The sequence below is a fragment of the Cannabis sativa genome, chromosome 6, assembly GCF_029168945.1.
Source record: "Cannabis sativa cultivar Pink pepper isolate KNU-18-1 chromosome 6, ASM2916894v1, whole genome shotgun sequence".
Taxonomy (NCBI): Eukaryota; Viridiplantae; Streptophyta; class Magnoliopsida; order Rosales; family Cannabaceae; genus Cannabis; species Cannabis sativa.
In genome coordinates, this window is record NC_083606.1 from 65,175,208 (window position 1) to 65,247,296 (window position 72,089).

The following is a 72,089-nucleotide window of genomic DNA, read 5'->3' on the forward strand; positions in this document are numbered from 1 at the left end:
AAAAAATTAATTGAAGAGTCTCATTTACATTCATTAATTCACATAACCTTATAAGAATTCGATATAATTGCAAAATATTATAATTTTCAAATAATTAAGAGTATGTTCGGAAGTAACAGTGTAATTATTAAGATTGATATGTACAATTTAATAATTACACTATATTTTAAAATAAATATGTGTTTGGATATGAGATATTAATTATATATGAATTCTTAATATTTGATTTAGCAAAATAGTTAGTATAATTATACAGAAAAATACTATTTAAATTAGTAATTATACAGTATAATTATACTCAATTCTCATGAGAGCCATGAGAATTAGAACTCCTCAATTACCTATAAACAAACATGCTAAATTATGTTATTATCTCCAATTACATACGAATTAAATTACAGAGTAACTTTCCAAACACAATTCTAATAATTACACCATAACTTTCACACACCAAAGACTAGATATTATTCCTTCTACTTTTTATATGTCATTACTTTTCATTTCATATATAACCAACCAAACAAAAACCTAATAATATTTCTTTAGTTGCCACTAATTATATAAAATTCCAATTAAAAATGTCTAGATCACTAGTACAATATAGTTCAATTAAGATCGTTGGTTGTTACAATTATAATTATTATAATATAAATGTATATCTCCTAGTCCTACCATGGCCAATTCTCACTTGATCATTGTCTTGATTATATTCATACATAGTAATAGTAATAGTAATAGTTATAATTATAGGTTGGGTGGAATTTCTTTTGGAGAGAATCTACTAAAATAATGCTGGTTTTTCTAAAGTAATGTCAAAATTTCAAAAAGAGGCAACAATAATTCACCCTATCATATATAATAATATATATATATATATATAATTATATATAGTTAGGTACCAAATTCAATATATATTGAAAGATTAATAATCATTCATATAAAAATAATTCATATGATAGTTTATAGTTTGGGTAGGGAAGGTTACAAGTGAATGGTCCTCCAAAAGTTAGACTTGCCAATCTTTACTCCTTTCAAGTGTGAGTTTTAACATTAAATATTATAATAATTTTATTATTATGGTCAACTAAAAAACAAAAATAAAAAAACAGGGAACTGGTTTTCTTTTTAGACTAATTAAAGTCTCAATTTTCATCTTTATATGTAAATGTATAGATGGTTTATGTTGTGAAAAATTCGTATACATAATTGAAATTGAAACAAGTAATATAGTGAAAAATAAAGTATTACGAAAATTAATTATCAATTATTAATAATTAATTAATATATCTATTTTGGCTAATAATAATTTAATGTAATTTTTACATAAAAAAAAACACAAAATAATATTTATTTTTTTGAATGGAAATAATAACTTTATTAAATCACCATTTCTGTTACTAAACTAAGTAAAAAATCAGTTGGGACAAACTCTAAACTGGAACTGCAATCAGGATATAATATAGATGCTCTAACAAAGTTATGAGCCACTATATTAGCTGATCGTCTAACAAAATAAATAACAACATTTTTTAGATCTTTAAACATCTCCTTACAAGCTTTAACAATTTTGACCAAACATGGAAACCATGTTAATTGGGCTTCGTAAGGCTTGAATTACTGTGAGGCAATTGGTTTCAAGTATTACATTCATCCATTGTCTCGCCTTGACCCAACTTAGAGCCTCACGAATTCCCATTGCTTCGGCTGTTACAGGAGGAAAATGGCCTTGGAAAATAATATTTATTTTAAACATACCTTTACATGGTATTTTAAACATTTTTATTTTCAAAAAAATAATTACTAAATTATTTCTTGTTCATACCTCATACATACATGATGATGTCACTATGTAATCATCACACCCAAACCTTTTTCTCCCATTTCCTTTTTCTTTTTTTTTTTTTCCTTTCAATTTCAGTCTTCATTTTGAAACCACAATCAAAACTCTGTTTCTCGCCAAGAAATTTCCCTCACGATTCTCAGCTTCAATCCTTGCTTCATTTCTTCATCATCCAACAATTTCTTTTAGTTTTTTTTTCCTTCTATAAATTTCTATATAAATGGCTATCACGCATTCATCGTCTTCTCCATCTCCTCCTGTGAAAAAACCCTTTTTGAAGAAACCCATTTGTTATCCCAAAGTTTTCACATCTGACGTGGCACTTGCATGTGGCATAGTCATGCTGGCCTTTAACATGACAAGGGATTTTTGGGAAGAAGTGTGCCTGGAAGATCCCATGTGATGTTGATATTCGTGGGGTGTAGAAGGTCTTCTAGGAAGAATCTGGCCAGACCATCAACATGTCAGTCAGAGAAGGGAAGATTGACTTACCTTGCAAGAATTTTTCACAAGTAATCCCACAGAGAGACAAGTCTCAAAAAAAGTATGGTCGGGTAGTCAATGTGTCAGCCAGAGAAACAATGCCAGGAATGTCAGGCAGAGCTACTCGAGCCTCAATTTCTTCCTCAAACAAATTCCACAAATATCTCTAACTGAATCTTACAAATGCAAATCTGATTGATCTACTCGAGATTGTAGGAGCTACAACAGATCGTAACTACACCTAAGAATGTAGGAATATTTACTCTTTGATCACTCCTTTTAAGGAGCTAATTGTAACAACCTTCCTTCTATAAATAGTGAATGAATTCACAAGGGGAAGGAACCTTAAATCATAACCTCGAACTTAAGGGAACTTTGCTGAGTATTCTATGTAAACATCTTGAGAGTTGTAGCTAGAATGCACTTTATCTTCCTTAGTAATTTGCACGACATTATCTCATAATCAATACAACTAAAAGGAGAATAGGTCATTATCCATCTATAAGGGAGTCGAACCTCTATAAATCCTGGTGTTTTGTCTATTTATTTATTATTCTTAACTCTTTATTGGTGATTAATCAATATTTATTAGTTGAGTCAGTTGGCAATTTTCTTAGTCAATATTTTTGGTGTTTTCATTGAGAGCTTCAACATTCTTACAAAGACCTCATCTCTTTTCACATAGTAATCACCATGGTCCTGACAAGGAGAAGCATTTCCACTAAACCCTAGGATCCGATGGCTGTGGATCCCAATATCCATTTTCCACCAACTGGTGACAATCCAGCTAACCCTATCTGGCCACCTCAGGCAAATCCATCTGCAGGGTCCCACCAAAAGGCCCAGTTGATATCGAGCAAGATCTGACAAATATCGGGCAAGGCCCGGTCAATGTTGGACAACCTACCCAAAGTACCACGGGGGTTCCTTTAACAAGGACTATCCCTTGGTATACGCTAAAGAAACTGGACCTGGGGTTGGCCAACCTAGTGTCAACGAACCCCATGTTGACTTGGGGGATGATTCTAAGCTAGCCATGCTAAGAGAGGTCGTAGGGCAAGTCTAGGATCATATAAACATCCTCCATCATGAACAAGAAGAAACACGCACTACTGTAAGCGATGCTTTCACCCAGTAGAGACGTGAATTCTAGGAATTGATGGATTGACAAGTCGTAATCCTATAAGCCCAATAGACAAAGCTAAACCACCAGAAAGCGATGCGAATGAACTGATTAGACGGTTCAATGAAAGGGCCGGATCTCGGGTTGAATACCACCTCTAATAAGGGACCCCCTTCAGGGAAGTCTCCTTATATGCCAAGGGAAACTTAACGTCCTAGGGATCGTGGGCAAACCTCACACCCAAAGGGCCTCACTGCTTCCCAAACAAGATCGCCTCCCATTCGACCAAATGATAAACAAATCTTGCTCGAAAGGGTATACGATCGGACTAACCAGTTCCAAGACTTGCCTAAAGATGAAAGGAGGGAGGATATCCCACCCATGTAGGGCCAAAGTAGGCCCCAGAATGGGGAATCTTACCCCAACCTTAATGAAGATGGTGCTTGTAATACCCTAAGATTAAGAGAGTGGATTAGCAAACCCTAACTAGTTAATTGTGTATTATTATGGAATTATATTATTATATAATTTATTATATGTGAATTAATATGAGATATGACCTGTTAAGACCCTGTTGGTGAGCTAGGGACATTTTAGTAATTTTGACCCGAGAAGGGTAAAACAATGAATTTAATTTAAATACGTGCTTATGGACTATATTATTATATGGTATGCATATTTTGTCCTTTTTCAGGTGTGTTCTGACAAGTCGGCACGGTATAGTCAAAACTAGGTATTTTGGGTCGAACCGGGTTCGGGGCCGAAATACAATTCTGGGATAAATTATTGGCATTTTATTTAAGTGTTAATAATCTGAAATTTATTTGAGTATATTTATGATGAGAATGACCATTTTGTCCTCGAATGCTTTTAGGTGTGTTATATGGCCCTAGGGGCATTATAGTAATTTGGCATATTTGTAATATTTGTAGTAAATGGGATTATTTGCAAAATAAGGGATGAATTTTCTAGTTTTCTTGCACCTCAAACCCGACCCCTCTCTCTCTCTCTCTCTCTCTCTCTCTCTCTCTCTCTCTCTCTCTCTCTCTCTCTCTCTCTCTCTCTCTCTCTCTCAAAACCTATCTCTAAGTTTGTGATTTTACTTGAGAAATTCTTGGAATTCAAGATTGGATTTTGGTGGTGCTTAGGTGTAATCTTTGCTTGAAGCTTGAGGTAGCTCTTACAACTTTGATTCTTGATTTTAAGTGCTCAAATTGAAGTTGAATGTTGTGATTTTGAGCTTTAGATGTTCTTGATATGCATGTATGATGATATTGGATTAATCTTGGTACCTCATGTGTGATTGTGTTAGAAAATCAATGTTGGATGCTTGGGTAATGTTTTGAGATGATTTTAGGGACTTTATTGTGTTTGTATTTGATTATGCAGCTGGGAATTTTGATGAAGTATTTAAGTTCTTGAAGTTGGGTTCTTGGTGAATCATGCTTTAGTTGAAGCTTATGTTTTATGTTGTTAATCTGAATTTTGAGGGTTTATATTGTTGGGTTTTAATGCATGAATTTGTGTTTTAACTCTCTGATTAATTAGTGAAAAACCTATTTGATAGTTTGAGAGTTTGGTTAGGTTTTTAGGCTTGAATTGGTGTGATTTTGCATATGAATTCGAAGCTGAAATTGAGATTTTCTGGGTTCAGTTTGGAACCCAAGGGCCGCGGCCCGCCTCTGTTGTGTGGCTTGGGAATTGAACCCAGGTGTCGCAGCCCCATGTGGGAGTGTTGTGGCCCGCCCTCTTGTTTATGGGCAGAGTCAAATGCAATCTTTGAATATTCATAACTTTGTGATACGGACTCCGTTTCGGGAGTTCTATATATCGTTGGAAAGCTCGTTTCGAGCCCTATTTGATTATTTGTATTTTGAATGCCAAGTTTATATTTTTTGAAAGTGGATTTAGGGATTAAACCTATATTTGTGAATCTTGGAATTGTGACTAGGATTACCGGCACTTGGTCAGGAACACCCGGGGATTTGGAATCTCCACACTTGCGGGACATCAGGTAAGACAGTAGTTAGCACGTAGAGTTATTCACGGTGGTGCTTATATTAGAAATGATATATATGAGTAATTAGAAACCGGGATTAGGGTTATTACCCTAATATAAGCGGTTTAATGGCCTAGGGTTATTACCGTAATGATTGATAATGTGTAGATGCCATGCCATGTTAATTATATGTGTATATTGAAATTTAGGGTTATGCATTCAAGGCATAATCAGGTTGGACTCGGTGACTAGAACCGATATGAACCATTCTAAGGCCTTATTGTATATAGACGTGTGAGCGCAACACGTAAGTCTATGCCACATAGACATAAATAAGCATGTGAGCGTAACATGCATGTCTGTGTCATACAGGCAAATGTGAATGGCATTAATATTTATATAATGTGATAATTATGATTAGCGATATTTTATATTGTCTTGTTGGGCTTGGCTCACGGGTGCTTTACTGTGAAGGAAAGGGTAAATCTGTCTCTGATCAGCCATGAGTACAAGAGCTGGATGATGTATGTACATGTTCGGGCCACACTAGAACAAGCGGGTTGGGGTCTACCAGTGATGAATTTTTGTAACTCTGTTTTACCGCTTAGGTCGGGTATTGGGAAAAAGACTTGTAATATTTTGTAAAATATTTTTGGGATCCCGAAACATGTAATTTTAGTTGTAAAGTTAAAGTTATTACAAGTGTTTATTTTTTTTCTTTCTATTATCGTTTAAAGTTTAAAATTCCCATGCTTTTCTGTATAGTAATCCGTTTAAGGGATTAGGGTTCTTAATCATCTTGGATAGCGTGCCTAATATTTAGGGCGTTACAGTGCTACTACCCACCCCATTGATGGGCACACTAACTAGAGAACTCATAATAACACCATGCACAATAACGACGTTCCTCCCCAAAATGATCCACTAAGGGTGCATGATAGGTCAATTCTAATCGGCCCATACAACCAACCTCTTATCAACCCAAGAGAGAAGTTGGCCGGACACAGGACGACCAGAGTTGATCCTGTAGTACAAGCACAGTTGGATCAACTCAAGAGCCTTGTACAAGTCTTGTCCGACCTGGAACTTGACATGGCTAAAGGATCACCTTTCTCTACACGCATTAACACGTTGCCCCTATCAACAAAGTTCAAGATGCCAACTTAGAAAATGTACACTAGGAAGAAGATCCTTTGGCCCATATCAAATACTTTGAGTTCCAGATGAATCTGCAAGGGGTTATAAATGATGTTCGTTGCAGGATTTTTCCTATAACCTTGTCTTACACCGCATAGCAGTGGTATTTTAAGCTGTCCCCAGGGAGATTTAATTCTTGGGACGCTTTCATCGCTAAGTTTTACACACAGTTTTTGTCCTCTTGATAGATACCTTCCCAATTGGAAGACTTAGTTGAAATAAGATAAAGGTCAGGAGAACCTTTGAAAGATTATATCCAAAGGTTCATGAACGAGGCCACAAAGGTCAAAGGCTTGACGAAAGAATCTACTACGAGGCTTCAAACTAGCTTATAAATCTTGAGAAGTCGATGTGAGCTTTGGTAAATTGATCTATATTGATGAGTATACTAAAAATGGAGAATACATGTGAGAAGCAGTTACAAGTTGCCATGAATTTAATAAAAAAAGCTGAGACTTCGGATACTAAGAAAGCCAATGAGAGTAGTTCTCAAAATCAAATATTTTTTTAGAATTTGGTCACTCGTGGCTTCCCACTAATCGTGTTCTATTTTGCAAGAAAGTTACACATGATCACAACCGTTTTATGGCATGTTTACTAATAAGCAATGAGAATTAATGGTAAGAGAGTCATTCCCTTACATTTGTTTATTTAATTTATTAAATTTAGAAAATGGAGAACTTGATTAAATAAGGAAGAAAAAAAAAAAGAGAACTTCTCCCATCAATTTTCTAAGAAATGCCATTAATGGCGTGTTTACTAAACTGTAACTCGAATTCAGAATAATCAATAAGAGAAATGAATCAGTTTAAAATAGAAAATAATCAGAAACAATATTTTATTATGCTGTTTTGCTAAACTATCTGAAAAGAAAATCAGAATCATATTATTTTGTTTACATAGCTAGGAAAGGTAATCAAAATGCTTTAATTTGATAAAATTGCTATTATTTAAACATGTAATTATTGTTTGTTTATAAATTTAAAGGGCACATTTGTCTTTTTTTTAATTTTTAATTAATAAAATAAAAATAAGTTAGGAAAGAGAAATGTATTCCCTATAAAAATGGGGGAGAACCTTTTCCTTTATTTTCTCATGGACCCCACTACTTTCTCCCTTTCCAAAATTTAGTAAACAATTGTATGAGAATCAATACCATACCATCAATTCCCATTCTCTTTAAGTAAACATACCCTAAGGGTAATGGATTATATTTTTTAAGAATATTGGCGGCTAAACCACCTAAACTTTACGGTTTGTAACACTTAACCACAAAAACTGAAATTTTGGCGGCATAACTACCTAAACCCTGGTTCCATTTTGCTCTGCACACCTCCGTCCAAAAATCATAGTTAAGTGCCATGGTGGACTGTCCACATGTACACACTTGTACACGTGACAAGTTTTTAGTGGTCCACATATTATTAATTTTAAAAAATAATTATAAATATTACAAAAAATTAAAAAATCAAAAAAAAAATTAAAATATTTTTTATTACTTTTTTTTAAATAATTAAAAAATTATAAAAAATAAATTAAAAAATTATAAAAATAAATAAATTATAAAAAAAAATATTTTTTTATTTTCTTTTTTTTTTTCTCTTTCCTTTTTCTTTTCTTCTTCTTCTTCTTCACTAAAAAACCTACCAAACCCGACCCCCTTGTGCCCCTTGTGTGACGTCGACCAACCCCGGTGACCACCCCCGGCCCCCTTGTGTGACGTCGACCAACTCCGGCGACCACCACGGAGAGAGAGAGAGAGAGAGAGAGAGAGAGAGAAAGAGAAGAGACGAGAGAGAGAGAGAGAAAGAAAGCTATGGCTTCCTTTGACGCCTACGGTCTCGACGACGACGATCTCAACTCCTCCGACCGCCATTTTGACGACAACGACGTAGTCGTAGTCGACAATTTCTCAGCCTACGATTCATTCTCTTCCTCAACTTTTCCCGTCGATCAACACCAATCCAACGATTATGTTGCTGTAGATCACTCCACCGCCGCTACTTCTCCCTTCGGATTCAAAGATCCAAACCCTAATTGGTGAGACAAGAGAGAGAAAGAGAGGGTTGGGAGGGGTTCTGTTGAAAAATAAGAAGAAAGAAGAAGAAAAAAAGAAAAGAAAAAGAAAAGGAAAAACAAAAAAAAATTAAAAAAATATTTTTAATTTTTTTAATATTTATAATTATTTTTTAAAATTAATATTACGTGGACCACTAAAAACTTGCCACGTGTATAAGTGTGTACACGTGGACAGTCCATCGTGGCACTTAACTGTGATTTTTAGACGGAGGTGTGCAGAGCAAAACGGAACCAGGGTTTAGGTAGTTATGCCGCCAAAATTTTGATTTTTGTGATTAAGTGTTACAAACCGTAAAATTCAGGTGGTTTAGCCGCCAATATCCCTATTTTTTAATATTAAATTTATAATGACAATTTTATCCTTTGAAATATGTCTTACAAAATAATTATCATATACAATAGTTTAACTCAAAAGGGTAATTTAGTTAATTTAAGCATTCCGATTACTTTTCCTGATAAAGTAAACAAGATAAATCACTATAATTCTATTTCCAAACAGTTTTAGTAAACACCATATTACAAATATTTATTCCGTTGCATTTCTCTATTACTTTATACTGATTCTGAATATTGTGTAGTAAACGTGCCATCAAATGTTCGAATGGAGATCCTACAGATATTTGTTATGCATTATGGAGATATTCTGCCAGCTCAATCTTCTGGAAAAAGGCAGGTTTTTCGTCGATTATAAAAGGCTGCAAGGAGATTGATCCACTCATTTTTATTTCTAAGATTCAAGAAGGGCTTGAAGATGAAGATTTTAGTTTATTTCTTGGCAGCTTTGACACATACGAAATAAAATGAAGTTTGGGAAAAAAGTCATCCTGCTAGGGACATGGTTGACTGGTGCAAAAACTACTGGTTTGGCTTTGCTGGTGATCAAACAAGCTCTCCAAAGCAAGATAGAAAGGCTATTCATTGGTCCCAATTGAAATCTGGATTGATAAAAATAAATATTGATGCAAGAAGAAAAGCTAGTGGCAATTTGTGTAACGCCGCTGCCAAAGATGATAGGTGACATTGCATTGGTTTGAGGCTCATTTTTAGTCCTTCAACAACCTCATGACACAAATGATGGCTATAAGGAGGGGCTTCAACTCGAAGTGATCTGAAGTTAAGTAACTTAACTTCAACATTTATACTATGTTTGATAAAGAGGAGAGAAGGAGGGAGAGAAAGGGTGGAGAGAGAGATAGAGGGTTTGGAGAATCTTTTTGTTTGGCAAGAGGGAGAGAAGAATGGAGAGGAGAGATGGAAGGAGAGAGTCTCCTTCCAAACACATTATTTTTAATTCCTCCTAACATGTGGGAATTCTAGAAAAAGACAAAAAAAAATTATATAAATCTACCCTTAAAAAATAATAAATAATTGTATTATAAAATTTAAAATAAAATTTTTAATATTTATTTCACTTTCCATCTCTATGTTCCACATATACTTCTAATACCTAACAACATAAAGAAAAACAAATATTATCTCCATCCCTCCTACTCCCCATTTTTTCTACACTCTCCATCCATCCTACTCTCTTTCCTTCTTACCAAACATTGTAAGAACAGAGAGAATCGAAAGAGAGAATCAACAGAGAAAGAGATTGAATGCAATGATTTCTGTACATTGATCTGAGCCAAAGCTCTTAGTATAAATACAATGTTCATAACAGAAAATAACAGAAACATAAACTATACAGCTGTACAAACTAACTCTCTAACTGTATAACTAACAGTATAACAACCATCCTAACTGTCACTGATTTCAGTGCTAACACCCCCCCTCAAACTTAGCCTAGATAGAAAATCTAAGCTAAGTTTGTCACGAAGATACAAAAATCTGGTGCTAGACAATGCTTTTGTTAGGATGTCAGCAATTTGGTCACAAGCTGGAGTGTGTTTGACAATCAATTGCTTGTTGATCACACGTTCTCGAACAAAATAGAGGTCCAATTCAATGTGCTTGGTGCGAGAATGCATGATCGGATTAGCAGCCATTAAGACAGCACTTTGATTGTCACACCAAATCACAGGAAGCTGTTTGAGATGAACACCAATCTCAGTGAGTAAGGCTTGAATCCAAAGCAAGTCTGTTGTAGCATGAGCAAGGCTTCTATACTCTGTTTCAGAACTAGACCGAGAGACTGTTTTCTGCTTCTTAGAGGACCAGGAGACAATGTTGGGATCCAAAAACATACAAAAACCAGATGTGGATCTTCGATCATCGGGATCCGAAGCCCAATCAGCATCACAAAACCCTGTCAAGGTAAGAGTAGAAGCAGATTTGAGGTGCAAACCAAGGTCAATTGAGCCAGAGAGATATCGGAGAATCTTCTTTACACTCTTCCAATGTGTCTCGAGTGGTGTCTGCATGAACTGAGAGACTTTGTTCACAGCATAAGATATCTCTGGTCTTGTAATGGTAGCATATTGGAGGGCACCTACAATGCTGCGGTAAAAATGGGGGTCTAGATAAGGGTCTCCATAGTGAGCAGATAGCTTTTCTCCTCCTGGCATTGGAGTAGGTAAAGAGTTTGCATTGTCCATCTTAGCCTTAACCAAAAGATCAAGGATATATTTTTTCTGACATAAGTGAAATCCCTCTGTAGTGTGAGCAACCTCGATACCAAGAAAATAATGCAACAGACCAAGATCTTTGAAGGCAAAGGTCTGATGCAGCTGTTGAATTAAAGAGGAAACAGCAGTAGAAGAGCTACCCGTGACCACAATGTCATCCACATACACCAATAGAAATGTGGAATGAGCATTAGTGTGCCTAAAGAAGATAGATGGATCAGATTTGGCACAAGTGAACCCAAAAGAGAGCAGAACAGTCTTCAATTTATCAAACCAAGCACGAGGAGCCTGCCTTAACCCATAAATTGCCTTGTGTAACTTGCAAACTAAATGAGGATTCTTGCTGTCAATAAAGCCAGGAGGTTGGACCATATAAACCTCTTCTTGAAGTTCCCCATTCAAGAAAGCATTATTCACATCAAGTTGTCTTATGATCCACTTGTAAGATAAGGCAATGGTTAAGACAATCTTGATGGTGGTTGGCTTAACCACAGGGCTAAAAGTCTCAGTGAAGTCAAAGCCATATTGTTGCAAGAAGCCTTTTGCAACAAGCCTAGCTTTGTATTTTTCAATGCTGCCTTCAGGGTTAAGTTTCTCTTTAAAAACCCATTTACAAGTGATAGCTCTCTTACCAAGTGGAAGAGGAACAAGAGTCCAAGTTCCATTTTTCTTTAGAGCAAACATTTCACAATTCATGGCCTTGTTCCATTAAGGATGCAAGAGAGCTAACTTGTAGCTTTTTGGTTCAGAAGTAGTGAGTAACACCTTGGGTTTAGAGATGCTAGCCTTGGCCCTAGTAACCATGGGGTGGTTATTGACTGGTGGAATGGTAGTAGGGGTTGGAGGTGTGGGAATAGGAGGAGCTGCATCAATTGAAGCAACAGGTTGTGGCAGAGGACTCGGGTTGATGGTGGCGAGAGGTGGATTAAGGATAGAAGTCTCTGTGGCAGGAGGTGAAGATGTAGTGGATTCATCTGAAATAAACACACCAGATGAAGAAACAGTAGTAGAATGAGGGATAGAAGCTGACACTCCACTGGAACAAGTACCAGTGAGAATTGAGGGAGGAGAATTACTGGTAGACTGCACACTGAAGGGAAAGAAATGTTCATTAAAAAGAACATCTCTTGATATACAAATTCTACCAGTTGGAGACATGCATTTATATCCCTTATGCTTGTTGCTATACCCCAGAAAAGTACACATGACAGACCTATATTCAAGTTTATTTTTGTTGTGAGGTCTAATATTGGGGTAACAAGCACATCCAAACACTCTCAATTGAGTATAGTCGGGTTGTTTGTTATATAGAAGAGTGAGAGGAGTTTTATGTTGTAAAATTGGTGTAGGAAGTCGGTTTATAGTAAAGGCAGAGGCTCTCACTGCCTCATCCCAAAAAGATAGAGGCATAGAGGAATGAGCAAGAAGAGTGAGGGCAGATTCTATAAGGTGTCGATACTTTCTCTCAGCAACACCGTTTTGCTCATGGGTAGTAGGACACGACAGCCTATGTGAGATGCCATTGTTAAGAAGATAAGATTGAAATGCTTGATAATCAACTCCCCAATCAGATTGGAGAGCTTTAATAGAGCATTCAAACTCCTTCTCAACTTGAGTTCTGAAATTAACAAAGGTCTGAATAGCTTCAGACTTTGTTTTTAAAAGAAAAACCCATGTATACCGACTATAGGCATCAATAAAATGTATGTAATACCTATATCCACTAGAGGAGGGAATAGGAGATGGTCCCCATAAATCACTATGAATGAGTTGAAGTGGTTGAGTGTACTCACTGTGTGAAATAGGAAAAGGGAACTTGTGTATTTTGCCTTTGCAACAAGCATCACAGAAATCAGCAAAAGTTTTATTACTTCCAGAAATGTTACATAGAGACATAATCTGCTTAACAATTCTAGCAGAAGGGTGAGCTAATCGATTATGCCACAGACTAAAAGTGGACATAGACTTATTACAATTGCTCATTTGAGCATTATTGACAGAAAAAGAGACAATTGGTGGAACAAGTGTAGAACTGGCTGACTGAAGTTGAGTGGGAGGAATGACATACAGTCCATGACTAAAATGCCCTTCCATGAGTGGCTGCTTGGACTCCAGATCCTTGACAACACAGTGATCAGGATAGAATTCAAACAAGGCATTATTATCATTAGTAAACTGAGCTACACTGATAAGATTTTTGGTGATTTTGGGAACATGAAGCATATTATTGAGGGTAAGAGTTTTAGATGAGTAAGGAGTGTGAAAAAGCTTCTTACCAACATGATGAATGTCAAGACCAGCCCCATCTCCCATATGAATCTGTTCAGGACCAAAGTAGGGTTCTTTTTGGGTGAAATTGGTTTCATTCGCAGTACAATGACTGGTTGCACCAGAATCAGGATACCATGCCGGATCTGCAACAGTTTCTGATGTAGCAATGTGAGCAGCATATTGTTCAACATTAGCAGCACCAACCCCAGGGAAAATCAAAGTTGAATCTTTGATAGCAGCGAGCTGCTATATGACCTGGTTTAGAACACAACTGACAAACAGGTCTTGAACCTGGAGTATTTGATGCTGAAGGAGGTACAAAAGTTTGCAACGATGGTGGAGGACCACAAAAACCAGGTGTTGACGAACTAGTACCTCTCGGACTCACGGCATAAGGATTCCACATTGTACGGCCACCACGAGACGGAGATGAACTATTATTAGTTTTGAAATCAAATCCAGATTGAGGAAAGAAAGCATTACCAGATCCAGATCCATTACTACGTCCCCTGGAATGACGATTCGTAGCAAGATTAGCAGAATCAAGATCGCGATGATGAGTCTCCATTCTGTGTTCTTGAGAGAGTAACATCAATTCAATCTCAGCAACGCTGTAAGGTTGTGTGCGAGAATTCACAGAGATGACAAATGTATCATATTCAGCTGGAAGACCTTTGAAAATGGCTGCTATATGTTCTTTTACAGTAACAAGATGTCCAACGGATCCAAGACGATCCACAACAGTTTTGATCCGAAGAAGATACTCATTGATTGATAAGGAACCTTTCTTCATTGTCTGCAATTGATTAGTGAATTGATCAATTTTAGCTGAAGTTTAAGTGGAGAAATATACCTCAAGAGTTTGCCAAACTTGAGCAGAGGTTTCACTGCCAGCAACACGAGTCAAAACTCCCTCAGTCATAGACGAAAGAAGCCAGGAATAGAGGAGTTGATCCTGCTGTTCCCATTGAGCATAGTGAGGATTGACAGCGTGAGTGAGTCGATCATGATCAGAAAGAAACTTCTGAGGTGGTTGAAAAGAGGATGATATGTAATCTGAAAGTTGATGGCCTCTAATGGCAGAGAGCACTTGAGGATGCCATAGAAGAAAGTTGTTATCCAATTTGACAGAAATCTTGTGAGAAAAAACCACTGGGTGGAACGTTGTTGCTAGAGTCGAACCAGTTGATGCAGACAAATTTGACATGATGAAGAAGAAAGAGCAGAATTACTGCCAAGAACAGATGATGCGGAAGCAAAAAATTTTGAGTATGAACAACTCTGATACCATGTAAGAACAGAGAGAATCGAAAGAGAGAATCAACAGAGAAAGAGATTGAATGCAATGATTTCTGTACATTGATCTGAGCCAAAGCTCTTAGTATAAATACAATATTCATAACAGAAAATAACAGAAACAAAAACTATACAGCTGTACAAACTAACTCTCTAACTGTATAACTAACAGTATAACAACCATCCTAACTGTCACTGATTTCAGTGCTAACAAACATAACCTTAATGCTAGAGCAATTTCTTTATCAAATGACAAGGTAACTTACTAATCTATTTCTTTACCTTGCTCATAACTAGTCAAAAACACACTTGATAATATAGTGAGTGTTATTTGGAATATGGATTTTCTCTCTGTTACTTCTTTGGCTATTAGTGCCGATAAGCATCATTAATGTTGATAAGCCAATTAGTGTTGTTAAGTACACACTTAATTATAGTGTTAGTGCTATTTGGAATAGAGATTTTCTCTCTCTTGCTTGTTAGGCTATTAATGCCAAGAAGCATTAATATCCATAAGCCAATTCTGTTGTAGTTTTGTTTGGTGTTTAAAGAATTTCTCTCTCTTTTTTCTTCTAAACTATTTAGTGGGCTCCAAACCCACACCACAAACTTTCCATCACTCCAAAATTGACTTTTCACTCATGTCAAAATTAAAAAATTATACAAATATAATTAAAATACATCAACCTACTTACCTAAACATTAATAAATTATTTTGATTAAAAAAAAAAAAAGCTAAAAATGAAAAATAAAACAATAACACTCATTTTCAACAATAAATTTTTCATTAATATCCAAAGATAAACGTTAAAAACAACTTTTTTTTTTTTTCTCAAAAAAATTAAAATAAATATAAATGAAAGAAAAAGACATATAGGAACGAATGATTTCAGGTCAAACCTGTAATTCTTCGTCTGACGTCATTACATCTAGTGGCGACGAAGTCTCTGCGAAAGCTCTCTCTTTCTCTTTCACACTCTCTCTCCTCTTTTACAGTTCATCCGCGTCAAGCTTTTCTTTCCTTCCATCTTTTTAATTTTTTTTTTCTCTGATTCACTTTGTTGTGATTTCTCTCTCTTCTCTTCGCATGGCGGAGCGCGGATCGTACGGTATCAGCCCTCGATTAGGTCAGATTTCTTAATAATTTGTTCGCTTCTAATGTTTTAACTTATTAATTTATTAAAAGATTTATTGCGATTTTAGGATTTGTGGAATTTTGTGGGGCTGTGAGGTTGGAAATTGTGGAAATGGTTTTGTGGAGCTGAGGTTGAGACTTGGATTTAGTGTTTTTTTTTAGCTGATTTTAGCAGAAAGGTTTTTAGTTCAGCTTATAATTGAATGGTGGATTTTGGAGTAGGGTTTTACTAGTTCTTGGTAGGCTTTTGTGAGTTTTTTTTTGGTCATAAATGGTAGGTAAGAGGAAGTTCTCCAAGTAGGGGGAAGAGAGAGAAAACAAAAAGGGTGAGGCTATGATTGAGTATTGGAGAACAATGGCTATTGGTCAAGGAAAAATAAGTGCGCTGTATTGAACTCTGTTTTGCTGGTCACTGGACTACTATGATTGAAATCTATTACTATATCAACATTTACACATAATGACCATCCTGAAAATAGAGTGTGTGTTAATCTTTTTAGATCATATTAACTAACATTAATGTGAATTGAGGTTTTTGGAAAGGGGAAAGCTAAGTTCTTTCTCGTTGTTGATGAAATGAAAAAGCTAAGAGTAGTTTGAGTACAATCAAGTATTTGTGAAATTTGTTTCTAATAGAATTGAGAACTATCATATTTTATAAGGATATGTAACATTTTGTTGCTCAATGCTAATTAATAAGAATGAACTACCACGGTTGTAAGAAAAGACAAACGTTTAGTGGTGGTTCCTTCTTGGCGGCTTTCCTGATACTGATGCCTCTTTTGTCATCGTTCTCTCTATTAATGAGATTTCTTGATTCTTTATATGCAGACATTCAACAATTATTATCTGAGGCACAACATCGTTGGTTGCGACCAGCTGAAATTTGTGAAATTCTTCGTAACCATCAAACTTTTCGTATTTCACCAGAGCCCCCAAGCAGGCCACCAAGTATGAATTTATTTTCTTTCCCCAACATTCACGAAAGTTATTTTCATTTATCAGTTCGTCATAGGGATTGGTGTTATAAGTGTTTTTTTAACATTGAAAACCATTATGTTGGCTGATATTTATTATATGAATAATAGATGAGCATGATTCGTTATCTTCTTAGCAGTCCCACAAGAGGCTTTATAATTCTAAACATCTTATAGAGTATATAAGTAGCTGTCACAAAATTTATGATCTATCATAATATAGCCACCAGTCACACAAAAGCATTGAGAAAGAGTATGCTTTAATTTCATTTTTCTACTCCAAACACACTGCCCATAGAATAGCAAGGACCATGACCTCCATATGTTGTTTTGATGATAGCTCTTCCTGAATTTTGATTTCATATTGCTGTAATACTGTATATATTTAGAAATTAAGTTCATACATCAATAGTTTCGTAGGCGATAATTTGATAGCAGGTTATTTACTTGCTCTAATTCAATATAATTTCCTCAATTAAACTTCTGTTAGCTTGAATTGCTCTATTATTTGTTTTCAAGACCTTCAAATCCATGTGCCCTCAAAATATATTATTTTATTAAACCCAAGAGTGGTAACTCAAGTAGCTAGGCATGTGGTTTGTTCTCACATAGAGGTCTTGTTTGAGACCCTCTAGATACCTACATAGCTGTTGTTATAGCAGAGAAATTGCTGTAATTATTATAGCAGATTATTTAGCAATTTCTGTAATATATATTTAGAAATTAAGTTCATACATTAATAGTTTCGTAGTATAATTTGATAGCAGATTCTTTATTTCCTCTAGTTATATATCATTTCCTCAATCGAACTTCTTCTAGATTGAAGTGCTCTATTATTTGTTTTCAAAACCTTTTAAATCCATCTGTTCACAAGACATTTTATTGTATTAAACCCAAGAGTGGTAGCTCAAATAGTTAGGCATGTGGTTTGCTCATACATGGAGGTCTTGTTTGAGACCCCCTAGATACCTACATAGCAATTGTTATAGTTTTGTAGTCCCCAAATATTGTAGGGTTAGGTGGGGACCCTAGATAGAAACAATAAAATTGTATTTTAGTAGAAAATGCTTTTCCTATTTAAAATAAGAATTTAAAATTTTTGGATATTTACCTTCAATGCATGTGTTAGGTAGTTACACTATAAATTCAAGACAATTGTATTGTTTTAAGCTTCTATATTTTTTATCTTCAAGACAATTTTGAGATACATATGCTCTGAAATTGTATTTTATCATCAAAATGCTTATTTTCCCGTAGAAAATAAACATTTTTATATCTACCTTCAGGGGTCATGTGTTAGGTGCCAAAGCAAGTTGTACTGAGTTTAAAATCCTTGTAGCGGGACAGCGTGAACTTGTTATTCCCTCTTTAATTTCATAGGCTTGTTCTTCGTAAAAAAAAATAAATATATTTCATGCTTGGCTTTATGTATTGGGCTTGTCCAATCCAATTGTCTTATCCTGTGCGTACCTATGAAAGGGAGTCTTAGAATATCATATTACATATGTTAAAACTTATCCTTTTTAGAATTAATGACATAGTATGTTCACTTTCAAGATTATCAAACATTCATGTATGCTTCTTTTGAAGTATTTCCACTTAAAAGGATATCATATTGACATATATTCCACCTCACTAGGTGGTTCACTATTTCTGTTTGATCGGAATGTTTTAAGATACTTTAGAAAGGATGGACATAACTGGAGGAAGAAAAAAGATGGAAAGACCGTGAAAGAGGCTCATGAAAAATTAAAGGTAAGATTTCTTTAAATTGTATTGTTGATTATTTTAATTGCTTTACTAAGGGTTTATTTTTTTTGAAAAGAAACTTACCAGCATAGGATCTTTATTAGCTATTTGGGCCTAGTTAGTTTAGTCCTGTGAGTACCATTTCCAAAGAAAGTCAAAACAATTTTTAACTGAATTTTTTTTCTTATTTTTTCAAGTTATATAGCCAATCTAGATACAATTCCGAGATTAAGCTGGATTACTCAACTAAAAGAAAACTGAAATTCATTTTGTAATCTTAATATGGTATTTTGGGTTGTTAGTTGTACTTGGAAGGTCTATCTCTTTTTTGTTTCTCCTCTTTTTTATTTTGGTTTCTTACATAGATGGATATATATATATATATATCTGAGAGGTGACATCCTTTAAGCAATTTTAGGTTGGAAGCGTTGATGTGCTCCATTGCTACTATGCTCATGGAGAAGATAACGAATATTTTCAGAGGCGGAGCTATTGGATGCTTGAAGAGTGAGAATAACTATCCACGATACTGATTTATATTTTGGAACACGTTTATATGTTTTAACTTTTATTTATGCACTAACATGCACACATATATTTATATTGTTGAGCATTTTGTAAATCAATAGGCTCTGCTTCTATGCCTCTTGTCACTGTATAGCATTATGATCAATGCTGTAAATAGAAGTGAAACACTTCTTGATTAATATTGCCAGTGTATGGGACACTAAATTTTGCACCAAAGTTATATCAATAAATATGAAACTGAGGTGACGTAAAATCATGTAGCATATTTTACTTTTAACAGCACTGTCTCACTATCATTGCTAGAATTATGATTGGCCCCTTATCTGGTTTACTTCCAGGTGAAGAAATGACATGCCGGGCAATTAAAATAGTTTTAATTGGCTTTTTTTTTTTTTTTTTTTGTAGTTTGGGTAGCTCTAGTTAGTTGGAGTCTCTTTAGTGCTAATTCTATATGTTTGCTAGGCTGGGCTAAAGGTTATATAAGGGAGCCTTAGTCTATGCTGAGGGACATCAGATTGTTAATGATTGCAACACTTACTTGGTATCAGTAAGATTGCTCTACAGACCCAAGAGTGGTAGCTCAAATTTAGAATTATGATTGGCCCCTTATCTGGTTTACTTCCAGGTGCAGAAATGACATGCCGGGCAATTAAAATAATTTTAATTGGCTTTTTTTTTTTTGTAGTTTGGGTAGCTCTAGTTAATTGGGGTCTCTTAAGTGCTAATTCTATATGTTTGCTAGGCTGGGCCAAAGGGTATATAAGGGAGCCTTAGTCTATGCTGAGGGACATCAGATTGTTAATCACTGCAATGCCTACTTGGTATCAGTAAGATTGTTCTACAGACCCAAGAGTGGTAGCTCAAATGGTCAGACATGTGGTTGGTCTCACAAGGTCCAAGGTTCGAGTCCCTCTTGGGTACCTATAATGCAATTATAGTTTCTTGGTCCCTAACTTTAGGGTTAGGGAGGGAGCCTAGTTTTAAAAGAAAAATAAGATTACAAAATTATTTCAATTGTTAGATTTCTGTGTAGAGCTTATCAAATTAGTGCATGTATCTTTTCTCTTTTCATGATATTTTCATCAACTTCTTAGACGATGTCTGATAGGCTTGAGAATTATCAAATGTATTTGATTCTCTAATATGCAGTATTTTGGAAGAAAGCCTTCATTTACAGTAAAAGGGAAAAAGAAGTCTTCTTTTACAGCCTCTTGTATGATAAGGATAAATTTATGGTTTTTTAAATCTAAGAAATGATTCAATAGTAGACAAATATAGACTGATCATGAGTTAATTTCACTTCTCATGGCTATTATTCGCTGGTTTCCTTGACCTCCTGTAAATGTTACAGCAATAAGAATTGGGAGGGTCTTCTAGCATTGTGCAGTACTGCACAGTACATGCGTTTTGGCTTTATGTCAGGGGAAAAATGGGAGGATATATTAATGAGGTCTCAAGACTCTCAACCTTTTGGACAGTAGAATATTTGTTTCTTGTAACTAGCTTGAGCTGGTCAGGTGTTGTTTAAAAGAGTTTGCTTGTGGGGATTTAATGTTTGTTATGTCTTAAGGCATTTTATATATTTTTCTTTCTTTTTAAATGGTCAATGTCTTCTCCTATGTATTTTATTCCCCTCGCAATATATCTCTACTTTGTTTAAGATCTGGTAGTCTATGGGTACACCTGCATTTTTAAAGGGATTTGGTCGTAGTGTCCAAGCTAGACATTTTTCAGATGAAATAATAGTCATTGTAAACTTTTTCATGATTGTTTTCCTTGAGGTTTTTTGTGTTTTCTTTTTGTTGCAGGGATAAGAATATCGTCTTTGTTCACTATTTGGAAGTGAAGGTAACTGTTCTTCTTTTCATTTTCTTGTTGCGTTCAATGTTATTCGGGTATTGATGGTTTTGCTTTAGCCTTCACATTTTCTGTTCGTGGTGGAGCTTCACAGAATTTATATTACTAGGTTAAATATTTATCTCGTTAATATAAATAAAGCATATACTTTATAGCTTGCCTTCTGGGTGCTATGCTATTTGAACCAGTATTGCACTTATCATCCTCAAGATTTTCGTCTGTAGTTTTTTAGCCTTTTAATAAGTTTAAAATTTATTAAGTAAATTTGAGTGCTAACCAGTCACACCAGTAGGAATAGTGATGAGTGGTTTGAGATGAAAACTATTGTCTAATTAGTATTAGTCTACACCATTTTCAAGTTTCAATCCTTTGTTTTACACTATTGCAGATTTTACTTTAATTGTCGACTGTTGTACTTTAATTATCCTTATAGCATGGTAGTTAAATAGATTCTCTTGTAAAAAAAAGGTATTTACAGTACATTTTTTTTCTTCAGGGAAATAGAACAAATGTTGGAGGCATTAGAGAGACTGATGACAGTTCATCAAGTCTCCGAGAGGGCAGCCCTCAGACTTCTAGTTCTTCTACAAGTCAATACAAAGCTCCTTCAGGAAGCACAGATTATACAAGTCCAAGTCCAAACAGCTGTTTGACATCGTTGTGTGAAGATGCTGATTCAGGTACATTTTACTCCTAAAATTTATTATTAGAAATCATATTTTAAAAATAATTATGATAATAATCCTGAGTGATCCTAATAATACAGCAGTAGCAGTCGTACTAATAATGACAATAATAGTAATAACAACTATATTGTCATCTTCACTTGGGCGGCCATAACATCTATTTTGAGTCTTATAAAATTGATGATGAATGACATTTTTTATCATTGATTAGTCTAAAGTACGAACTGGATTTTCTGTACAACTTGAAATTAATTGCAGGGGATATTCACCAAGCAAATTCCAGATTGCCCCCATTTGCTGAGTCACGACAACTACAATTTGGGGATAAACCACTAATGAATAATCTGGACTCTGGTTTCTCTCTGCATCACAGTTCAAGTAATTGTTTATTGTGGTTTTAATTTACCTCAAGAGTGTTCGGATTTTTCTTTTTCTTTTTCTGTGTTATGTCTTCTGCTAACAACGTTATATGTTCTTACTAGATCATCGTAAAGAGCAGTCATCAATTCATGTAGAAGATTACATTCCCCAATTTAAGGAAGAAACACCTAATTTTACTAATCCTGTGGCTGGCTCTCAAAACTCACTTGGTTTGGGAACCTGGGAAGAGATTTTGGAACAATGCAGTACAGGTTATAATACTGTACCTTCTCATGTATCAGTATCACCCAGCCAACATGCTTTTGTGGGAGTTGCACATGAACGAGAAAATGTGATACAAGGCAAGTTCTTGGCTCGAGAAATTGTCAAAGAAGAGCTTGAGAATTCTCTGCCGAGCGACTCAACTTGGCAGGTATTTTACAATTCAGTATTCTGTCTTCTAATTCTCCTAAGAATCCTGGGGTGCTAGCTGAGTTATTAGGCAGGCCTGTGGTTCTCCTACAATGTTTTGTATTTGAGTTTTTCAGGAACACATACTTGCTGAATAACCAGTAAGTAACCACATCTTTCATGCTAGCCAAAGCTTGTAAGGTTCAGCTTGAATCCAATTTCAAATTCAAGCAAGATTGGGTTTGGGGAATATTTGTAATTTACTATCAAAAGACTCAAAACAAAATAACCTTTATCATAACTCGTTTTGTATAGTTTGATACCAGAATATGAAACTATAGCAAATTAGCAATAGCTATCTCTGTAGATGCCCAAGAGGGTTTGAACCTTAGATCTTGTGGGAGCAAATCACAGGCCTGACTATACCTTGATTTCTTGCCCCCCCCCCCCCCCCTTCTCTCCCAAAACCCTAGTAATTAATGATGAAATATAATTTTCATTGATCTCTTATCTTACTTAAACTGGATTATTTTCCTTCTGAATCACTCATCTTCCATTTTCAAATTTCTTTTGAGAGAATCAATTTCCTAAACCATATGGAAGGCTGATTCCTGTTTATGTACATTTGTATTATTTGATTTGGTTTAACCAATCTATAAATTGTACTTTGTGGATCTGATTAAATTTCTGATGTGCTAGATAAGAATTTTGATTGGATGTTTATTTTCCAATGGTGAAAATCTTGTTCTCCTTGATAAAGTAAGGATATATGCTCAATCTTATTCTTCTTTTTATCTTTTTGCCTAGTTTTCTTCTGGAGACAACGTGCCATCTCACCTTAAAGGGTTGGTGGAACAGTCATCAAATTTGGACTTGTCCTTTGACATTGGACACATATTGTTTGAGAAAAATACTCTTGATTCTAACTTGAGTACTCCTGATCAGTTTAGTACTCATCATGGTCAGCAAAATGAGAGGCGTGTGCAGAACGACCTACAAGTACAGTTTACAAATATGGAGTCTCAATCTTCAATGCCATATAAGTTCGATAACAATATAAATACGGATGGAAATGTAAATTATAATTTCACTTTAAGACAACAACTACTGGATGGTGAAGAAGGTCTGAAGAAAGTCGACAGCTTTTCTCGGTGGATCAGCAAGGCACTTGGGGATGTAGATCTGCAAATGCAGTCCTCTTCTGGCATCCCCTGGAGCACTGTTGAATGTGGGAGTGCGGATGATGATTCATCATTGAGCCCTTCTATTTCCCAGGACCAGCTCTTCACCATTATCGATTTTTCTCCAAAATGGGCCTTCACAGACTCACAGCCAGAGGTATTTTGCATGTTATTTACCTAATGGGGAATAATATTAGAAGCACAATGTTATGAAATCTCTCATATGTCCTGAAGTTTTCTGCATGAGTACTAACAAATCAGCTTTCACTGCATATTTTCTAAGTTGCACCTAACACCTTTTTGCTTTCTTGTGCCTTGTTATATTCCTGCTTTTGTAAATAGAATATGATTTTTGAAGAATTTTATCATTTGATAATCTTTGCTAAAATTTCGGGTTGCAACTTGGGTCTACAAGACCAAAGGTTTTGAGGGACTTTCTTTCCAAGGCCTCAGTAGAGAGTGTGAATGCTTTCTGCAATAAGCTACTATTTTGGGTCTTTATCTAGGCTTATTTTTCTTTTTCTTCTGCTGAGGAAAATAGGTTTTGTGTAGAAAGCTGTATCTATCCTTATGTTTTTACTTGTTTGGTCAACACGGTTGTCCTCTGCCATAAGTGAGGCTCCTAATAAATTTGGGAGGAGGTCAGTCTTAGACATATGATCACTGTAAAGAAATATGATCTTTGTTAAAATTAAGAAAATGTGTTAGAAGCTGAATATATTATATTTTTGATATTATTTCATAATATAATTTGTTAATTTGCTTTAAAAAGCATGTTATTGACACTTTGCCATCTGTTGAATTTCACTGCGCTACATACAATATCTGTGGATGAGATTGATGATGCTTTTATTCTTATTGTGGAATCTTAATTATTATTATTATTATTATTATTATTATTATTATTATTATTATTATTATTATTATTTACTTTATTTATTTTTAAACAGGTTCTGGTATTTGGAAATTTTTTAAAGAGTCAACAAGAGGTGGCAAAATACAGGTGGTCCTGTATGTTTGGAGAGGTGGAGGTTGCTGCAGAGGTTTTAGCATATGGGATTCTTTGTTGCCAAGCTCCACCACACAGGGATGGTTTGGTTCCGTTCTATGTTACCTGTTCCAACAGGTTAGCTTGTAGTGAGTTGAGGGAGTTTAATTATAAGTTTGGCTCTACTAAAGATATAGAAATCACAGATATCTATGATGGCAATACAATTGAGCTTTCTCTTCACCTTAGACTTGAGAAATTACTGTCACTTGCTGTAAACCCTTCAAGCTTCTCCTTTAAAATTGTCACGGAGAAACGAAACTTGATTAATAAGATTATTTCACTGAAGGAGGAAGATGAAGGTTACCAGCAGGTAGACCAAACAAACGATACTGGTTTCTCCCAATATGAGGTGAGAGATCATCTACTTACTAAGCTGATGAAAGAGAAACTGTACTCGTGGCTTCTTCACAAAACAATCGAAGATGGTAAAGGGCCAAATATATTAGATGATGACGGGCAAGGTGTGTTACATCTAGCAGCTGCTCTCGGTTATGACTGGGCAATTAAGCCAATTGTCACGGCAGGAGTTAGCATTAATTTCCGTGATATTAACGGTTGGACTGCGCTTCATTGGGCAGCATTCTATGGCAGGTAAGGGCTCCTAACTTTGTGCTGTTTCAATGTATGTTTATATTGTGATTATTTCCGTCTATAAATGTATTTATGTGTCTACCTTAAGTTTGTAGATAGACTAATTTGACTGCCTTAAGTTTTTTTTGTTTTGAACAAACTGCCTTATGTTTTATATATAGACTAATCTGACAAACCGAAGTTCTCTTTTGTATCCTAGATATTTCAAGTACCATGTAAGCATCTAGCTGCATATTTATTTTTTTGAAAAAAGAGAAAGGTCACTTGTCGTCTAACCCCTCCCCCGTTAAGTTATTGAAACCCTCACTTGTAGCGGAGGAATACCGTGGATACAATAGCTTTAGCACAAAACGAACTAAAAACATACGGTACCAAAACAGTTGAGGCACATTTTCAGCAATCATCTAAATATGTAGCATCTAGATACATATGTAGATGATTGCTGAAAATGTGTCTCAACTGTTTCTAAGTTACTGATTGCTTTCATGTATTTATTATTTGTATATGAACTACCATTGATGTCAATCTTGTTTGGAAAGCTAATTTCTTTTCTTGCTTTTTACTCTTAAAATATAGGGAGCAGACAGTTGCATATCTTGTCTCTCTTGGGGCAGCTCCTGGATTTGTGACTGATCCATCTCCAGAATTCCTGTCTGGTAGAACACCGGCAGACCTAGCATCTGTTAATGGACACAAAGGTATCTCTGGTTTCCTTGCAGAGTCTTCCTTAACAAGTCACCTTTCTTCCCTGGAACTTGTTGATTCAAAGGAAGATGGTGTTGTCGAAAGTTCTGCTACGAAAGCTATCCAAACCGTTTCAGAAAGAACAACAACTCCTAGGACTTACGGTGAAATGCCAGATGCACTTTCACTGAAGGATTCACTTACTGCTGTTCGTAATGCCACACAAGCTGCTGATCGTATACATCAAATGTTCCGGATGCAGTCATTAGAGAGAAGACGATTAAATGAGTATGGTGATGATGGACTATTAGATGAGCGAGCTCTTTCACTTTTGGCTGGGAAGTCAAGCAAGGCTGGACCAAATGATGGGCAAACTCATACTGCTGCTGTACAAATACAGAAAAAATATCGGGGTTGGAAGAAGAGAAAAGAGTTCCTGATAATTCGGCAAAGAATTGTTAAAATACAGGTTAGTTGAACTTTTCTTTTTGGATGTATTTTCTATCCACCCTCTCTGAGGAAGATCTTCTAGCTCACCCTTAAATTGTGCTCCACATACTAATGTAGTCATTGAAAAATCTGAATGGGAGTTGTTTAGAATTTGTGGCTTTTTATGACTGGCAAAATTAAGGTTGCATAAGGAAAAAAATATAATCTGTTTTCATTTAATTTTGAAAATCCTGGTACCAGAATCTAGGAACATAGTTTGGGTCTTGGGCTGTGGTTTCCTGGGAGTAACTATCTGGCTGTCAATGTCATTGTTCTATAATGATTGATTTTCTTTTTGTACATTTTGATATTATGTAAACTAATAAATATATATTAAACACGCACACTTAGATGAACGAAAAAAATTGGCTCAAAAACTGATCGTCTTAATTTATTTCTATTTATAAATCTAAATGTGTTGATAGTAATTAACTAATTTGTAGTGAATGACAATTGATGAAGTTCTAATTTACTCTCCAAGAGGGCGAAAAGAGTATTTTCATGTTAGAAACTATTATTAATCTTTCAAACTCACAATATAGCTAATTTCTTAAGTCATTGATGATGAACAAGAATGCTATAACTTTTAACCACTTGAGGCTAGCTCAAGCGGCTATAAGACGTTTCAATAAAATAAAAAAGTGAATGCTATAACTTCTTCCGTATCAGAAATTTTTATCTTTATATTCACATTAAAGTTGACTTCTTAAGAGTCATTGGTCATGAACAATAATGCTAACTTCTTCCGTATCAGAAATTATTAATCTTTACACTCACATTAAAGCTAACTTCTTCCGTATTAGAAATCATTGATTATGAACAAGAATGCTAACTTCTTGTTTTATTTGTTTGAAGGCCCATGTAAGAGGACACCAGGTAAGGAAACAGTATAGAGCAATCACCTGGTCAGTAGGGATCCTGGAAAAGGTTATATTGCGTTGGAGACGTAAAGGGAGTGGTTTGCGGGGATTTCGACCTGATGCAGTTAATAAAGAGTCAGTCATGCAAAGTTTACCCTTAAAAGAAGATGATTATGATTTCTTTAAGGAAGGACGGAAGCAAACAGAGGAAAGGTTACAAAAGGCACTTACTAGGGTAAAGTCAATGGTTCAATATCCAGAGGGACGAGCTCAGTATCGCAGAGTGCTAAATGTTGTTGAAGGGCTACGAGAGACCAAGGTATGTATAAGTCAGTTGTAATATTTTCAAAGGGTCGATGTTCTTCATTGCATTGCATATTGTCTAAAGCTTATCATAATGTCCAACTTGTTTCTCAAGTAAAGGGATCATTGATGAATACCGTTTTCAGCTTTTCAAATTATTAAGTGAATAGCTCTAGAATTTATTAGATCTGGCTCAAGTTCTTGAAGTCATCTGTCAAACCTTTACTAATTACTAAGTCTTTATGCTCGTCAACTAGTCTTACGCTCCTATAATTTGTGACATCTTTTTATTAAGTATCCACTGTTCACCTATGTACGAAACTTCACAAATTTGCCTACTTTGAAAAAGTTGCATAATAATGGATGTGATTTTCATTTTGTTTAGCAACCTCTTTTAAACAAATATGTACCTTATTTGAGTAAATAAGGACGCATGTCAATTTATATTCACTATACTGGATGTATGACTGTCTATGATCCTTCTGAGTGGATTGTCTTCTTGTTTATTTGTCAGAAATAATTCTTTTCATTTCGCAAAAAGCTTCTGTTCTGAAAGGTTAACTGGGAAAACCTGTTTCCTTGCCAGTTGGCCCTGTCCCGTTTTTGTTTTAAGTTTTGCTTGGAATGTTACTTTCTTTCTACTGTGAATGACTAGTTGTTTAATAGCAATTCTATTATTACGGTCATTATCTTCATGTTCATTCTGTTGCTACAAATGCTGTAACTAATTTGGTGGGGCTTTAACAATCCTTTTTATATTTGTCAGACGGATTTTACAATGAATGAATCAGAAGAAACAACTTATGACGACCTGATTGAAATCGATAAGTTGTTGGACGATGATAGTTTCATGTATGCATAAGAGTGAGGAATGTGTCTCTTAATCTGTGTATGTTTACCTGATCAGCCCAACCTGTAGGTCTGTAAATACACCAGGGCTGGTTTCTTCAATGATTTCAATATCTTACCTAATCTTGTGTGTAGATGTAATTTGTTAACCAAATTAGTCAAATCAGTTAGATAATGTTCTTAGCAGGTTTGTTAGTTTAGAGATCAAACTAGCATATAAATATTTTTTTTTTCCATCTTACCGAGTTCAAATATGATTGTAATTTTAATATATGGTGCTTTTATTAGGACATGAGACAAGAGCATATAGTCTTTCTCCCTATTTCTATATATATAAATATATCTATATATATATATTGCTACCCTTTTTCGTTTTATGAAAGAATAGATATATTTTTTTTTCTGAAATAAAAACGTCGATTGATAACATAAAATTAGACCTCGCGGTCATTATAAAGGATAGTGCTAGGTATAGCAGATGGTTTTATAATACTTGAGATATTTTGAGCATAAGTCTATCTAGCGACATTATAAGCCGCAAAGTTACAATTTTTAAAATTAAAACAAAAATTACAAGATAAAAACTTTTTAGAGAGTTGATTACAAGCAGACATATAATGAAAGTATAGATATCAAATGTTAATTCCAAGCTCTTTTCATAAAGAGTATTTGAAGCTAATTTGGACACTTTCAGCATTTGAGATCAGGCTTAATTAGTAGTAAAACTTGTTCAGTGTCGTATTATCATATAAAGAAAGGGCATAATTTCCAATCCAAGACATGACTCAGGTACAACTCATTGTTCTTGTACTTTATATCTGAATTCAAAAGGATAAAAGTGAGTAAAATTTGGTCATTCTTTATTTCAGAACTTACCAAAATTAATTCTATATACGATTTTGGTTACATGTTTCTTAATACACTTTTACATTTATACCTCTATCTAAAAATAGGTGCCTCCAAAATAGTAATTTATTTTTCAAATAAAACATAATGATATTCTGAACTTTTTTCTTTTTTTTTTTTAGTGAAAATAAAATATAATAATTTATGACTTAGAGTGTTATAGTTAGGTAACATTTCTTTTGCAGACCATCTTCAATAGAAAATTTAAAATTTGTGTTTAATTTGACAAAAAAAATGAATTTGTGTTATATTTAACTCACTATTTATAATTATGCTCCAATACATAAGATTGTAAAATAAGAAAAAATATAATTAATTATATTAATGATTATTTAATATTTTATTAAGAATATAAAAAAAATTATTCTTTTTTATTTTTTTTTTATTATTTAAATAATGGTAATATGGTAAATAAAGAATGTAAAGTTTAGTAAAAATTAATGAATCATAATAATTAGTGATATTATAGTAAATAAAAAGAAAAAATTACACTACATACCTCTTTTAATTTGATGTCTTTAATTTTTACCATCTCTTTTAAAATCTATTATATTTACCTCTTTTTTCAATCATTCTACTAATTTTACCCCTACCACTTTACGATAGTTTTCATACTTCTCTAATCAAAATTTTGCTCTAACTTTCCTACAAATCTACACATCCATCTACAAATAACACAAATCTATTATATTTGAAAATATGTTTTAGTTATGTGAGTGTATAAGGATAATTTTGGTACAATACTCATAAAAGAGGTATATTTGAATTAAATTTTATTTAGAGATAAATTTGGTTAATGTATAAAAAAAAGAGGTTGTTCTTCAACTTCTCTAAAATAAAAAAGTAGCATTTATTGTGGGCTAAATTTAGCACAATGCTATATCTTGTGCCAGATTTGACACAACTTTTAGCATGTGCCAAATTTAGCACAATTTTTAGAACATTATTAGAGTGGTACTTTTTTTTAAGTGTGCTGAAATATAACAACACACTATTTTTTAGCACTCCATTGAAGATATTCTTATACTAGACGGTTATCTCAAGATAGTTATGTTTTAGTTTTACTAAAAAAATATGACTAAAATTGAGTTTAGATATTATTATGTACCATTTTAAAAAATATTGTCTAAATTATTTAACAAATAAAATGATCCAAATGATAATTTTTACAAAAATATAGTCTGAAATAATATTTATTATTTTTTATAAATTATATAGTCTAAAATATGTAAGACCATCTCCAATGGAAGATGTAAAAGTTGAGCTGTATTTGGCATAAAAAGTAGTTTTGTGATATTTTTACATCAATTTTTATTATTGTGCTCTAATGTATAACTGTAAATCTTGATACAAAATTTAATATGACATTTAATATCCACTTAATTATTTAATAAATTAAATTATTTTCAAAAAAAATAATTTTTTTAAAAAATATAAATAATACTAATAATGCAAAGATAAATATAAAATTTAATAATAATGATGCAAGTTATTTAATGTAAATGAGCTTGTTAAATAAAATTAATAATAAAATATTAAAATGATATAATGGTAAATATAAAAGCATAGCATAGTAAATTTGTATCATGCTATGTTGTGATTTAAATTTAGATTATTTTTTATTATGTAACATATTTGCATCACGATTTGGCACACTATTAAAGTAAAACTTTAATAAAGTGAACTTTATTTTACATTTGCATTATTTATAAATGGAGATCTCTAATGTATTACTTTGAAAATAACATTTTCCTACTCTAAATATGGCAAAACTTCAAATTTATTTTCCTTAACAATGATCAAATTTGTTGTTTATACATGTTCTTACCTACTAGAGTTAGAGTAGCTACCACTTTGATTGAATTTTGGTACTAATCACAGCGGCATCAACATTTCGTTATGCACAATTTTGTGGTTTGTTCTATCCTTTACTTGTACTCAATATTATATGTCAACATTATCATATCTAAAACTATGTGATCAAAAGTAATCTTAACTTTAGTTCTTGCTAATGATTTTAATAACAAACAAGAAAGAAAAATATGAGTTATGCTGTTTTTGTTCTTCTTAGAAAGGGCACAGTTCTCAATTCTCAATTCTCGTTTGTGATTTTTGCAGGATTTATAATAAAAGGAAATTACACTTTATACTTTTTTTTTATATATTGTTCTCTTTTATTTTTTATTTTTTTTAAAGTCTATCATTTTTACCTCTTTTTTTAAATATAGTACCAATTTTACCCTTGTCACTTCAAGATACTCTCCATGTGACTCTCTTATGTCATGGTATTTTGGGTACAATACATATAAAAAGAGCTATGTTTCAATTAAATATAAAATTAGAAGTAAATTTGATTAATTGATTAATAAAAGTGGTATTTTTCAACTTACCCCTTTATATAAACACATTAGTACATTACAAACTTTTTGTCAATATTTATATAAATATATATATATATATATACAAATATTTGTGAAAATGAACAATTTTGAATTGATTTACCCGTAACATGTATTAAAATAATATTAATTAAACAACATGATACTACCTTGTCTAAAAATTTTGTTAAGGGGTGAAAGAAAAATAAAATTAAAAGGCAAAAATGTAAAAGATTTAATAAATAATGAGGATTAATTAAACATAAAAGAAGATACAAAAGAAGATTATAAATGTAACTTTTTTCTTTTACAAAAAAAAAATGAAGAATAAATATAAAAGAAAGTGTAAATGTAACTTTGTCAATATTTATATAAATATATATATATATATATATATACAAATATTTGTGAAAATGAACAATTTTGAATTGATTTACCAGTAACATGTATTAAAATAATATTAATTAAACAACATGATACTACCTTGTCTAAAAATTTTGTTAAGGGGTGAAAGAAAAATAAAATTAAAAGGCAAAAATGTAAAAGATTTAATAAATAATGAGGATTAATTAAACATAAAAGAAGATACAAAAGAAGATTATAAATGTAACTTTTTTCTTTTACAAAAAAAAAATGAAGAATAAATATAAAAGAAAGTGTAAAAGAGGGGTATAAATATATTTTTTTTTACATATATAATTTATATTTTTACAAAAAATCACTGTATTTTAAAAGTTTACAAATGTCTCGTTTGGTTAAATTTCTATTTTTATTTATAGCTAGAAGTATAAAATAAATATAGACTTTGATTTATTTTTACCGTCTGAATAATTATTATGTGAAGATCTATTTTTAATGAAAAATATTTTTCAAAGTGTTTGGATATCATTAAAAAAAAGAAATTTTGTGAGTAAATTAAAAATTATATAAATTATTTTAATTTTAAAAATCGCTTCTCAAAACTCCTTTCAGAAGAAGCTACAAATCCTATATTTTTTCAAAATGACATTTAAATTAAAAAAGAACACTTTTTATTTTTTATTCAAACACCCTTTGAAGAACTTTTTAATTAGAAAAGTTAGAAAATAGTTTATGGAAAAAGTTAAGTTAAATTGGGCCAAAATACATATAAATTTTTAATATTTAACATTTTTGCTACTTAAACTTCTTACTTAACTAAGTTGTGCTCCTATAGTATACGACTCGTTAAAAATATCTTTCGAGATATAACTTTTACTGTAACATGATAATTCTATCATATTTTATTCAATTTTATCGTGAAACGGGTGATTTAGTGGAATAATTGATAAATGAATGTAAATCAAATACTTTTTTATCCTTTTTTTTTACTTAATGATATCGAAAAACTAAAAATAAAAATATAATTTGCATTTGTTTAAAAATTATCATTCACTATTTTACTTATTTCACGATAAAATTAGAATAAAATGTGATAGTAGAACTACGTTATTATAATAATTATATTTTGTGGGAGTATTTTAACAAATCATATACTATAAAAGACTCAATTCAAAATAGTGTAAAAACTTATGGAAGTAAAAATGCTAATCATTCTAATTTTTTTTACAAAATGTCCCTTCTTAGGTCTGCCTATGGCTTATCGTGCATGCTTAATCATCACTAATGCTTTGACCAAGAGGCTTTCATTTCATTTAATGCTTTGTGCTAGTTTTGTCCAACAATATATAGGGTTTTTTTTATTACTTGTCTTTAGAAGACAGTAAGTGGTGTTTTACATTTTTTTGTTTTGGGTTTGCCAACACAGTTCAAAATTGGTAGTTTGCCAAAATATTTTAAGAAAATATTATTCCAAAGACAATCTTAGTACTAACAAAAAAAATCATATGAATGGGTCAACTCTTGGTTGTTACACCATTTCTCCTTTAAGAGAATCTTAAGAAGTGTTATTGGTGATAGTTTGAAGTTTCTTAACCAAAATTTTATAGTTGAAGCAATGAGTATGAATGAGACCATTGAGGTGGCCCCATTGAACACCTAACTAAGTTAAGACCAATAACAGGCATTTAATAACCAATGAAGAAGAAAGCCTTTCAATTAAGTGGAGCCGCCATCCTATATAGATGGTGATAAGATTAATCCATGGGAACACATTTTTCCTAGTTGACTAAGTTAATTCTTATTTATGATGAGAGCTTCTCTCTGTGATTTGACATAATTTGTCTTTAATCTAATTTGATTACTTCTGAAAAAATGGTGTTCTAGTTATGATTATTTAACCTAAAAGTTATCAACCTGGGTATGATCAATTAAGTTACACTATTCTAATCAATTATACTATCTATATACTGTGAGTTTAGGATAAAAGTTTGAAATTCCGTTTTTGTGATTAACAAGTGAAATTAACAAATAATTTTTAATGCGGAACTGTTGTAAAATTATTTGAACGAAATCTGTTCTATTAGAAACTAGGGAAGTAAGCCGCGCTTCGCACGGTGTTGCCTAACTTTTATAATTTTTATATATAAATATTGTATTTATATTAAGTGATATAATTTAAAATATAACATTTTAACGTGTATATTATAAACAAACTAATATAGTGTTGAAACTAAAAATATAGTTTACTATTTTAAAATATATAGAAAAGTAAAAATTTTGTGACAAATATTATCGATTTATTTTGTGACAAATGTTACCTCATTTTCTTTAGTGCTTTCTTTTATATTTATATATATATAGATATAGATATTGATTTATTTGTTAAAAATTAATTTTTTTTATTTTAAATATTTTGCAAAAATTGAAAAATATAAAAATATATGTAAATAAATAATATCTATCACTCACATATATTTGATGAAAAATATATATAACTTAAAAGTTTAACATTTACAATAGTCTCATATGGAGGTATATATAAAAAATATATATTTAAAGTGTCTTATTATTCTAATAAATATTATATATTAATAAATCAATATAGTTTTAATTATTGAAATAAAATTAAAATAAAGAATTATAAGAAAATAATTTTTAATATAAAAAATAATTAAATTAATTTTTTATAATCATTTTAAACTTGAAATAGATTGAAAAATACAAAAATGTATTTTGCATTCACTTTAAAAAAAAAATTGCAACTTATTGGGCAACATTAAGTTCATCAATCACCTATAAAAAAAAATTTAGACAAAGGAAAGTAACGTAGTAAGAATATTATTTATAACCTACAGATATTAAACCTAAACAATCTTTAAACAATGTGGGACTTCTAGTTTGCACATATGATTTAGTTTTCAAACAAAATAAGAAAATGTGTTAAAAAATAGGAAAAATGAAAAGAAAAAATTATAAGAGGACACATAGACACTCTTTGTGCTTTCCTTTATATTAATATATTGATATATATAGATATAGATATTGATTTATTTGTTAAAAACTATTTTTTTTTTTATTTTAAATATTTTGAAAAAATTGAAAAATATAAAAATATGTGTAAATAAATAATATCTATCACTCACATATATTTGATGAAAAATATATATAACTTAAAAGTTTAACATTTACAATAGTCTCATATGGAGGTATATATAAAAAATATATATTTAAAGTGTCTTATTATTCTAATAATTATTATATATTAATAAATCAATATAGTTTTAATTATTGAAATAAAATTAAAATAAAGAATTATAAGAAAATAATTTTTAATATAAAAAATAATTAAATTAATTTTTTATAATCATTTTAAACTTGAAAAAGATTGAAAAATACAAAAATGTATTTTGCATTCACTTTAAAAAAAATTGCAACTTATTGGGCAACATTAAGTTCATCAATCACTCATAAAAAAAAATTTTAGACAAAGGAAAGTAACGTAGTAAGAATATTATTTATAACCTACAGATATTAAACCTAAACAATCTTTAAACAATGTGGGACTTTTAGTTTGCACATATGATTTAGTTTTCAAACAAAATAGGAAAATGTGTTAAAAAATAGGAAAAATTGAAAGAAAAAATTATAAGAGGACAAATAGACACTCTTTGTGCTTTCCTTTATATTAATATATTGATATATATATAGATATAGATATTGATTTATTTGTTGTAAACTATTTTTTTTTATTTTAAATATTTTGCAAAAATTGAAAAATGTAAAAATATGTGTAAATAAATAATATATATCACTCACATATTTGATGAAAAATATGTATAACTTAAAAGTTTAACATTTACAATAGTCTCATATGGAGGTATATATAAAAAATATATATTTAAAGTGTCTTATTATTCTAATAAATATTATATATTAATAAATCAATATAGTTTTAATTATTGAAATAAAATTAAAATAAAGAATTATAAGAAAATAATTTTTAATATAAAAAATAATTAAATTAATTTTTTATAATCATTTTAAACTTGAAAAAGATTGAAAAATACAAAAATGTATTTTGCATTCACTTTAAAAAAAATTGCAACTTATTGGGCAACATTAAGTTCATCAATCACCCATAAAAAAAAAATTTAGACAAAGGAAAGTAACGTAGTAAGAATATTATTTATAACCTACAGATATTAAACCTAAACAATCTTTAAACAATGTGGGACTTTTAGTTTGCACATATGATTTAGTTTTCAAACAAAATAAGAAAATGTGTTAAAAAATAGGAAAAATGAAAAGAAAAAATTATAAGAGGACACATAGACACTCTTTGTGCTTTCCTTTATATTAATATATTGATATATATATATAGATATTGATATTGATTTATTTGTTAAAAACTATTTTTTTTTATTTTAAATATTTTGCAAAAATTGAAAAATATAAAAATATGTGTAAATAAATAATATCTATCACTCACATATATTTGATGAAAAATATATATAACTTAAAAGTTTAACATTTATAATAGTCTCATATGGAGGTATATATAAAAAATATATATTTAAAGTGTCTTATTATTCTAATAATTATTATATATTAATAAATCAATATAGTTTTAATTATTGAAATAAAATTAAAATAAAGAATTATAAGAAAATAATTTTTAATATAAAAAATAATTAAATTAATTTTTTATAATCATTTTAAACTTGAAAAAGATTGAAAAATACAAAAATGTATTTTGCATTCACTTTAAAAAAAAATTGCAACTTATTGGGCAACATTAAGTTCATCAATCACCCATAAAAAAAAATTTTAGACAAAGGAAAGTAACGTAGTAAGAATATTATTTATAACCTACAGATATTAAACCTAAACAATCTTTAAACAATGTGGGACTTTTAGTTTGCACATATGATTTAGTTTTCAAACAAAATAAGAAAATGTGTTAAAAAATAGGAAAAATGAAAAGAAAAAATTATAAGAGGACACATAGACACTCTTTGTGCTTTCCTTTATATTAATATATTGATATATATATATATAGATATTGATTTATTTGTTAAAAACTAATTTTTTTTTTATTTTAAATATTTTGCAAAAATTGAAAAAATATAAAAATATGTGTAAATAAATAATATCTATCACTCACATATATTTGATGAAAAATATATATAACTTAAAAGTTTAACATTTACAATAGTCTCATATGGAGGTATATATAAAAAAATATATATTTAAAGTGTCTTATTATTCTAATAATTATTATATATTAATAAATCAATATAGTTTTAATTATTGAAATAAAATTAAAATAAAGAATTATAAGAAAATAATTTTTAATATAAAAAATAATTAAATTAATTTTTTATAATCATTTAAAACTTGAAAAAGATTGAAAAATACAAAAATGTATTTTGCATTCACTTTAAAAAAAAATTGCAACTTATTGGGCAACATTAAGTTCATCAATCACCCATAAAAAAAAAATTTAGACAAAGGAAAGTAACGTAGTAAGAATATTATTTATAACCTACAGATATTAAACCTAAACAATCTTTAAATAATGTGGGACTTTTAGTTTGCACATATGATTTAGTTTTCAAACAAAATAGGAAAATGTGTTAAAAAATAGGAAAAATTGAAAGAAAAAATTATAAGAGGACACATAGACACTCTTTGTGCTTTCCTTTATATTAATATATTGATTTTAAACTTGAAAAAGATTGAAAAATACAAAAATGTATTTTGCATTCACTTTAAAAAAAAATTGCAACTTATTGGGCAACATTAAGTTCATCAATCACCCATAAAAAAAAATTTTAGACAAAGGAAAGTAACGTAGTAAGAATATTATTTATAACCTACAGATATTAAACCTAAACAATCTTTAAACAATGTGGGACTTTTAGTTTGCACATATGATTTAGTTTTCAAACAAAATAAGAAAATGTGTTAAAAAATAGGAAAAATGAAAAGAAAAAATTATAAGAGGACACATAGACACTCTTTGTGCTTTCCTTTATATTAATATATTGATATATATATATATAGATATTGATTTATTTGTTAAAAACTAATTTTTTTTTTATTTTAAATATTTTGCAAAAATTGAAAAAATATAAAAATATGTGTAAATAAATAATATCTATCACTCACATATATTTGATGAAAAATATATATAACTTAAAAGTTTAACATTTACAATAGTCTCATATGGAGGTATATATAAAAAAATATATATTTAAAGTGTCTTATTATTCTAATAATTATTATATATTAATAAATCAATATAGTTTTAATTATTGAAATAAAATTAAAATAAAGAATTATAAGAAAATAATTTTTAATATAAAAAATAATTAAATTAATTTTTTATAATCATTTAAAACTTGAAAAAGATTGAAAAATACAAAAATGTATTTTGCATTCACTTTAAAAAAAAATTGCAACTTATTGGGCAACATTAAGTTCATCAATCACCCATAAAAAAAAAATTTAGACAAAGGAAAGTAACGTAGTAAGAATATTATTTATAACCTACAGATATTAAACCTAAACAATCTTTAAATAATGTGGGACTTTTAGTTTGCACATATGATTTAGTTTTCAAACAAAATAGGAAAATGTGTTAAAAAATAGGAAAAATTGAAAGAAAAAATTATAAGAGGACACATAGACACTCTTTGTGCTTTCCTTTATATTAATATATTGATATATATATAGATATATATATTGATTTATTTGTTAAAAACTATTTTTTTTTTATTTTAAATATTTTGCAAAAATTGAAAAATGTAAAAATATGTGTAAATAAATAATATCTATCACTCACATATTTGATGAAAAATATGTATAACTTAAAAGTTTAACATTTACAATAGTCTCATATGGAGGTATATATAAAAAATATATATTTAAAGTGTCTTATTATTCTAATAAATATTATATATTAATAAATCAATATAGTTTTAATTATTGAAATAAAATTAAAATAAAGAATTATAAGAAAATAATTTTTAATATAAAAAATAATTAGATTAATTTTTTATAATCATTTTAAACTTGAAAAAGATTGAAAAATACAAAAATGTATTTTGCATTCACTTAAAAAAAATGCAACTTATTGGGCAACATTAAGTTCATCAATCACCCATAAAAAAAAATTAGACAAAGAAAAGTAACGTAGTAAGAATATTATTTACAAACTACAGATATTAAACCTAAACAATCTTTAAACAATGTGGAATTTTTAGTTTGCACATATAATTTGGTTTTCAAACAAAATAGGAAAATGTGTTAAAAAATAGGAAAAATAGAAAGAAAAAATTATAAGAGGACACATAGACACTCTTTGTGCTTTCCTTTATATTAATATATTGATTGATTGATATATATATATAGATATAGATATTGATTTATTTGTTAAAAACTAATTTTTTTTTATTTTAAATATTTTGCAAAAATTGAAAAATATAAAAATATGTGTAAATAAATAATATCTATCACTCACATATATTTGATGAAAAATATATATAACTTAAAAGTTTAACATTTACAATAGTCTCATATGGAGGTATATATAAAAAATATATATTTAAAGTGTCTTATTATTCTAATAAATATTATATATTAATAAATTAATATAGTTTTAATTATTGAAATAAAATTAAAATAAAGAATTATAAGAAAATAATTTTTAATATAAAAAATAATTAAATTAATTTTTTATAATCATTTTAAACTTGAAAAAGATTGAAAAATACAAAAATGTATTTTGCATTCACTTTAAAAAAAATTGCAACTTATTGGGCAACATTAAGTTCATCAATCACCCATAAAAAAAAAAATTTAGACAAAAGAAAGTAACGTAGTAAGAATATTATTTATAACCTACAGGTATTAAACCTAAACAATCTTTAAACAATGTGGGACTTTTAGTTTGCACATATGATTTAGTTTTCAAACAAAATAGGAAAATGTGTTAAAAAATAGGAAAAATGAAAAGAAAAAATTATAAGAGGACACATAGACACTCTTTGTGCTTTCCTTTATATTAATATATTGATATATATATAGATATATATATATATATTGATTTATTTGTTAAAAACTATTTTTTTTATTTTAAATATTTTGCAAAAATTGAAAAATGTAAAAATATGTGTAAATAAATAATATCTATCACTCACATATTTGATGAAAAATATGTATAACTTAAAAGTTTAACATTTACAATAGTCTCATATGGAGGTATATATAAAAAATATATATTTAAAGTGTCTTATTATTCTAATAAATATTATATATTAATAAATCAATATAGTTTTAATTATTGAAATAAAAATAAAGAATTATAAGAAAATAATTTTTAATATAAAAAATAATTGGATTATTTTTTTATAATCATTTTAAACTTGAAAAATATTGAAAAATACAAAAATGTATTTTGCATTCACTTAAAAAAAATGCAACTTATTGGGCAACATTAAGTTCATCAATCACCCATAAAAAAAAATTAGACAAAGAAAAGTAACGTAGTAAGAATATTATTTATAAACTACAGATATTAAACCTAAACAATCTTTAAACAATGTGGGACTTTTAGTTTGCACATATAATTTGGTTTTCAAACAAAATAGGAAAATGTGTTAAAAAATAGGAAAAATAGAAAGAAAAAATTATAAGAGGACACATAGACACTCTTTGTGCTTTCCTTTATATTAATATATTGATTGAACTTTATAAATCAAAATTAATTAAATTGTAAAAAGTAAAATTGTAAAAATTAAAATGACACGATATTTTATACGTATAATCAATAATCTTTTCAAATTGTTACTAATTCATGGGGTCACGCCTAGAGATAAAATTCATTAGTCAAATTTCAACAAGTACAAAGTAATTGTCTTAAACAAAATATAGACTCCTAATAATTTTGTTACAAGCTTGATATATTCTTATTTGCTGAATGACTCTCTTGAAGACATCAAGGTTTGAACATCCTTCAAATAACTTGATAAATGCTTACTTTCTCCCGATGTAAGACTTGTAGAAATCTTCTTCCAAAGATAGCGGTATTTGCTTCAACCTGATGTAAGACTTGTAGAAATTTTTTACCTAAGATACCGATGTTTGCTTCCTCCCGATGCAAGACTTGGATGAACCTTCTCCCGAAGTTTCTTCTTTACGTTCTTCAATTTGAAATTTACTTCACATAAAAGTAATCACAAAGACACACAAATTCACCAACGAATAACAGAATAACTATCATTTACAAAAGAAACACTCTCTTCTAAAATATAAGGAATTAATAAGTGGAAGAGTTCCACATTTTGCTACTAGTTTAGATATATTTATAAGAATAAATGACACCCGGAAATGAGCTCCAAAGATTTGAATACAAAGAGAAGTCATTAAAAAGATTCCTTACAACAACTCAATAAATGACGAAATTCTGTCTGAACAAATATGGAAAGTGTACAGACGAAATTCTTATCTGTCTTTAGCATTTTGAATCTAGACTTCATAAAAGTCAAGTTCATTCCCACGAATTTTTCTTAGACATCACGAATCCTAGCTGGAGAGATTAATGTAGATCATATCAGAAAAGGAATAAGATAAATCAATTATAAAGAAATACTATGTATAAATATAGTATTTATTGTTATAAAATAATATAAAATAATATAAAATAGATGAGAAGAAAGAAGAAGAAGATGAAGAGAGAAAGAGAAAGTGAATGAGAATTTCTGAGTTGTTTATTCCAATGGGGTGAACCCCTATTTATACAAATACAAGAGTGAGATATTAAGAAACTAAGAAAAAGGGAAACTAAGGAAAAGAGGAATGTTGATTACAATTCATTGTAATAAATAAAAGATTTGGACATCCACATAATTATTAATATTTATAACACTCCCCCTTGGATGTCCATAATATAACTGCCTTATTAAAAATCTTGCTGAAAACTTGATCAAAGGAAAAAGAGTATAGTGTAAACTAACTCCCCCTCATTTAGGCATTTGTGGAGATCTTCTAATCGACGAATTTCGATCTTGTCTGCCGTCTTCTCAAATGTTGATGTTGGTAATAACTTTGTGAATAAGTTTGTAAGATTGACACTTGATTGAATATGTTGAACACCAATATGCATTTTCTTGAAGCGTACAAAGAAGAATTTCGTGAAATGTGTTCTAACTCTATCTCCTTCAATGTACCTCCTTTTAGTTGAACGATGCAAGCAGTATTATCCATAGAGAATTGCTTGGGTTGATACTTCTTTATTGAGTGCAATCCATATGTTTCCCGAATATGCTATGTCAATGATCTCACTCACACACATTCTCTACTTGCTTCCTAAAATGCAAGTATGTTAACATGATTTATAGTTGCCTCGTTAAAAACCTTGCCAGAAAAACCCAGTGGGACAAAATCTGAGCTAGGGAAAAGAGTACAATATATATTTCATATTCATAATTATTTGCAAGTTGCCTCGTTAAAAACCTTGCCAGGAAAACCCATTGGGACAAAACCTAAACTAAGGGAAAAAGAGTGCAACATGAATATGTCTCCCCTTCATGCACATATGATCCATAATTCTTTTGGTGATAATATATCTCATAAGATTATTGTTATCACTTTTAAAATATCACCATATATAATCTTTGATCATATATTTTCTATAACTCTTCCAGAGTATGTATGGACTTCTAAATTATAGATGACGGGTTCGTGGAACATTAGTCCTTATCCAACTAATTGTATCATTCATGTGTGTACACAACTTTGTTCATACGAAAATTTAAAATTTCAAGTAGATATGAACATAACACATTAATGGTACTATAGATTTTCATTTGTGACAATGATGGTACTCCGAGACCATATATTTATTCCATCTTGTTTTATGATCTTAATTTCCATATCAAATGATCATATATTTATAATTCTTGATACATATGAAGTACTTCAGGACTTCAATACTAATGAACAAACTTTATACATTAATATTTCTCGAAATACAAAAGAAATAAAAGTTTGTTCTTCAATTAATCAAAAACTCTTCAAGAGTCTATCACAACGTATAATTTACGTATTTATATTGCATAGACAACCATAGGTATTTTTCAAATAATAATTTACTTGCATGTCTTTATTTCATACAAAGATCTTTGTCATATAGTGCGCGCGACTTTGAATTTATATCACTTAAGACATGTATTAAATTCTTCTAGAATTTTTAGATAAGGCTTATTTCAAATTCTCACTATATTAGGAGCTTCAAATAAATAACCTTTTGTTGCAACATTTATGTGACGCTTATAAATCCTCATAAAATATATTCCAGGCTATAATCAAATCATGATTATATTTTCTCAATATTTAAGCCTTACTTCAATCAATCTCATGTCTATGTAAACTTTGTACAACAATTCATTATGTACAAATACATATATGCAAATTTCTCATTAGAAATATTTATTTGCACACCCTACAGGTCTTACTTCACTTTATGTGAGTAAATTTGCCTGGATTGCGTCATAATATTTTGGCCAAAAATCAAAATGTAAGTCGATGATTCTCGACAAATCTAATACCATGATCCTTGCTATCTCATGTTAATTTATTGCATATGCAAACATTCAATATTTATTGTCGACAAAAATTTCAATAAATGATAATTTCCTCCCATATTGACATAACTTATAGAGATCTCTTTAAATTACATATTTTTCAAATATGTTTATCATTTATAGGTACCTATATAGAATCACTTCAGGGATTCAATTATGATCAAATGTGTTATGTCTAACTTCTCTTGGGAGTCTTTTCGAGTACCGTTTTCATCACGGTTATCATTTTAATACTTTATAACATTAAGGTATCTCCATGAGTACCTCTAGATTTAACAACTTCAGGGCAAATCAAATGAACATTTATTAATAATTTCTACATTGTTCATTTACGCTTCAGGCGTTTTCAACTCATTCTATCTCAACTTTGAATAATATTGATTTGCAGTTGGTATATATCATTTTGAACTATATTGTTCTTATATACTTTGTGCAAGGATCATTTTTCAAAAATTATCATCATCCCAACTGCTTCTCTCCCCCTGATCGAGAGAACTTTTAAAAATTGTGATATCTAATAATATTAATATACCTGTAGGGATTTCAGTATATCACAATGAATCAATATTTGTTTAAACTCATATATACTATATGACATTGAAATTTAGGTTCAATAAACTTCAGTTTCAAGTTCAATCCTTATGAACTTAATTCATTTCTAAGAATGAGTCATACGTGTATAATTAGAAATACATAAATTTACACATTTTGTAAATGCATGATCATATAATCTTATCACATCGATAAGAAACTATGCAATAAAAATCTAACAATGGCTCAAGATTGTTAAGAAAATATAATTTAAATATTTTCTACGTGGAAATATATGCACATTCTTCTTTTGAGCCTTATAAATAACAATGAGAAGAATCTTCTGGTTCTTCAACAAAATTTAGTCAAATTCTTTGACAATTTATTGCATATGATTGATCATGTCAAAATAATTCAATTCATGAACTTCAGGTTCACTATAATTTGTATTTCAATGAAACTTTCAAAATGTAATGTAAATTCATTACAACATAATCATTACAAGTTTCATTTTTATATACACGAATAATATAATTATATTATTCTCCAAAACATATACACTCTTCAGGAATCACTATCATCAATTCAATGATGTGTATAATTTAAAAGATACATGACAACTTCATCATGTTATTGTAATGGTCAAATAGATATAACCATAACATATCATTCATTTTTCCCGATTCTTTTTAACAAGTCGTCTAATTTATTAATAGACTATTCATCAGTCTAATTATCATGACTTGATATATTATATATTTAAATGTACAACAAGTACATATAATAAGTTATTTATTATCACTTTCATAACTAGATAAAAGTTACGCATCTAGGTACATACAAAGACATTTTACTGTTCAAAGTAGCAATTGTATGTAAGACTTCTTCAGGAAGCTTTTCAACTAATCATTTTGTGATTCTTTATCACTTTGATTATATTGGATCACTAACAAATATTAGTAAATTATATATCCACTTTTGGGAATATGCAAACTGAATTATGTAGTAACTATATATTTACATATCATGTACCAACAATAGTTTGAAACTATTGATTTCAAGAAATAATAAAATATGTATATATTAATTTACTTCTTGCATTACCAATATATGTGAAATCTATATTCTTTGAAATAGAATTTCATGCCTATTCATTCTCTTTAGGTAATGATATTTAAATATTCTAAATGTACAATAAGTTTGTACAATTCACATTCTATTAAATAATCAAGTATACTTTTATCTTGATTATAAGTGTGTCCGTACTACAGGTACGCCACCACTATTATTCAATTCCACACATGATATATAGATTTCATGCACTTTGATTGTGTGTGGTATCTCATCTTTTGGTTGTTTCCACTTTTTTCTGGAAATATTTGAGTAGTAAATAATGTCATTGATTATTTAAAATCATTACATTCACTTCGGGGAATGACGTTGAACAAGTAGAACATTATTATAAATTTCTTAAAAATTTATTACTTGTTCATCCATAAAAATATAAGAAATTATTCAACAATTTCTTTTACGATATTTCAAAGAATATATGAATGCAATTTTTGCATAGTCTTCAAGATGTATGCACAATTTAATCTTTAATATATGTCAGATTCAATAATTTCCAACATTGCAAGTAATAACAACGTATAATAACATGACTAATACGAAGAATCTTTAAAAGTAATTGACTTCAATTTGTATCATTCTCTGCAGGGAATGATGAACAATAAATACATGCCTCATGTATTTAAATAACATTAGTCATGCTCATTGTTATTCTTATACTTTGATGTTTCAATGCAATTTTCTTAATATTCGTTTTGGATATTCAAAACCCACTATAAAATTGCATCAATAATAATCATTTTTAATGATTCTTTAGTTGTATTCACATAAATACAATTATTATTTTTTTGACAAATATAAAACATTTACTTCAGGAAATGTTTGTCAAAATCTATATCGATATTAGATTACTTTTCATTGTCCTCAAAGAATACAAGAACATATATATAAATATGTATTCATCTCTTTCATTATATATCCATCAACTATATAATGAATATTACGTTTGCATAATCTTCAGGATATATGCAAGATTTTATTGAGGACGCATAATCATCAGGATATATGCAATATTTTATCGAGGATGCATAATCTTCGGGATATATACAATTTTTTATCGATGATGCATAATCTTCAGGATATATGCAATATTTTATCGATGATGCATAATCTTCAGGATATATGCAATATTTTATCGATGATGCATAATCTTCAGGATATATGCAATATTTTATCGATAATACATAATCTTTTGGATATATGTATAATTTATATAGATTTTCTCTATCATATCATAGGCGCACATATATTGTAAATATTATGAATGATAAGAACATAATATATATATATGAAATTAATAATAAATATATAAAAACATATACATACATATATAATATATAGATATATAGATAAAAAGAAAAAAGAAAACAAAGGATTCTTGAAATTGTTTCAGTCAGATAAGTATATATATAAATATATATTTAGTGTATCATGACTTTGAAACAATTCAAGAACTTTAACAAAATACTTACATTGGGACATAGCATAGACTCATGCTTGAAGCTTGGGCAGAGACTCGTGCTGATAACGTATTATAAAATAATATAAAATAATATAAAATAGATGAGAAGAAAGAAGAAGAAGATGAAGAGAGAAAGAGAAAGTGAATGAGAATTTCTGAGTTGTTTATTCCAATGGGGTGAACCCCTATTTATACAAATACAAGAGTGAGATATTAAGAAACTAAGAAAAATAGAAACTAAGGAAAAGAGGAATGTTGATTACAATTCATTGTAATAAATAAAAGATTTGGACATCCACATAATTATTAATATTTATAACATTTATTACATAATAAACAATTTAGTCTTTCCATATAAAATCACAACCCGAGTAAGAATACATTCTCAATTAATACACCACAAGTCGTGCTTTACAAGCAATGAACCAATCAGGCAATAAATGAAAAATTATTCCCAAAAAAGAAAGTTAAAATCTATTCAAAGAAACTGAATCCGTTCAAACATATTCAGTATGCCTAAGCAGATTTTCAGCAAAGTTTAATTATATAAAAGAAAACAAAATATACATTAAAGACACAGATTGGTGCCTTGGCAAAGAAATTAGATCAATTAAAATAAAATAAATATTAATATTTTCCTTAAACATAAAAAGTCAAGATAATATATTCTAAATAAGGAAGCTACATATTTATTTGACAAATATAACATAATCTGATTTTAAAAAATATTTTCACACAAAAACAAGATTTCAACGTTATTTCGAAAATACCACACATAATTAATTTTATCATCTTTACCACATATGTCAACTAAGGATTTTATAATATGTCTCTTTGGCAATTTAGTAGACAAAATTAAATACACAACCCTACAACAAATATGTTAGTGATATATGAAAATTACTCTCCCTAAATACAAGAACAAGAATAAAACATAAAAGTTTTGAAACTAAAACCACAAAACTTCCTCTCCAAATAAGAGGAAGCAGAAACAACAAACCAGAAAGGATTTTGTGCAAACTTCTCCCCCTTTGTGTTTATCAAAGTAGCCAAAGGAACTACAAAAACAAAGAAAAGACTAAGATAAAATTTCTCCCCTTTTTAGAACCAAGATTTGATTGAGCAACGACAAGTAATGTGAGAGTAACAGGAAAATCACCATCTTGGAAAAAAAAAAAAACCAACACAAGTACAAATAATCACCATTGTTCCTGAATAAGCTTGAAGAAAAAATAAACAACTGAGCCAAAATGAGAACGATGTATTAGAAGAGAGAAAAAAAAAGAAATAAGTATACAAATTTCTATAAAAATGGTTACTCTTTTATTTTTTCCTTTTAAAAATTTTCAAGATCAAAGAAAAAAATAATATTAAGGAAAGAGAAACAAACAATCTCCAATTAATATGTATAGTAAACTCATGAAGTAAAAAAATATTCGATATGCAATTTTTTTTTTTTTAACTAATGACAAAATGAACAAAGTAATATACATGAATGCAAATATAAATGGCAAGTGAACAAAAAATTTGAAGTCAAAATATAAAGAAATCAAATAAATAAATTGTAATATTACACTTATTCACCATTATAATTCAATTTATATTAATTTCCTTCAAAAATATTTTTTATTTAAATGCATGAAAAATTAAAGATCCCAAAAAAATATACACGTTTGATCAATGAATATCATCCTGTAGACGAAAAGAGTAAGTAAAAGAGAAAAATTGTGAATAATAACACTTGAAAAATTAAAATTATAAAGAATATTCAAGAGAATCAATAAACAATTCAGTCACATATACATATTCTTTAAAAAAATCAGTCAACATATATATATATCTATATATTTTTTTGAAAAGAAGTGTTTATATCATAAATTCAAATAAATTAGACCTCTCGGTCGTTACAAAATATGTTGTCAGGTAAGGAGAACACCGGGATAGTCCCAAACACCTGATGAGCAAACGCCCATCTAGCCACATTATGAGCGGCAAAATTACAAGTTCTACGAATATAAGAGAAATTACAACTAATAAAAAAGGGAGAAGACTTAGTACAAAATGAGACATAGTTTTCAAGAGCCCAACGAGAGTCTGTCCCATTGAGAGCATTGATAACCACCCTCGAGTCATTCTCCACAATCACAAACTTGGATCCGATTTCTAAAGCTACAGACACAGCTAAGCAGCAGGCCGCAGCTTCTCCGCAAAGAACATCCGAGAAATCTTCCCGACCCGTCTGAACTCTAATAACTCTGCCAAAATGATTCCTTGCAACAACAACAACGCACATACTATTAAATCCCACCTTGACATCACAATTCAGCTTAATCCAATCCGGAGGAGGAGGGGACCAAACTTCCTTTAGATCTGGAGTGGGACTAGGAAGCAAAGAAGCATGAAAATCTGCATAAGAAGTACAAATATTATCAATACACTTTTTTATGTCAGGAGAACAGTTATTATGGACCTTCTCATTGCGCACCCTCCAAATAGTATCCACAACAATCGAGGCATATAAGAAAACATCATCAGTCAACATATATGATACTTACACACTATTTTTTTCAAATTTTATATACCTTTTCTTGTAAGGTTTCGAGCATAAGTCTCTGATAGTGTATGCAATAAAATATTGCACGATGACAATAAGTCTTTTTCTAAAATGTAAATAAATGTAACCTGAAAAGACATTGTCACACTACACCATTCAGCCTTATGTCACAACAATGGTAAACCAATAAGTGTTTATCCTAAAATGCTACTTAATATTTGTAAAAGATAATCTAGGGTTTTCTACCAAATCTCGTGGTATAAGTACACTAAAATAAAATTTATATTTTGGCTCTAAAACATACACCATATTGTAGAGCTCATTGCAAGCTTTGAAACAGTATATACATCCAAAACAGACACTCAAGTGAAAAGTTATGACAGAAATACAATTTTTGATTTCCTTGAAATTTCTAGAAACAGAAAACCGTTTCCTAACACAAACCGGTTGACCGGTTGCACCAAACGGTGGACCGGTTCGTAGTAGGGGTCGAAAGTTCCAAATTTTATACTCTCTAAAATACCACCGAAATCTATCCAAATCATTCCAAACTTCTCAGGACACATGTATACCATAAATAAAAAAAAATCCTTATGTAACAGAAATTAAAATCAATCCCTTAAACAAAAAATACTATTAATGTTTGGACTTAAGCTATAACAAGTTCCAAACTTGATTTTCAACAAGTAAATATCGAAATTAGTCCCATAGCTACTCAAAAATAGTTCCATGAAGTCACAATTTCCATAAATGAAGACCCACGACCATGACGGCCGCCTTTGTTCCCACAAAACTTTCTATTATTTCCCGGTGTTTCGAAAGCTTCAGCCTTCCGCTTGTGGTCTGGGTTGCCATTGTCAGTCCCTTTACTTACACTACCACCAATACTAGGGTTTGAGGTTGTGACGACATCCTTAGCAGCCTGTTCTTTGATCACATGTTGTTTTGCCTCTTCAACAATCTGTTGGAAATTATTTTACCAGGATCTTAGATCCACTCACAAGTATGTTGATTAACACCCTAAATATGAACTTCTAAAACGATTATGAAATAAACACATGTAAAGTATTAGAAACCTTACATTGGGTGCAGCGAAATAATATGACTCCTTCCGTTCAGATATCTAGCCCTTGATTCCTTTCTGTAGCAGAGCATTATCAATATCTGAACCTGGATCTATTTCTCTCCTTCTTTAGTGCTGAAAATCCTTCTTGTTGAATGTCTTTCTTCACGATCTTCCTCACTGTGATTGAGGTATCACTTGCTGTGTGTGGGCACTACTCTAATCACTAAATGGTTCGAAATCTCAAGGAAGAAGAAGAGCAAGGAGTGGCGGCTAGGGTTTAAAGAGAGAAGGCTCAGGTTTTTCTCTGAAGGAAAAAGTAGAAAGTTAAGTGTAAATTTCCAGAAGCCTTCACTATCTATTTATAGCATTCCACTAAGGTTAGGTTTGAATTATTTGGCATTAAAATAATGAAAATATCAGATGATAAACCCTATAAAAGTGGCCGGCCCTAAGCAATGTGGATTTTGGCCTCACTTTTTGCAATTTTACAGTTTTATCATTTCTGCATCTCATTTTCTCAAAAACGCCAGTTTTCAAATTCAACCATTTAAATGCCAATTCTAACTATTTAATAATTAAATATTATTGTCATTTATCATATTTATTAATTGAACCATACAAAGTATCATAATTAACAAATATGCCCCTAAAACTCTTTCTTTACAATTTCGCCCTTACTTAGTGAAAAATTCACAAATAGACATAGTCTAAATTGAGAATTATAATTGATTAATCAAAACCAATTATATGAGTCTTACAAGCAATATTATCTCAACTAGTGGGGGGACCATGGGTCTATATAACCGAGCTTCCAATAAGCAGATCAAGAATTTATAACCTAAATTCACTGACTTATTAATTCTTCGTTGAATCCACGCATAGAACTTAGAATTGCACTCTCAGTATATAGAATGCTCTATATGTTCCACCATATAGACACATCATTAGTTATCCATTGTTATAATCCTAATTTGATCAATGATCCTCTATATGAATGATCTACACTGTAAAGGGATTAGATTACCGTTACACCCTACAATGTATTTTATCCTTAAAACACTTAACCCCGTATAAATGATATTTCAGCTTATGTGAAATGAGTACTCCACCATTTATTTTCGTTTGGTCAAGCTCAAAGGAGATCATCCTTTACTTACTATTCGCCAGATAGAAGCTATAGATTCCATGTTTATGTTAGCGCTCCCACTCAATTGCACTACCGTGTTCCCAAAATGTACGTATCACCCTGACCCAAAGGTAGGCTTAACTAACACATCAAAGAACACGAATAGCCTCTTGAGATTGAGCCTAATCATAACAGGATTAAGATCATTTGATCTAGGATCAACTAGGCGATATTGACTTGAATAGATATTACGGTAACTTTAATAAATCTAAGTCAAAGTTCAATATCGGTCCCTTCCGATGCATACTCCATGCATCCAACCTGAGCTTTAATTTAACCAATGCTCTGGAAAGAACATAGCATTTCTCCAAATGCAAGTAAACTCTGTTGTAGATTATCATATCAGTAAAACCCTGTGTTTGATAAATCTAGGAAACTTTATTCACATAGTCATGTTTACTTTCCAATATGTTGACAACACAATAAACAGGATCAAGTATGTGAAAAGGGTTTCAGATGAATTCATACATTATGTACATATAATCATGAAATAAATCATGTGAACCATGCAACATTAAATGTTATTTCTGATCTATATTAATAAGTAAATCTGATTATATTGAAATGAGTTTTATTTAGGGCATAAAATCCAACACAATCAATGCTAACTCAACCACTTTTTTGTATAATGTATCGTGATCGGTGGTAATTTTCAAGTCCCGAATGATACTGGCATTCAGTCCCCTTACATATTTTTGTTTCCGAGTGAAGTCCATTGGTACTAGATCGCCAGGGAACTTGGATAAACGATCAAATTCCAATATATACTCGTCCACTGTCCTCTTCGCTTGAGTCAATTTTACAAAATTTTCCATGTGCAAAGTTTTGATGGTAATATTATAAAATTTTTCCTCAAGCAGACTCTTGAATTCATCCTAAGACATGGCACTAACATCTCGAGTTTGTCTCACAATATCCCACCAGACGCAGGCATGCTCTTGAAACATGAATGCTACACAATCGACTCATTCCGTTCCCGTTACTCCCATGTTATCCAGAATGTGGGTAATAATTCTCATCCACTGTTCTGCTTTAATAATGTCAGTACCTCCCAAAAATTTTACAGGTTGCAGCTTGACAAAACACTCAAAAATTGAGACTTGGTGCAGCAGTACAAATCCAGGGTTACCCACGACTGGAACAGGAGCTGGTGGTAACACTTGTTCAACTGGAGCTGCCTAGGCCGGTTACCTAAACAAGCGTAACTCATCTTCCTGACAAAGTATAATGCTTCACATTTCGAGGAACATTTGCTGCCAGTCGGCAGGTGGATTAGCATTATTAACCCCCGCGTTATCTCTCAAATTTTTTGGAGGCATAGGCGGTGTTGATGGATTGGTTTGGTCATTACCAGGGTTTACAAGCTCGCCCTATGGTCTAGTTGATTGATTAGGGTCCATTTTCTCTCAAATAGCCCTGAAATCAACAACCTCGGTGAGTCAGGAACTAAAACAACTCTCACACACTTATTGCCTTAACTCTAACTCATACATACTATTTCTCTTTTAAAATAAACCTTTATCAATTTAATTACTACTCATGATTTCATATAACATTTTATTTTCTAGATGCTCATATGCTGCTTATAATGGAAAGCGGTAAACATTTAATCATAAAAGTAGTTAAGCATTTACTCTCAATACTTACTGGACCACGAGTCGAGCTTGTCGTTGACGATGATTGTACATGTTCAGCGGTCTATAAGAAGTTTAAAAACTTTAGCGCTCTGATACCAAATTATAACGCCCTAACAATAGGAACGTCACGCGCACTACGACTAAATATAAACTAATCCCGCTAAACCGGAATCTACTCAAGCTAAGAGCAAAAATTAAACTTTTAAAATACAGAATAAAAATAATAACTTGTAGTTAATAAACTTTACAAAAACATCCAAAAGTATACATCTTAATGCGGGATCCTATAAAACTTTTTCAAAATATTACAAGTTATTAGTACACGCCGACCTAAGCAGTAAAAGTGGAGATTACAACATTTTCCCCCTAGTAGACCCAACTCTCGTGGTCTAGCTTGGCCTGAACATGTACAATACGCTGCAAAAGTCCTCAATCTCATGGTCGATCAGCAACTGACTTACCATTTCATGCACAATAGAGCACCCGTGAGCCAAGGCTCAGCAAGACAGTATAAATAACAGTATAAATATCAATTAAAATCACTTAAGTATTAGTGCCACTGCACCTATTGTCTATTTGACATAGACCAACGTGTTACGCTCATGTGTCTTGTTACAATAAGGCCTTAGATTGGTTTATCTCAATTTTGATTACCAAGTCTAACCTAATTATGCCTTTAGCGCATAATTCTTTATTTCAATATATACAACACATTATTACATTCTTAATCACTTAAATTCTAGAGTAATAACCTTAGGTCACAAAACCGCTAAATTTAGGGTAATAACCCTAATCTCAGTTTCTCACATAACATAAATGAGCGCCACTGCGCTAAACTCTATGTGCTAGTTTACTGTCTTACCTAGTAATCCAAGTATGTGTAGATTCTAAATTTCCCAGTATTCCTAAGTAAGCGCCGGTAATCCTAGTCACATATTCTTGGAATTTCACAAATAGAGTTAATTCCAAATTCATTTTTACACGTATACATAATTTGAATTCCATTTATAAATCAACATATATAGCCCAAAACAAGCTTTCCAACTATACTAAGAACGTCCAAAATGGAGTTCCAAGTCAAAAATTATGGCAAAAACGAGAGAAATAAAAACCCCAAGAAACATGAGCTTCGTTGCGGCGACCAAGGCCCTCGCCGCGGTAGCTTCAACCTGCTGGAGCCTCGCCAAGGGGAGCCATGCCGTGGTCGCAGCGATGAGCCTTGAAACCCAAAATTTCTAATTTTTCAAAGCTTCAAAAATCAACCAATTTCATACCAAGACTCAAGCAAAATCATTCCTAACCTCAAGTTCTATTCCACACCATTCTTATCCAACATTAACAAGAATTTAAGCCTAAAACAAAGCTCAAGATCAAAGCTAAAACATACCCAAAGCATGGTGCACAACAACATAATTGCACATAATCTCACAAGCTTTGAAACTCAAACATTCAAAGCAAAGTCCCAGAAATTCAAGTGTTCTACCCAGAATTTAAACACCAAATTTTCATACCACAATCATCTAAAACAATCTAAAAGCATTAATTACAAACCTAATAGCACTAGTACACAATATCACTAAAATCTCCTTAAATCTCAGCAACATGCATCCACAAACAAAGAACATCAAGAACATCCAGAAACACAATTAAGAAGCTTTGAATATTAGAAATTAAAGTAAGAAAAAGATATTAAACCAGCTACCTTATAATCTCTAAGTTCCCAAGCAAGATAATCCACACCAATTTCAAGCTTTTTCCTTCCAAAAATATTTTGAAACACAAAAATGGAGAGGGTGAGAGAGAGGCGGTTTGGGAGAAGAAAAACCTAGAAAATAATTTTCAATTTGATAAAAATCTGATTTTGTTGAATAATAACTTATTTGGCCAAATGACCAAAATGCCCCTAAGGCACACATATTACCATATACACATAAAAAAAAGCAATCTTGTCATTACCACTCACACACATAAATCACATAATTCAAATTTCTTCATTTAACACATAAATCCATAATTAAATTCTAAAAATATATTTTCGGTCCTAAACTCGGTTCGACCTAAAATACTCGGTTGTGACTATACCGTGCTGACTTGTTAGAAATTACCTACAAAAAGACAAAATAAACATACCATATAATAATATAGTCCATAAGCACAATATACTATAAAATTATGATTTTACCCTTCTCGGGTCAAAATTACGAAAAATACCCCTGACACACTAATGTGGGTCTTAAAATGCAATAAATCATAATAATTTCACATATTAAATCATATAACAATATAGTTTCTCATTAATTCTTAATTAATCTAGTTAGGGTTGCTATTTCGATTATTAAACCTTAGGTTCTTACATATATAATAAAGCTTAAAATAAGTTGATCTAAAATTTACCCCTATAAATTTCCTAATTTATGAATTCCTCATGACTCCACTATAAACTCATAATTGCACTCTTGATTACATAGAACTCTCTATATCTCCAATATAGTCACGCTATGTATTATCCATTTTTACAATCAAAATAATTATTGATCCTCAATAGATGATCTACATAGAGTAGAGACAAAATTAGTATTTTACCCTTTAATGTATTTTATCCTTTAAACACTTAGCTACTTGTAAAAGATGTTTTTGTAAACTAGTATAATTACTAAAATTAGTCCTCCACCATTTATTTTTGTTAAGCCAAATTCAAAGGAGATTATTGTTTCACTTCTAAATAATTATAGAAGCTATAGATGTCCATATCTATGATTAACACTCACACTCAATTTAACTACTGAGCACCCACTATGTAAGCATGAGCTAGTCTAACGGGTAAGCTAGTAATGAACAAATCAAATAATTGTAATCTTATTTAACTATCAATAAAATACTAGAGATTATTTTTTTAGTATTATCTATTGCTTGGTTCACAAGTTTATTTCATGATTATTTGTTTAATATATAAATTTTGATAAATTTTGAACATATAATTATTTACAATTATAGTGTTGTCACCATAGTGAAAAATAATTGTGATTATATGCTTCAAACTATTTAAGTCCCATGATTTATCAATGCACTGAATTTATACTGATATGATAATTAACAATATGGTTTACTTACACTTATCTAAGTGAAATTTCTTTTCTAAGGCATTAGACAAGTAAACAAGGATCAGATGAATAGATTTTACATCGGACTGGACCGATATTGATAGTAGAAAATGATATCATAAACTTACTGTTATATCTTTTTTGGTTCAATATCACTTAGTTGATCATAAATTAATTGATCTCAATAATGAGATTATTATACTTTAAGATAATTGTATAAATAGATTGTGGTTTTATTTAGGGCATAAAACCCAATAGTGTGTATTTCAATAAAGATATATAGTTGCTCTTATATGTTAATGATATTTTTCTTGTTGGCAAGAGTATCAAAGTAACAAACTCAAAGTGCAGTTGAATGTGATTTTAATATGAAAGATCTTGGAAAAGCCAAGAGAATACTTGGTATTGAAATCGAGAGGCCAGAACCTAGAATCACAATGCTGCATCAAGAGAAATACCTTGAAAAGGTACTTGAAAAATTAAAAATGGACAAGGCTAAAATTGTGTCAACTCCTCTAGCACCCCATTTCAAACTGTCTTAGGATCAATGTCCCAAATCCGAGAAAGAAAAGAAAGAAATGGACAAAGTACCTTACACTAATATAGGTGACAGTTTAATGTATGTCATGGTTTGCACTCGACCAGATTTAACACATGCTTTTGGGTGTTGTTAGTAAGTATATGGCTAATCCAGGTGAAGTTCATTGGAAAGCCTTGAAATGGATACTGAGATATGTTCAAGGAACAATAAAACTAGCCTTATTTTTGGAAGAAAGTCAGATCAACCAACAGAGGTTTATGGATATTGTTGGGTTTTATGCCCTAAATAAAACTCATTTCATATAATCAGATTTACTTATTAATAAAGATCAGAAATAACATTTTATGTTGCATGGTTCACATGATTTATTTCATGATTATATGTATATAATGTATGAATTCTTTTTAAGTCCAGAACATATGAGTTTGTTAAAGATTATAGTGTTGTCAACACAGTGGAATATAATCTTTATTATATGTTCAAAAGTTTATTCCTTGATTTGTCAGAACACTGGATTTAAACTGACATGGTATAATCAGCGATAGGTATTCTTACACCTTGGAAAAGTGTTATGTCCTTTCCAGGACATTGGCAAAGTTTACCAGTATCGGATGTATGGAGTATACATCGGAAGGGACCGATATTGAACTCTGATTAGATATATTAAAACTTACCGTAATATCTATTCAATTCAATATCACCTGTTGATCCTAGATCAAATGATCTTAATCCTGATATGGTTAGGTTCAATCTCAAAAGTGTTATCCGTGTTCTTTGATTTGTTAGTTAAGCCTACTTTTGACAGTCAAGGTGATACGTACATTTTGGGAACACGGTAATGCAATTGAGTGGGAGCGCTAACATAAATATGGAATCTATAGCTTCTATTTGGCAAATAGAAGTAAAGGATGATTTCCTTCGAGCTTAACCAAACGAAGATAAATGGTGGAGATCTCATTTCACTTAGGTGAAATATCATTTATACAGGGTTAAGTGTTTTAAGGATAAAATACATTGAAGGTGTAGCGGTAACAGTAGTGCCTTTCCAATGTAGATCATCTATATAGAGGATCATTGATCACATTAGGGTTATAACAATGGATAACTAATGACGTGTCTATATCGTGGAACATATAGAGCGTTCTATATGACTGAGAGTGCAATTCCAAGTTCTAAGTGTGGATTCAATGAGGAATTAATAAGTTAAGGAATTTACTTGGTAAATTCGGTTCGACTTATTGGAAGCTCGGTTATATAGACCCATGGTCCCCATACTAGTTGAGACCATACTGCTTGTAAGACTCAGTTAATTGATTTTGATTAATCAATTATAATTCTAAAAGTTAGACTATGTCTACTTTATGAATTTTCACTATGCAAGGGCGAAATTGTAAAGAAAAGAGATTTTAGGTTTATTTATTGATTAAGAGACTTTATATGTCTAAATTAATAAATATATTAAATGGCAATATTATTTAATAATTATTTCTAAGTTATTAAATAATTAGAATTGGCATTTAAAAGGTTAAATTGGAAAATTGGTATTTTTTGAGAAAATGGGAATGGAAAATAACAAAATGGGAAAGTTGCAAAGTGAGGCCCAATAACCTTTGTATGGCCGGCCCTATGAGAAATACCATTTGTAGTTTCCATTATTTTAATGCCATACAATTCTAACCTAAACCTAGAGGGTTTTCTATAAATAGAAAGTGTTGGCTTGAGGAAACACACACACATCTTTGATCACTTTGTTTCCCTCAGAAAATGCCTCACACGCCACCTTCTCTTTCTCTTTTCTTCTTTGTTTTTTCGAAAATCCTTGAGTGATGAGTAGTGCCCACACACATCAAATGGTATCTCAATCATAGTATGTAAGACTATGGAAATTCTGCATCAAAGAAGGAGAAAAGAAGATCCAGGTTCAGATCTTGGTGATGCTCTGCTACAGAAAGGAATCAAGGGCAAGAGATCTGAACGGAAGGAGTCATAATATTCTGCTGCACCCACTGTAAGTTTATAAATTATAAGTTTATAAATTATCTTGATTATATGTTCAAAAGTTTAATTCCCTAATTTGTCAGTTCACTGGATTTAGACTGGCATGATAATCAGCGATAGGTATTCTTACACCTTGGATAAGTGTTATGTCCTTTTCAGGGCATTGGCAAAGTTTACCAGTATCAGATGTATGGAGTATACATCGGAGGTGACTGATATTGAACTTTGATTAGATATGTTAAATTTACTGTAATATCTATTCAATTCAATATCACCTAGTTGATCCTAGGTCAAATGATCTTAATCCTGATATGATTAGGTTCGACCTCAAGAGTATTATTCATGTTCTTTAATTTGTTAGTTAAGCCTACTTTTGGGTCAGGGTGATATGTACATTTTGGGAACATGATAGTATAATTGAGTGGGAGCGCTAAACATAGATATGGAATCTATAACTTCTATAGGTATTTAGAAGTTAAACGATGATTTCCTTCGAGCTTGGCTAAACAGAGATAATGTTGGGTTTTATGCCCTAAATAAAACTCATTTCAATATAATCAGATTTACTTATTAATATAGATCAGAAATAACATTTAATGTTGCATGGTTCACATGATTTATTTCATGATTATATGTACATAATGTATAAATTCATCTGAAACCCTTTTCACATACTTGATCCTGTTTATTGTGCCGTCAACACATTGGAAAGTAAACATGACTATGTGAATAAAGTTTCCTAGATTTATCAGACACAGGGTTTTACTGATATGATAATCTACAATAAGAGTTTACTTGTATTTGGAGAAATACTATGTTCTTTCTAGAACATTGGTTAAAGTAAAGCTCAGGTTGGATGCATGGAGTATGCATCGGAAGGGACCGATATTGAACTTTGACTTAGATTTATTAAACTTACCGTAAAATCTATTCAAGTCAATATCGCCTAGTTGATCCTAGATCAAATGTTCTTAATCCTGTTATGATTAGGCTCAATCTTGAAAGGCTATTAGTGTTCTTTGATTTGTTAGTTAAGCCAACTTTTAGGTCAGGGTGATACATACATTTTGGGAACACGGTAGTGCAATTGAGTGGGAGCGCTAGCATAAACATGGAATCTATAGCTTCTATCTGGCGAATAGTAAGCAAAGGATAATCTCCTTCGAGCTTGACCAAACGAAAATAAATGGTGGAGATCTCATTTCACATAAGCTGAAATATCATTTATACGGGGTCAAGTGTTTTAAGGATAAAATACATAGTAGGGTGTTACGGTAATTTAATCCCTTTACTGTGTAGATCATTCATATAGAGGATAATTGATCAAATTAGGATTATAACAATGGATAACTAATGATGTGTCGATATGGTGGAACATATAGAGAATTCTATATACTGAGAGTGCAATTCTAAGTTCTATGCGTGGATTCAACGAAGAATTAATAAGTCAGTGAATTTAGGTTATAAATTCTTGATCTGCTTATTGGAAGCTCGGTTATATAGACCCATGGTCCCCCCACTAGTTGAGATAATATTGCTTGTAAGACTCATATAATTGGTTTTGATTAATCAATTATAATTCTCAATTTAGACTATGTCTATTTGTGAATTTTTCACTAAGTAAGGGCGAAATTGTAAAGAAAGAGTTTTAGGGGCATATTTGTTAATTATGATACTTTGTATGGTTCAATTAATAAATATGATAAATGACAATAATATTTAATAATTATTTATAGTTATTAAACAGTTAGAATTGGCATTTAAATGGTTGAATTAGGAAATTAGCATTTTTGAGAAAATCAGATACAAAAGGTGTTAAAAATGCAAAATTGCAAAAAGCAAGGCCCAATCCACTAAGTGTATGGCCGACCACCTTTGTGTGTATTTTAAGTTGATTTTTTTCATTATTTTAATGCCATATAATTCAAATCTAACCCTAGTGGAATGCTATAAATAGATAGTGAAGGCTTCAGGAAAATTACACTTTTCTTCTGAGACTTCTGAATTAGAAAAAACTGACCTTCTCTCTCCCTATCTTTAGCTGCCACTTCTTCTTTATCTTCCTTTGAATTTCGAAATCCTTAGTGTATGAGTAGTGCCCACACACATCAAGTGATACCTCAATCATAGTGAGGAAGATCGTGAAGAAAGACTTTCAGCAAGAAGGAGGTTTCAGCATCAAAGATTCAGAGAAAGAGATCCAGGTTTAGATATTGATAATGCTCTGCTACAGAAAGGAATCAAGGGCTAGATATCTGAACGGAAGGAGTCATATTATTCCGCTGCACCCAATGTAAGGTTTCTTAAACTTTATATGTGTTTAATTTATCGTTTTAGAAAGTTCTTATTTAGGATGTTAATAAACATACTTGTGAGTAGATCTAAGATCCTGTTAAAATAATTTCCAACAACTGGCCTCAAAGCCATCGTAATTGATTTACTTGCAAGAAATTTGGACTTTAAAACGATTCTTTGTATGTTTTTGGATGGTATCATGTTGTATTGAGTGTTATTTGATGATTGATTGATGTTTGTAAATTTTCGTGAAAAATAATTGCGATTCTGTTTCTGGAATTATTTTTATTGGATAGTATGGAAAAAATTAAGCAAGTTAGCCTTTTACAGAACTCAATTTCGATTTTATTTGAATTAGTTATGAATTTTTGAAGATTTAAAAAAATCGGGGCTGTGCTGATATTTTCCTGCGATCGCAAATCTGTCCATACAGTTCACAATTTTTTCATTTTTCTTCGATTTTTCATGCTTTTTCATGGAATTAACTTCCGATTTTTGGTATAGTTTTGTATTTATACTACTACTATTCCTCATTCAATTCTAATTATCTTTTTGAATTAATTTAATATTTTTTAAATTTAATTCAAGATATTAGTGTAATTTGAATTTGAATAGAATTAGTATCTATCTTCTTGCTTAAAAAATCTATCTTATTTTAAAATTTGATTATATCTTATCTCATTTTAAATTTAAAATAAGATATTTATAATCATGTAATTTTTAAATGATATAAGATATTTTGCTAATTTTTTAAATTTTGTTATTTTATTTATTTAAATTACATTTAAAATTCGAAAAAGATATTTATTTATCTTTTCTAATTTTTTATTTAATTTTTATTTATAAAATAACATTTAAAATTTAAAAGTAGTTAGCAAATTTTGAAATGATATTTAGGTTGGTTGAAACCTAATTTTTCAAAATTGTAGGTTTAATTTTAATTTAATTTTTTTAAAAAAATTTCGATTTTTTTTTATATTTTCGAAAATTATTTTATTTAATTAATTATTTTCGAAATTAAATATTTAATTTAAAATTAAATAAATCCTACATCCAACTATCCAGCTAACCTTGTTGCAGGAGTATGTGTTTTAGCTTGTTTGTAAGTTTTCAAAACCTATTATAACTTGATTGCAAATAGCCATGGTTACTTTTTGCCAGATCTAATGATCTGATGGCTCCCTTGGTCAAGTTAATAATTTGTAACAGGTATATTTACAATCTTCTTTCATGTGTATGACCTAGCAACATGATAGGACCCATCCAAAGTGTGCCTGTGTGAGCCTATGTGTTTAATTTGATTATAGATACATATAGGTTGTTGTTGCTAAAATAAATTATCATAGTTCTTGATAGAATTTATTTAGGCCCATTTAGTTATTGGGCTTATTCAATTAATAACAGTTGTTCTTATTAAGGTTAAATTCCTCTCTTTTGGGCCTTGTGTGAGAGTTGGGAGCCATAGAAGTGGGTACGACATACTGAACCCAGCACCCTACACATGAACCACCCCAATTGTGAAGGCCCATTTGCCTGATTTGAATAACTGTACTAGGTTAATTACACTAGTTTAACCTAATAAAATTGATTAGCAACATAATTAATTTCATTTATTTTGAAATTAATTTAAGAAAATTATAGTTTAAAGAATTTTTTATTCTAGGCTAAACTATATGTATTTTCTTGTATTTAATTAAATATAGAATTATAACCATCTAGATTCTCTCTCGAACTTAATTTAAATTTTTCATTAAATATTCTTATTTAAGTTGATATTTAGTTATCTACAACTAACCAACTTAAATCTGAATATCTTTTGAATTTCAAATTTCAAAATTAAGTTGAGGAATTTTAGGCATTGGTTATTAAGATTCTTTAGATATTTTTTAAGTTAATATCTTTTCGAATATTAACTTAAAATGGAATATTTTCAAATTAAGTGGTTACAACTTAATTTTTGATATTTAATTAAATTTAAATTTGAAAAATATTTAAGTTCTAGATTTTTTCTAATACAACTTAAATTAGATATTTTTTCAAATTTTGTGGACAAGATACTTAGTCAAATAAGATATTTTCTAGATAGTTATTTCTAGACTACTTATTATTTCTAATATTAAATAGGAAAATATTATACATTGTGAAATTAATTATTTATATAATTAATTTTGGTACAATTTATTTTAAGTATATTTTTCCTAGTATTAAACTAGAGACTAATAATTAAGCCTTCTCTACACTTAATTATTTATTTCTTGAATTTAATACATTTAATTAATTTGAAAATTGAATATCTAAGTTGATTTTTATCATCATACTTAAATATTTCTTTTTCATGACATTTAATTAAATAGAAAATTATTTTTAGTTGAAATATATTTTTTCAACTAAATTTAAATAATTTTCAAAATATATTTTTTCTTTATTTTATTAATCAATTTTCGAAATTGCATTTCTTAAATGCTAGAATTTCGAATTTTATCTTGAAAAATAGATTAAGTTGTAAATTAATTATTTATTTTAATTAATTCTTGGATCAACTTAAATCAATGATTTTTTCATTTATTGATTAATTTAAAATAAATTGAATTAAAGTATATTATTAGAAATTGAATTAATTAGTCAAAGGAAAATCTAGATAGATGATATTTTTGCTTGAAGTATTTTTCTAGTGTATTTAATTAAATAGAAAATTAATATTTAAGTTGATTTTCATCATCATACTTAAATATTTGAAATTTTTCTTATATATTTAATTAAATAGGAAAATTATATTTTTTGTTGTAAATTAATTTTATTAATTAATTTTTGGGCCAACATTAAATTAGAATAATTTTTCCAGGATTAATTTTTATTTTAACATGCATTTTCGAAAATTGTATTCTTAAATACTTTAATTTTTCGAAATGCAATATATATTTATAGAAAATTAAATTTGAGTTGTAAATTAATTTATATTAATTTTGTAACAACTTAAATTGAATATTTTTCTAAATATTTATTGGAAATTATTACTAAGGTGGAAATAATTCATGTTAATTTCATATCCATCTAAGTAAAATTTATAAATATTAAATAAAAATTTATATTTAGAATTTTTCATTCTAAATTGGAAATTTTAAATAAATATATATTTAAAATAAATAAATTAAATAAAGAGAATCAAAGAAAATACAACTCACTTTAAATAATGAGCTTGATTATTATTAAGATATTCGATCTCCATTGTTGGTCTTACAAAAGTTAAATGTTTTCAATATAACCTCGAGACGCTAGACTTCGTCCCCCTATGGATGGTTATTCGTTGAACGCATTTAACACCGTAAGATTTCATTTGATAAGTGTTTTGTAAGTTTTCGTCTCTATTAGACTCTCCCTTACGGTGACTACTTAGAGATAAAGTTATGAAACATGAAACAATGGTGGAAGCTCATAAAATGAGAATAACCTTGACTCTCGCCTACCGGGACAACGTTGGATTCTTATTTTGATCGAATAAAAGGTTGCTAGAATGGTTTCTATTTTAGAAGAGCTGACAACTCTATTCAATAAATGATGCTTTGACTCTCGCCTACCGGGACACTGTATCAGTTTGTTGAAAACCTTGGAAATTATTTAGGATTGTATGTTTTAGTATTTTCACTGGTCATTCCTACTTGCTATATGTTTATAATTTCTGAATTGTGTATGAATTTATATTGAACCATGTTATTTTCTGTTATTAAGTTGTAGTTTAATTTCGAATCTTCATTGTTGGTCTAACATGTTTGTTTTTCTAATGAGATAAATCCCTAATGGATTTTCACCATTAGACATACATAATAGTGTAAATCTCGAAAGATAAATATTGTATATGCAACATCTAGCTGTTCATCAATTGATGACACCTTAGACTAGTATTTTTACAATATGAAACAAGAAGATTACATAAATAAGATTACTTTGTCTTTCGCTAATCGAAGCATCGTTGGATACCTATTTATAAACGAAATTATCCTAATTCCTCTTAGCTTATTCATTTCAAATTAGCTTTAAAAATATATTATTGGATGAATGGTCTATAAATCATTTCATGTCATTATATTTTCTCTTAAGAAATTAAATGACGCATATGATTATAATCCCGAAATTCTATTCCCAATTGATATAAATCCTCAATCTTAGAATCTCCTACTTGTATGGGCAAATCTGACTTAGAGTTTGTATTAATAGTGGTGGTCCAAGAAAGAATTACTCATTATATTTGGTTGTATTTAAGTCTTTGACTTTAATTTTAGAATCCAAACAGAAATTTTCTTATATTTCTAATTCTAGAATACAATACAGTTACACTTTCTCAAGTGTTTAATATCTATCTTCTATTAATGGATTAAAACTGTATGGAATATGAGTTAGGTATTCTGTGACCAGGATCCACTTGCAGTATTCTAAGAACTCTTTGATGTAACTAAACCTATGTCATCAATAGACACTACCATTTTTTTTAATCTATGGCATTTGTATCTTGTTCATAGTGGATTTGACAAGATCAATCTCTCCAAAGAGTTAATATGCCTATATCCACTGAAAGTAGTTCATCTTATTCGCAGATGAATGTACATTCAGGGGTGGATATGAGTTTTTCGTTGTATTCTTCAAACGATAACTCTAGATTATACCTTTTAGCAAGAAATTTGAAATGTTTGAAAAATTTCATTAATTTCTAGCAATGGTTAAAACCATTAAGGTAAGTGGTTAAAGATCTTGCGAACTGATAGGGGTGGAGAAATAGTTAGTAGATATGCAGTTCAAAGATCATTAAATTGATTTTTGAATTATATCCAAACTTGCCTCCCCATAAATTTCGAGTTGCATATTGATGATTAGTTACTAGTCGTTGCCTAAATCCTTCTATGGTAATACAATTTCAGAATGATGTAATGGTTGGGTACTTAATGTAAATCATTACTAGATTCATGGATGACCTAATCAAAATCTTAAGAAAAGCTACAACTGTTAACCATGGTTTCTTAGCTATTCTAAGTGATTAGGGGTGGACCATCCCATTGTCAATAGATAAGAAAGTGTTTGTGCACACAAATACTACTTTTCTAAGAAAATGACTAAGTCTGAAAAACAAGTAGCAAATAAAGGAGATATTTAATTCTTGATTCTAAAAGTGTTCTATCATCTTATTTGATATATGATGATCCCACTGCCTCTGTTGTCTTGTCACAACCAAAGAGGTTAATACCATTTTTTTAGACATAATTCACGGTACCTTGTCGTAGTGGGAGAGTTCCTAGGAACTCACCTTCTTATGACTTGGGAGACACTAGTGATTAAAATCCATTGTAAGTTTAAACAAGTAATGGATTGCCAAGATAAGAAACTAAGAAGAAAGCCAATAGAACTATGGTTTAATCCATTCACATGGAATAACCTAAAGTTTTCTATTACAAGGACATAAAAGGAAATTTTTGTTTATAGGTCTATTCAATGGACTTAACAAACTTCCTTTTCCTAGTATTATAGGTTTGAGTTTATCTAAACCTATGGCTTGTGGTATACCTGGTAATTACTTACTCTAATGCAAGCAACTTACTTTAGTAAGATGCTGAAGCATTTTCTTTCTAATGGCAATCTATAGAAGCTTCACAACTTCTTAGGTATAGATTTTATTTATCTAAGGAAAAGTCTTAACTATTCCAGAAAAGATAAAGCCATGAAAGAATTTCTTATATCAACAGTGAGAGGTCTTAGATATGCTTTTGTATGCCTTAGACCAGACACCTGCTGTTGAGTGGGAGTAATGAGTAGGTATCAGATTAATCCAGGAGAAGAACATTGGAAGACAATCAAGTAAATCTTAAGATTAGGAAGAGGAACTATATGTTAGTCTATAAGGGTATGTTTAAAACTCTTAGACTACACCATATCAGATTTCGAAATTTGCCTTTGTGCTAGTAAATCTTTCTGATAAGATGGTGGTTACTCTGGGGGTGGAATAGTGATTTTGGAGAAGTGTAAAAACCTATCTGAAGTCTCTAGGTCTACTAGAGAGGGACTGAATGTTAAAGTTGCAGAAAAGGTACTTATTCAGTCTAAGGAAAGTTCTATACATTTTTGGCATCATTCCAAATTGCCTTAAACTACTAGTGTTAATTTCCTGATTAACCAAAAGTAGTTGCCAAAGATATAGAATCCAGTATCCCAAGAGAGTAGACATATAGAGAGGAATTTCACATTATCAATGATTTTGTGATTAAAGGAAGAGTAATAGTGGAGAAAAGGTTGTGGTTAATTCAACCTTTCAGATCCTATTACGAGGAGGTTACTACTACTACACTTGATTTGTATATCAAGGTGTTGAGATTATTTGAAACGCACTTTTTGTTTTATATTAGTGCAAGTGGGAGTTTGTTGGGTTTTATGCCCTAAATAAAACTCATTTCAATATAATCAGATTTACTTATTAATATAGATCAGAAATAACATTTAATGTTGCATGGTTCACATGATTTATTTCATGATTATATGTACATAATGTATAAATTCATCTGAAACCCTTTTCACATACTTGATCCTGTTTATTGTGTCGTCAACACATTGGAAAGTAAACATGACTATGTAAATAAAGTTTCCTAGATTTATCAGACACAGGGTTTTACTGATATGATAATCTACAACAAGAGTTTACTTGTATTTGGAGAAATACTATGTTCTTTCCAGAACATTGGTTAAAGTAAAGCTCAGGTTGGATGCATGGAGTATGCATCGGAAGGGACCGATATTAAACTTTGACTTAGATTTATTAAACTTACCGTAAAATCTATTCAAGTCAATATCGCCTAGTTGATCCTAGATCAAATGTTCTTAATCCTGTTATGATTAGGCTCAATCTTGAAAGGTTATTCGTGTTCTTTGATTTGTTAGTTAAGCCTACTTTTAGGTCAGGGTGATACGTACATTTGGGAACACGGTAGTGCAATTGAGTGGGAGCGCTAGCATAAACATGGAATCTATAGCTTCTATCTGGCGAATAGTAAGCAAAGGATGATCTCCTTCGAGCTTGACCAAACGAAAATAAATGGTGGAGATCTCATTTCACATAAGCTGAAATATCATTTATACGGGGTCAAGTGTTTTAAGGATAAAATACATAGTAGGGTGTTACGGTAATTTAATCCCTTTACTGTGTAGATCATTCATATAGAGGATAATTGATCAAATTAGGATTATAACAATGGATACCTAATGATGTGTCTATATGGTGGAACATATAGAGCATTCTATATACTGAGAGTGCAATTCTAAGTTCTATGCGTGGATTCAACGAAGAATTAATAAGTTAGTGAATTTTAGTGCTAAATTCTTGATCTACTTATTGGAAGCTCGGTTATATAGACCCATGGTCCCCACACTAGTTGAGATAATATTACTTGTAAGACTCATGTAATTGGTTTTGATTAATCAATTATAATTCTCAAACTAGACTATGTCTATTTGTGAATTTTTCACTAAGTAAGGGCGAAATTGTAAAGAAAGAGTTTATAGGGGCATATTTGTTAATTATGATACTTTGTATGGTTCAATTAATAAATATGATAAATGATAATATTATTTAATAATTATTTATAGTTATTAAATAGTTATAATTGGCATTTAAATGGTTGAATTAGGAAATTGGTATTTTTGAGAAAATCAGATACAAAAGGTGTTAAAATTGCAAAATTACAAAAAGCAAGGCCCAATCCACTAAGTGTATGGCCGACCACCTTTGTGTGTATTTTAAGTTGATTTTTTCATTATTTTAATGCCATATAATTCAAATCTAACCCTAGTGGAATGCTATAAATAGATAGTGAAGGCTTCAGGAAAATTACACTTTTCTTCTGAGACTTCTGAATCAGAAAAAACTGACCTTCTCTCTCCCTATCTTTAGCTGCCACTTCTTCTTTCTCTTCCTTTGAATTTCGAAATCCTTAGTGTATGAGTAGTGCCCACACACATCAAGTGATACCTCAATCATAGTGAGGAAGATCGTGAAGAAAGACTTTCAGCAAGAAGGAGGTTTCAGCATCAAAGATTCAGAGAAAGAGATCCAGGTTTAGATATTGATAATGCTCTGCTACAGAAAGGAATCAAGGGCTAGATATCTGAACGGAAGGAGTCATATTATTCCGCTGCACCCAATGTAAGGTTTCTTAAACTTTATATGTGTTTAATTTATCGTTTTAGAAAGTTCTTATTTAGGATGTTAATAAACATACTTGTGAGTAGATCTAAGATCCTGGTAAAATAATTTCCAACAGATAAATGGTCGAGTACTCATTTCACTTCGTTGAAATATCATTTATACGGAGCTAAGTGTTTTAAGGATAAAATACATTGAAGGGTGTAACGGTAATTTAGTCCCTATATTATGTAGATCATCTATTAGAGGATCATTGATCAAATTAGGATTATAACAATGGATAATTAATAGTGTATCTATATCGTGGAACATATAGAGCGTTCTATATGACTGAGAGTGTAATTCTAAGTTCTATGCGTGGATTCAACAAGGAATTAATAAGTTAGTGGATTTACTTGGTAAATTCTTGATCTTCTTATTGGAAGCTCGGTTATATAGGCCCATGGTCCCCATACTAGTTGAGACCATACTGCTTGTAAGACTCAGTTAATTGATTTTGATTAATCAATTATAATTCTAAAGTTAGACTATGTCTAGTTTATGAATTTTCACTAAGTAATGGCAAAATTGTAAGAAAAGAGATTCTAGGTTTTATTTGTTAATTAAAAGACTTTATATGTCTAATTAATAAATATATTAAATGATAATATTATTTAATAATTAATTTTTAGTTATTAAATAATTGAAATTGGCATTTAAGTGGTTAAATTGGAAAATTGGTATTTTTGAGAAAATGGGATGAAAAAATGACAAAATGGCAAAATTACAAAGTGGGCCCAATAACTATCCTATGGCCGGCCACACTTGTAGAATTTTACTATTTATTTTTCTATTATTTTAATGCGAAATAATTCTTACCTAAACCTAGGTGGTTACCTATAAATAGGTAGTGATGGCTTTAGGAAAAGATGATGCATCTCATTCCTTCAGAGAAAATTCTAAGTCTTCTACCTATACCCTAACCGCCACTCTCTACCTCTCTTTTCTTCTTCAATTATTCAGCCTTGAGTGAATGAGTGAGTGCCCACACACATCAAGTGGTATCTCAATCATAGTGTGGAAGATTGTGAAGAATCCAATCAACAAGAAGGAGAATCAGCATCAAGGAATGAGAGAAAGAGATATAGGTTCAGATCTTGGTGATGCTCTGCTACAAAAAGGAATCAAGGGCTAGAGATCTGAACGGAAGGAGTCATTATATTCCGCTGCACCCAATGTAAGGTTTTCTTAAACCCTTATGTGTTTATTTCATTGTTTTAGAATTCATATTAGGATGTTAATAAAACATACTTGTTAGTAAATCTAGATCCTGGTAAAATATTTCCAACAGATTATGCCGCCAATATTGATACAAGGAAGTCTCTAACATGGCTGGTATTTTGTGTATGTGGTAGTACAATTAGTTGGGTGTCATATACACAAAAGGTGGTTGCTCTTTCAAACATAGAGACAGAGTACATGGCTGCTGCAGAAGCTTTCAAAGAAGTTGTATGGCTTAAGGGCCTAACTCATGAGTTGGAATTTAACTCTAGCAACATAAACATATATTGTGATAATCAAAGTTACCTCAAAAGTCCCATGCTTCATGAAAGATCGAAGGATATTGACATAAAATACCACTTCATTCAAGACATTGCAACACATGGTCAATTTCAAGCTAAGAAAATTAGCACAGAAGATAATGCAGTTGATATGCTCACTAAGAGTGGAACTTTTCAAAAGATTAGGCATTGCCTTAATCTGTTACACAAAGATAAGTGTTGCTGAGCTCTTAGCTCATAAGTCAATATTGTTTTCACATTCAGCTCAAGTAAATGAATCAATGTAGATTTATTGTGTGATTGATAGACTTGTGCTAATGTGTTAAAAGGCATTGATCATACTTCAAATTCTATTATTTCAGTTACAGGATCAAGAACTGTGTAACCAATTCTATTAACTCTCACACTCTTATTTAACTACCTAAAAATTGGTCAGTATATAGTAATCTAACAAGTCTCAGTAGCCTGTTGAAAATCAATTCAACTTAGAGTGAATTTAATTAGAATTATAGATAATAAGTGATTGGAGGGCTGTACAGGAAACTAGGTGTGTTTGATCCTAGTCCTTCATGTGAGATTAATTGTAATTTTGATTTTTAATCTCAAATCCTTTCCATTGTAATACTCTTGATCAAATAAAGGTCATTTCCTTGGTCTATTCAATCTCTAATTTTCTGTTTAATTCTTTTTCTTTTATGTTTAATTTTCATTCTTTATTCATCTCTTACTTTCCTAGTTTCATTTCCTTGAACTAATTGCTATTTTATTTGCTAGCTATCATGACATATAGTGACACATAAATAAGAGATGTAATTCTTTCTATTCTGCTAACGAATAATCGATAATAATTCCTAAATTCAAATTGTTTTTTTTTTTTATTTAAGAGAAAATTGGCTCCATATGTACATATAGATATTTTTTAAAGTCTTAGAGGCTAATTTACTTTTGGACATGCTTTGTTTGTTTTGTTCTTTTTCTTTGGGCATATTTAGAATGGTGCTAAACTTTGTTCGTG

General features: G+C 30.5%; 1 protein-coding gene across 1 annotated transcript; it reads left to right on the forward strand.

Moving 5' to 3' along the window:
- The first annotated feature begins 15,632 nt into the window (after positions 1 to 15,632).
- LOC115725356 (calmodulin-binding transcription activator 1) lies at positions 15,633 to 28,858 on the forward strand. The gene is made up of 13 exons (XM_030654844.2): positions 15,633 to 15,982; positions 16,822 to 16,941; positions 18,607 to 18,722; positions 19,135 to 19,223; positions 21,053 to 21,092; positions 21,598 to 21,781; positions 22,046 to 22,165; positions 22,270 to 22,580; positions 23,366 to 23,896; positions 24,690 to 25,381; positions 25,958 to 26,534; positions 27,410 to 27,733; positions 28,484 to 28,858. The coding sequence occupies exons 1-13, from the start codon at positions 15,943 to 15,945 to the stop codon at positions 28,577 to 28,579; spliced, it is 3,240 nt and encodes a 1,079-aa protein (XP_030510704.2). The 5' UTR covers positions 15,633 to 15,942; the 3' UTR covers positions 28,580 to 28,858.
- The last annotated feature ends 43,231 nt before the right edge of the window (positions 28,859 to 72,089 follow it).

Excerpts from the sequence above, each read along its gene's own strand:
- LOC115725356 (XM_030654844.2), top strand. The coding sequence starts at position 15,943 with ATGGCGGAGCGCGGATCGTACGGTATCAGCCCTCGATTAG. Across the intron at positions 15,983-16,821 it reads CGGTATCAGCCCTCGATTAG|ACATTCAACAATTATTATCT; the intron begins GTCAGATTTCTT and ends CTTTATATGCAG. Across the intron at positions 21,093-21,597 it reads TTCACTATTTGGAAGTGAAG|GGAAATAGAACAAATGTTGG; the intron begins GTAACTGTTCTT and ends TTTTTTCTTCAG.